At 38.4% G+C, this 72,089-nt stretch overlaps 1 protein-coding gene across 3 annotated transcripts; it reads right to left on the bottom strand.

The window, feature by feature from the left end:
* Positions 1 to 19,538: 19,538 nt before the first annotated feature.
* On the bottom strand, positions 19,539 to 71,880 carry CUL2 (cullin 2). 3 transcript variants are annotated; one of them, XM_062621552.1, is made up of 22 exons: positions 71,743 to 71,880; positions 68,164 to 68,302; positions 62,168 to 62,270; positions 60,204 to 60,298; positions 53,525 to 53,630; positions 49,422 to 49,504; positions 46,606 to 46,692; positions 43,471 to 43,567; positions 43,275 to 43,385; positions 41,904 to 42,066; positions 40,605 to 40,729; positions 38,883 to 38,990; positions 37,076 to 37,135; positions 36,583 to 36,711; positions 36,407 to 36,493; positions 35,769 to 35,921; positions 35,316 to 35,393; positions 33,302 to 33,368; positions 30,941 to 31,143; positions 27,326 to 27,427; positions 26,491 to 26,607; positions 19,539 to 21,869 (listed from the first exon to the last, which is right to left on the bottom strand). In XM_062621552.1, the coding sequence occupies exons 2-22, from the start codon at positions 68,280 to 68,282 to the stop codon at positions 21,738 to 21,740; spliced, it is 2,325 nt and encodes a 774-aa protein (XP_062477536.1). In that variant the 5' UTR covers positions 68,283 to 68,302; positions 71,743 to 71,880; the 3' UTR covers positions 19,539 to 21,737. The 3 variants fall into 3 exon arrangements, with proteins under 3 accessions (XP_062477536.1, XP_062477535.1, XP_062477537.1); XM_062621551.1 differs by lacking the exon at positions 71,743 to 71,880 and adding an exon at positions 71,520 to 71,659; XM_062621553.1 differs by lacking the exons at positions 46,606 to 46,692; positions 71,743 to 71,880 and adding an exon at positions 71,520 to 71,659.
* Between the last annotated feature and the right edge of the window lie 209 nt (positions 71,881 to 72,089).

Genomic DNA, 72,089 nt, shown 5'->3' with positions numbered 1-72,089 from the left:
TAATTAACATAATTACAGATGACTTTTTCTTTTGTTTGGCTACTTAAAAATGACCTGCAGAACTTCACTTGTTTTATGGTGCAGTCCCATTCTGAGGAAACAGTCAATCCAGGGATGCGATAAGAAATGAGTAGCTCTGGCAGGGTGGAATTGTCCCAGTTCTGTTTTGCTGCTGAGACAAATGTATCAGAAGCCTGGGAGTAACGGTTTCCAGTGATATCTGCATCAGACTTGCTGAAATGCTTGCATATGGGAAAGCTTGACCACATTTCACATCAGCTGGTCTACTAACACGTACTGCCTCTCTTTACAAACCTTTCTGCTTTTACAAGCTTAACTATCACAGCTTGCAACACAATTGCTGTAAAAAAGCAAAAGAGCAAAGAAGAAAACTGCACAGGCACCAGGAAATAAACAGCCAGCTCCATCAGTGAAGGGGTGCAGGGAGAAGGGAACAGGAACCCCCATCTGAGCAGCTGCCTACTTATACTCTACTCCTACCTTGTTCAAAGAAAGGTGGTGATGTATGTTTTCAAGCATTTGACACCCCCTCACGTTCAATCACCTAGTGAAAGTCACACAGAAGACTCTAACTGCTGGATACTGTATACTGTATTACACTGAGATATACAGAAGAGAGCCATGAGACTCAGCCAGCCTATTAAGACGACCCAGTCCCTTCCCAGAAGTACTGACAGCTTGGAGATGAGCTCTGCTAGTGGAAGCTTTAATTCTTCAACTTCTGCCTATGTTTCTGCTGCACCTGTAGAACTCCTTTTCAAACTCTTTGTGCTCATCTTAAGTTTCCTGACAACCGCTTCCACTTCAATTTGTGACACATGCTGAAAAAAAGTACTTTATATAACAAGCAGGCAAAAAACACTTCGGTTTGGGGTTTCTTTGACAACCACCACCTCTCTCTTGAAACAGAAAGCTAATCTCCTGAGCACAGCCAGCAAAGGCCACGTCGTGAGCAGGGTGACAGCTGGAATTCCTGTAGCGGTTCTATTTTGAAAATGTGTCTGATGGGAACGCCTCCGCTGCTGCCAGCACAGGCTGCTGCTGCCTAGGTTAGACATGAAGCCCAAGAAAATGCATAATAGTATTTCAGAAGGGCAAAACTTCAGAAAACACTTTCTTTGGCTGATTTTCTACTTCCAAGCACTGAAGACAGGTGTTATTTTATTTTACTTGCTCCCCTTAAACAGGGGAGATTTAGGTTAGATATTCTAACCTATCCTTAGAAATTTAGAAATTCTTTACTATGAGGTCAGTGAGGCACTGAACAGGATGCCCAGAGAAGCTGTGGATGCCCCATCCCTGGCAGTGTTCAAGGCCAGGTAGGATGGGGTCTTGAGCAACCTGCTCTAGTGGATGGTGTCCCTGCCCATGGGAGGGGGGCTAGAACTGGATGATCTTGAGGTCTTTTCCAACCCAAACCATTCTGTGATTCTATGATTCATTTACAGTTGTTGTTACGAAATACTTCTGTGAGGGTACAATCATCAGAATCGGATCCTACAAATACATGTGACGCAGTCTCTGTTGCACAAAGCTGACTTTCTAAGATAAAAGAGATTTGAGGAGAGTGACTGGGTATTTAAACCAAATAAGCATTACTCTCTTTCCTCATATAAATCATAAACAGTAACTTCTTTCTGTTGTCCCACACTGTTGTTACTCGTTGTTTCCATACAAAGATGAGTATTTTCGGGTGAGGGTTCTCATGTTGCTGATGAACTGGGGGAGGGATCTTTGCATATAGAGGCAAATAGGAAACAAATGCGTGTATATGAATACATACACACATCTCTATATCTGAATTTTTAAAGAAAACAAGTGGGTGGAAAATGAAAGTACTACTGGTAAAGTGAAGGTTATGGGTTAAGACAGGCGAAGGTAACAAAGAGGAGCAGAACTCTGAAGGCATTTGAGGTGAAGAGAAGAAGCTTAAACTTTGTATAATGAAATGAGACACACACATCAGGAAGGAACATCCTCGAAATGACAGCTGAGGAAACATGCCATAGAAACTCCAAACTCTGAGGCTGTGCAAGGTGTCTGTCAAGTTAATGAAGGCTTTAAGGAAAAGCTCAATGGCAGAGTTCTAGCTGTGTTCATAATTCTCAGTGCTGAAACCATCCAGTTTCCCACTGGATAGTATTCCTATTTCTTGCTTCTGCCTCTTGCTTTACATTGTCTCTGGTGCTTCCTGGACCTCACCATCAGAATATTCATCTTACTAAAAAGGCAGAAAACTAATCCCGCAGCGAGAAGGGGAGAGCTTTCTGCCAGGCTGAGCCCAGGGTCTGGCAGGCAGCAGAACAGGGCAAGGGAGGGAAGGAAATAGATGGGAGCAGGCAGGAGAAAAACTTTCACATCTTGGTGATAACAAATCTAAGACTAGCTTAGCAGTCACACATAACTCAGTTGTGGGGGGAGGAAGGTTACAGGAAGCTCAGATGAGGATTTTGGTAGTTTGGGCACAAAGAAGGAGACTTGTAAATATTCATAAAACTCATTAATGCACAATTGGTGCACACCTTCAGGAGGGACAGAAGACTTAAAAAGCACTCCCAGCTTTTACACTCCCATAGCAAAGTTGACAGCAGGGATAACCAACAACAGCAGCTCTGCTTTGAGTCTCAAATTTCAGTAGCAGTAAGAGATTAAGAAAAGAAGCCAACGGGAGAGCTTGAGGTAGCTGATAAAAGGTGATTAGTGAAAGCCATGATGAATACAGGCATAAGAAAGAAGAGAGTCAGAAACTGGTCCTCCTGACTGCTTTTACACTGGCTGTAAGTTCAGCACCCCTGATGGAAACCAGAGGAGGACTAGGTCATGAAACCACAATTGGAAAAGATTCCAACAACAGTGGGTTGCAACATAAAAACAGGGGTGGGCATTTTTTTAAAATATAAACTTTGATGTATATTGATTGATGTATTCCTACATCCATAGATAAACAAGAGCAAAGGAGACATGGACCTCCATGTTTGTTTACTGCTTATTCTGAAACCTAAAACCACTGGTGTATATCAAAATTATTAACTATTTCACAGTTGATCTCTCAGAGCAGGGTGTGAAGAACCTGAAGCCCATAAGCCAGCAGCAGCCTGTAACATCACCTTTCTGCCATTTTGTCTGTTATTTCCAGACAACACAAGCTGTGCAATACTGTGTGGCACTCGGATTTAAACAGAAGCCGCCAGCTACCAAGCATAGCTTTGTGCTGTGGACTGTCCCCTGCAGAAACCCAGGTTCCAAAATCGTTTCCCTTAGGCTATACCCTGCATACAGCAACTGGTACACCACAGCTTGTGGTTACATATAGGCAGCAGGCTTGAAAAAATTACAATCTAGAGACGATATGATACATGTGATATGAAGATAGATTATCCATCTGGCAACTGTATTTACATTCAAATTAATCACAAAGCTTTAAATTGGAATATTTTCAATAATTCCTTGTAGGCTATCAAGATCATCAGATCCGATGAACTGCAAGGTTCAGGGTCCCTGCTGAGGAATTCAGGATAATGAGGCATAAAACAGGATAATTCAGGATAAAGCATGGCAGTAGGAGCAGGTAAATACAGCACCTTCTGCTTCCCATTTGCATTTGAGGTAAGATTGTTTCATGACTTCTGAGGCTTCACAGTGATGCATAAGCAGAATGACAGAAGCAGAGAGAATTCAAATACTAAATATTTTTGAGTAATCACTGAACCCGTACTCCCTAACTGCAGACAGGTTTTATGGTTGGTTTGTCTGACTATATCAAAGAGGTCTGATCTCCCACATGAGGGTTGCCCTACTACACCTTATCTGCTGTATCTCGTTTGTTTACTGTAGTGCTTTCAGAGATTGTTTTTATGTTGCTTTGCCTTTTTAAACACAGAGAGTATCTTGGTTTGCCTTTGAGTACGGCTTGTTTTCCCTTGTACAAAGTCAGACAACACTCACCACTTTCTCAAAGAATGAGATACCAGACTCTGCTGATCCAAACTGTCTCTGAAGGGTCAGTCCCAGATGCTGCCTGGGGCCAAGCCTGTGTTGGTGAGGAGTGTGAGCTTCATGAGTCAGTGAGCAGGACACACTTCAGATAGAAATGCACTTGACTGAAAGATATGGATCAGAAAAGCCTGATGTCCCTGGACTAGGTTGCATCACTTCAGCCTAGAGGAATACCCCATATCTCAGTGATAAACCTACTGAGATCGTAGGGGCCTGCTTAAGCAGGTTTGTGAGGTATTTTTTAGGAATGCTCAGTTTATGTCTATTTTATGTGGACTGAGCTTGAACCTCAGCCTGTTGTCCTGTGCAACAGAATGAGAACATAAGACACAAAAGTAGTGGGTGGGTGTGTGGTGAAGAGGAATTAAATAGAGTGCTCAGTGGACCGAGGAATCTCATTTCTTGGATTTAAATCTGTTTTTGTTATGTCAACTTGTCTGATATAATTGTCTAAGGAATAACAAAGGCTGTGAGAAAGTAAGAGCTCTGCAGGACACAGGGCAGGTCTCATGAGGTAATCACGGCATCTGTTGAGTCCCCGGGTATCAAGTACATGCTCCTCCCCAGATACCTCAAAATGGGGAAAAGAGTGTGAGGTCAGGCCTATAGTATACATGGCATCTACAAACAGGTCTCATTGATTGCTACTTCAAAATCAGGAAAAATAGCAGTCCAAAAGTTATGAAGATGAATAGAAACTTGTTAGCATATAGATCCAAACTGCTGTTGCTGGACGATCAGCTTGGAAAAAAGGGTCTTTTTTTTTTTTTTTACTCTTCTTCAAAAGTTTGGATTAATTCCAAATTAATCCCTTCACTAAACACATTCAGCTGACTGAAATACGTCTCGTGTCTATTTTTGACGGAAAAAAAAGATGAGCCAGATCTTCTCAAAAGCTAATTTCAGGAATTTATAGAGAATTGGCTCAGTATGTACAAACTAAGCACCATGCAAAAGCAAATAACATAAATGGGAGCTTTACACATGCAGATTTGGAGATACAACCTGCATAAACTTTTCACCCTTCCTCACCTGAGAGATTTATTTTCCTGCCAGGAAGACACTGGTGAAGCATCAGTAATGGAAACAGCTCTTGGTTCTTGACATGAGGGGCTAGCCTTAATTTTCACCTTGGCTTTCTGCTGTCACACTGAAGGCACTTTACTCTGAAGATTAATCAGCTCACCCTACACATTCACTGCTAATTTTGGCATCTACTTCTGACCAGGCAGAAATTGTTCTCCAACAGGAAAAGGAACAATAAACATTTGCTTTCTCCTTCCCTCACTTCCAGATTGAGTAATATGACATTACATGTGGGAGTAAGTGTAGAGAAGTGGTAGCGGGCAATAGCATAACAGTTTAGCATACACACTCTTCTGAAACCTCCCTTACACAGGGGGTAATTTCTCAAGGTATCAGTTATCACCAATATGTTATTACCTGCTGCCACCAAGGACACAGGTTCATTGCACTCTTCAAGGATGACTTTTAACTCATAACAAGTGTATGTTTAGGTTGGCTTTTTGTGGTTTATTTCTTTCCGATTTGGGTGGTACTTATGCTGCCTAAGCATTTATACAGCTCCCCTTGTTGCTAAAAGGAATACATTACCATTGCAACTGTATGAGCTCCATCATTCACATTAAAGAGGTATTTAAAAACCCTAAAGGCTTCACTGAGCAAAGGCCTCTACGCATACATGCTCATGGGAAAGTTGGTGCCTTTTAAAAATGCCCATACAATCTCCATTCTGTAAAGGTGACAGAGTCAAGAAAAGTAGCTGTACCATCACAAAAGAAGTTAAATGCAGGTAGAGTTGAGAATGCACAACCGCAGGTTGATCTTCTCCCAAGATTCCTGCTTATTGACTCACTAAATAGATAGCCCGTGCATAGTCCCAAGCCTTGTATCTAGCACGCTACCCAGCCTTTGCACCAGGTGCAAGTTTCTGAAAATTTTATGAACCTTTTACTACAGCATCTCAGTGCTTTTCTTCTCAATAACTCTAAGCTGAGCAGACACCATTATCCTATTTCACAGTGAATATGTGAAGCAGAGGAAGATGGAAGCCAAAACTGCTGACAGTACATCAACTTTTAGATTCCTGCCCAAAGATCCTGAGCGTCTCATTTGTCAGTGAATTTTGAACTTGGTAGAGCATTTGCATGTTCAAAATATACATCCCAGCAACTGCAGTGCTTTCTGTGAGCACCCAACATCCCTGTAATGTGGGTTTAAATCAGGACATTCAGAAACAGTTTGGTTTTGAGACTGTTGCCCAGGATTATACAATTGCAGTTGCATAATGACAATTACATGGCATACTCAGAAATACTAAAACCAGATCTTCCAATTTAGCTCTTCCTATTGTGAAAACAGACACTGATTTGACAGATTCTGCCTGCAGCCTGGGCAATGTGCTGTAACTGTGCTACCAGACCTCACTTGCCATGAGCCTACAACCGTCTCTGCTCTCCACCACCCCGTCTTCCTCATGGAGATAGCAGCAAGAGTCCTAGTAGACAGGACAGCAGGCAGAAAGCTAAAGCCTGTCAGTGCACACGCTGCTTTGTAGCCATGATGCGAACAGCTCTTTGTAGCTTGTTCTGGGAAGTTGGATGAAAAGTCTGACCTCAGCATTTTAAATTTGTTTTTGCATCTTCTAAAATACAGAACCAGATCTCCCAGAAGTGCTTTGGCATAAATAAAGTTGGGGGGGGGGGGTATTTATTTTATTAGTTTTGTTCCCCTGAGATATCTCATTTTAAACATAAGTATGAGTAAAGCTAACAAAACAAATCACTATTATAACATAATAGGAAAATAAAACATGGCTCTATGCTATGATGAACATGCGAGGTTGCTCTGGTTGCAAAAGTCAGCACAAAGGTGCATCTAACCAGTATCTTCTCTCCTTAAGCATTAGCTTAAGTGTAGAACAACACAAGAACATATTGTACTTCTGTCAGTATTTTCTGTCTCCAGCCATTTTCAGGGACTTCTTGGGTGGATGTGGCCTCTTTGTACTAGTAGCCCCTAACAGATTTCCATGAACTTGTCCTGTCTGCTCCTAAGCTACAGGGGCCTTTAGCAGTCACAACATCCTTTAGGCAAAGAGTCCAACCACTCCATTAACCATGGTATGAGAATCCACTTCATTTTGTTATTTATTGGTTTCAGCCTGACTCCTGCTAGCTTCACTTGACATCCCACAGTTTTTTAATGAAAAGAGACAGTGAAGTCTCTTTTCCATTTCCACACCATTCACAGCTGTGACCTTTATCATGTTCTCCTCTGCTCCCACCTCTTCCTTAATTTCTGCCTGCAAAGCTGTCCTTCCCACTTAAGAGCCATGGGCAAGTACAATATGATGGCTCTTTGCCACAACAAAGCTTGGTTGGGCAGGTTTTCAAAGAGTGGCTACGCTGCGCCTGGCACAGCAGGTGTCACTTTTCCTTTAGCTGCCTCATCCTAATTGCATTATTCCATTAGCTCAAAGAACAGAGCTTTATCTTGCAGTAACTGATGCACCAACAGCCTGAGCCTGACTTTAACCTGCGAGGAGCAGGTTACGTCTGTCAGCCTCGTGTTGTCTTCCTAGACATCCAACCTTCATGACCAAAGTCAATCACAATAAGACCCCTCTGCTTACAACATCCTGGGTAATTCATTTCCCACAGCTGCTCCTGGGTCTTGGTCAAACCCTCAATATTTGCAAATTCAGGACAGAGAAATTGCAAGGTCTTTTCCTGACAAATTTTGGGCCCAGCCTCGTTTTCCGCTCATAGCACACCTCATGGCCAAGCTCCAAGCACAGCATTCACCTACATAAATGTAGGTATCTGTATGTAACCTAATCACTCAAAATTCCTCTCACAGTTGGTACAGATCCAGTCAATAGCATCAAAAGCATCTCTGGAGCATTTCTTCTCTGAAAGGAGCCAGAGTAGCTCAGAGGAAACTACAAAGTACCTACTTTTTGCTATTCACTGTAGAAAAACAGATGATGAGTATCTCAGGTGCAGCCATTTATACTGTATACTTCTAAAATGTAACAGCTCATAACATCAAAAAGGATTATATATGCTGTTAAAATAATGGAAATTTTATCCAGATAAAAGGATATATTAATTCAACAAATACAGATTTTAACAATTCCTACACACTGAGTTTCAAAGTTGTTATTAAATGTAAAAAAGCTTATGATTATATACTGCCTACTCAGTAAAACAAAACCTAAATCATTAAACCAGAAGCCCTGTGCTTTCAGTAGAGCTTTAGAAAATAACTGAGTGCTATAAACCAACTGCAACTATTCTGCTGCTCATTTAGAAAGACACAAACAAGTGTAATTTTATTTATGGCAAATAATCTAATTTCTTTTTGATCTTGTATTTAATACCTGCAAAGGAAAAAGAACAAAGCTCCTCGAAGCTCTGTGGATGTTCTGTCCTAGACTCTCAGTCAAAAGAAATTATAAATCATAGAATATCAGGTTGGAAGGGAGCTCAACAATCATCTGATGGAAACATCCTAAGAAGTAAAGACGCTCGGGAGTTGCCACCATGCTCCAAGCCAGCAGCAGGTACCTGGCAGAGCAAGGTCATTCATACTGCGGTATCTGGTAGATTTTTCTTATCAAATCTTTGTGATTTGCCTAATAAGTTTTTGGATTAAAGCCCGTAGGTCAAATTCTCTCATCTCCTTACGTGCGTCTGTTTGCTAATGAGAATGCATAACAACCTGGCCTGGAAAATCTAATGGTATTCATTGTGCCATTCAGCTCCACGCTACCTGTTTTCACTTTAGCTCCTCTCACACAGGTTTTAACTTTCTCATGTAATTTTATGCATGTTTATTTCATTAGGTCTTCTGAGTATAATCACTGGCCTCAGCCCCATGAACTAGATGCAATTTACCCATAATTAAAGTCATTCCTCACCTGTAAGGTTCTATACAGGGCAGTGTAAATGAGGTTAACATTAATTGGAACAAGCTGAAACGTAAACTCTGTGCTGTCCCATCTGGTATTCTCAGACAGCTTTACGTAACTTCAGCAATCCAGTTTCCTACTGGGTGGCCTACTGCTGTCACATGTTAACATTTTGCTGAAATGGGATGCAGGTGCCACTGAAGAGCTGCTAAACATGAGAAGCTTGAACATGAGGTTGCACTCCTTAAGATTTTTTAATCTATTTCTAAAAGTTTGCACTAATGTTAGCACTGACTAGACTCTAGCGAAGACGCAGGTACCACTATCTCTTGGTAGCGCTACATGCATGCACGCACAGCAGGCCAGTGCAAGCAAACAAGATAAATGAGAGGGTATCCTAATTCAAGGGGATCCATAGCACATGGGTGCAACTGTAGATGAAAAAGTGTGTCTGGGTGGAAAGGCTGAGAAGTTCAGTGGATGAGGGGTGGGAAGAAGAAATGAGCATGAAGTTTCTTAAGCACCTGACTAACCAGTGACTAGAGAGGGGGAGTACAAGGAGGTGCGGGGTAGCTGGTATCAGCAGTGCAGTGGAAGGAGAAAGCAGCCAATGCATTCATGCTCAGCTCACGCAGAGACCTACAAGGAGTCCCGAAATATTTGCTTTGTTACAGCTTCCAGCTAACATCAAATACAGCATCCAACTAGAACAGGCTGTTCCCTTGCCAGTTCTCTGTGCCACCCCAGTCTAAGACTTTGCTGGTTTCATGTGTATGTTTTTGTTTTAATAATCATATAAGAGGATTTCAGATATTTTTCCCCTGGTGCTTTCACTTTATTTAGCATTGTAAAATCTCTGCTTTGTAGTTCAGCTCTGCCTAGGGTTTGTGTTTTGCACACTCTGATTGAATTGATTGAACTAATCCAGCAGTGGGGTTGCTCAGGAAAATTTGTTCAAAACCTTTGCCACATGTTATCAAGGAAGAAAATTAAAATCTCTGCTTCTTACAGAGATGGGGATTGACTTTATTAGGCCAAGGTTTATTCAACATTAAAATACCATATTGCCAAGCTAAACCAAATAGTGACAAAAACTGTGATCCTAAAAGCTCATACATAGAAGCACCGTACTTATTTTTGATTTCCAGACATTCCAGATAGGTGGTGTCTCACCTGTGTGTGTGTGCTCAGAACTGCCTCAGTCTCAACAGGGCTAAACAGCTCAGCACTGCAGCCTGAGCAGGCTCCAGAATCTCAAGTCCCCAGAGGGACTCGGTCTGAAGGGCTTTTCTCAGAGCACACAAGATAGGTGCCCTCTGAAGTGCACTGATGACAGATACTTCAATTTAAAACAGAACCAAAGGAAGGCAGCAGCCGTCTCATCTAACCTTTTTACTTAATAGCCTGGTGGTTAGAACATACAGCCGGGAAGGAGAAGAACCAGGCTCTATTCCCTAAGCCTAGAAGTAATTCAAAGCAGCCTCTTAGGGGCACCTAACTAAAGGTTAACCTGGAAGTGAGCCCTGTCCTCTCCTGCTACTTTGTGCTGGCGAATATAAAGGAATTCAGGACTCCACCAGGCCAGACAGAAAGCACACCCATTTCTTGGCTCCTGCTCCCAGATGAGTTTCTATTTCCCCAGATCCACAGCACTGTCTACCATGGTGTATGCATAAAATTGCTTAGTCCCACGTGTTCCTGGGTTTGAGGGACAAGGTTTCATTGCAGATTTGGCAGCCTTAGGTTTATAGTTGGACTCAATACCTTAAAGGTCATTTCTGACATAAATCATTCTATGATTTCTTCAGGGACTGTTTCAAGTGGAGCAAAAGACATTATCTGGGAGCCAAAGTGTGCATTCAGGCCTCCCCACTTCTGCACCAGTGACCAGCCCACCAAACCAGGATCTCTTCTTGGCTCTACTTCTGTATACATGTATCTTGAATTCCCATCAGTAGAAATAACTACCATTCAAAGAAGAGGGCAATCCACAGTTAAAACCTGTAACTAATAATTGTTCCAACACCATAATGTCTATTACCTAAAAGACCTGCATAATTAACTGGCCACAAGCTACTCCAGAACTTCTCAGCAATCTCTGCACTCCACTCCAGTTGGACCATGCTCTTCAATGTTTTGAAGAAGCAGAGATCTTTTTTTTATTAAGTTTGAAGAACACACGTCTTGACTAAATGGATTTTATATGTAATTAATTTCAAACATCGTAACTCTTGCTTTCTACTTCAGATCTCAAAGATTAATGTTCTATGAGCTCAGATATTATCAGACAGCGTCAAAGTCAGGTTTCCTCTCCTTAGCAAAAACAAAACAAAAGACATTTGCAAAATATACACTCATGTTCTATCTGAAAGTTCAATGATTAGGCCCCAACTTTAGATACAAAAGGCTCACAGTGCCATCAGAGGGTCACATTGCCTAACCATACTTATTTAATCTCTCCTTCACAGAAGCAAGAATCCTGCAGCTAAGTTGATTTGCTTTACCACTGAAAATCACAGAGTCATTAGGGTTGGAAGGGACCTCTGGAGCTCACCTAGTCCAACCTGCTGCCAAGGCAAATGCTTCAAGCTATTTCAGCTAGTGTGCTGAAAATGCAGATGAATTTTTGAAAACAAGAAATCATAACATAAACGGTTACATTTTATAATTTTTCTCAGCACAAGGTTGTCCTATGTATTCCAACCAGATTGCTAGATCCAGACAATTAAAAATTATTTCTTAATATTTGTTTCTGCCATAAAAATAGGAAAAAGACTCCAAACCCATAAAGACATTAAAGAGAAAGCAAACAGCTTTGAGCCAGGAACCTCAAAATAATAAGGAGGCATTAAGCAGTACAGCACTAACCTCCTAATGACAGGATTTATTATATCTGTCTTCTATTGTCCCACCTTCTCCCACCCATTATGATTTACTGCAGTGTGCTTCAAATGAAAAAGTAGGTATATGTTCACGGTCTGTTCCTCTGCTTCAGGGCTTCTCCCATTCTGCCTGGTCCACTTGGGACTCATGTACAACACTAACCCATATCCACAGGTTTGGAAAGAAAGCTTCGTATCTGCACCTGGAGCTGTCTTTGCTTTTGCTATTTCTAGCTTCTTCCCCAAACAAAGTTTAGATCCCACATTTCATTGACACTCAGCATCCAAAACTGAGGAGCCTTTTATTTTCAACAAGGGTTTAAAATCTCATACCATCAGATACTCCACACAAAACTCACGGGAAGAAGGTTTGGAGTTGAGAAAGCGGCTACTGGGAACTCAAGTAGTAGATTATGGGGAAATCAAACACACAGTTTCTAATTTGAAGTTGTGCTTACAAACTGCCCAGCTGAAGAGCTAGGTTAGAGGTTTTCTCCCACCCTAGACTGAATGCACCACACTTTGAAACACAGAAACTATTTCTGTACCACTAGCTCTGTGTCTGTCCCTCTATTTCATACACCCTTAAATCCCCAAACTGTATTTTCCCCCCACCTTTTTAGAGCCCATCTACTGTAACAGTGATTTGGCTGTTAAAACAACTTCACACCCGTCTTGTTTCTCAGTCCTTTTCTCTCCCTGTCTTGGCAAGTGAAGCATCAATACTTTTCAAGAGCTGCCCTGCTCCCAAGCCTCCTCAGGATCAATGGTCACCTCCACCCAGGTGAATTCTAGTGGCAAAAAAAGGGTACATTTTTCTGCAAGATGTGGTATCCTTGCTCCGAAAAGGCATTTAGCTGAGATAAAAAGCATCTTCCCCCTTTTACCCTCCCACTCAAATTTGCTAAGCAGCTGCAGCTGTCCCAGCAGAAATGCATCCCAGGCAGGGTCCTAACTTTCAATCACACCCCTAAAATCATAACAGCATGGAATCAGATGGGTTATCTCTTCCCAGCTCCAAAGTGTGTACGCGTAAGTTTCACTGATTCTTTATGAACTGTGCTCTCTAGGCTCTCCCTGTTGGACCCCACAGATAGTTCCCTTTTCTAAAGCATCTGCTAAATGCTGGCTCCACATTGAAGACTATTTCCTTTCCTAAAACGCACTGTTAAAACATACTGGATGCTGCTGCTGTGAGAAGCTGGCTTTGGGACCTGCTGAATCCTAGCAGGCAGGAGGAAACCACAGAGGACGTGGTGAGAGCAGGGAGGAGAGAGCCAGCGCCTCTGCCCAGCTCAGCTCCCGTAGCTACCTCTGCTGGCAGAAGGCTGCAGTGGGGCCTTTGCTGTAGAACAGGCTCATGCACCTAAAATGTCACCACACTACCAAAGGAGAAGCAGTGCATTTTAATTTCTTCATATTTGTCATCCCAGTATTTGACCTTTTCAGCTGAATATATTGTCACACCGCTCTGCTCTCCCCACGGTCACCAGGGCTGAAATGCCTCTAAGAGCAGCAGAGATCGTGCTGTAACAATACATTTTAAGGAAAGTACCCACGTTTCCACAGAGCTGTGATTAAATTAAGAGCAATGCTCCTGCAGAGCTAGCAGGGGAATCACATCATATGAGAGTGGCTCCAGGGAAGATGGCAGCCCAATGGCAGTACCTGCCCCAAGCAGGTTCGATAACTTTCTGCAGCCTTCCCTAAATATTCCCAATTAATTAACAATCCCATTGTGTGAAAATAAAACAGTGGATCTCCCCCTTCCATGCTGCAGCTTCTCTTAGAAATAGTGATTTTAGAGCAGTTGTTACTGAATGCAACTACATTACAATCTCTGCAAGTCTTTGTAGCCTCCAGCAGAGGATGAACACAAAGACATCCCATCAGTTGCTTCCTCCATCACTGCAGATGATGTTTTGAAAAGAAGTTTGTGTTTATGTTGTCCACACTCTTAACTAGTATGTAGATAACTGGAGGTTTTCACAAGCATTTTATACATGCAAAAATGAATAAAATAACCCCCGAAGGATTTCTAAGGACAAAAGAAGTTAATTCAAGATATTTTTCTCCAGTACATGAAACAGCAATTGATGGTTTGCAGTGCTCCGAAGGACTGGCATCAAAACTCTAGTCTGCATGGACAGGATTTGATGTGATTTTTAGCTTTATAATTGGTGTTAACAGCAGCCATGACCAATGGCAAACTCCTGCAGAAAACCTGAGTATGTGTATAGCAAGAAAGAGCTCGATGCAGTGAGATGTACAAGAACAGCCTCTGCAAAGAGAAACGACTTGTGTCTGGAGCTCAGCCAGCCAACCACTATTACAGATGGGGAACAACTTGAAGGCCATTTTAGACAGCATATAAGGAAATTCAGGGAAATGCAAAGCCCCGAGTCCTGCACCAGCAGGACATACAATTTAAACATCCCACAGAAAACCTCCAAAATAAACCTCTCGATAGCCCTAATTTTCCCAAGTCTGTATTTTATTTTAGAAAGGGACCTAGAAACCAATCAACCAACCAAAAAAGAAAAAAAAAAGCATATCTGCATGTAGCATCCACTTTACTTGATATTTTCATCTTTGTCATTGCATCATAGGACCCCTATAACCTGTTTTCCTGAGCTACCTCAGATAATACACTATTATGAACTTTATCCCATGTTTCTTGGCATTTTAATACACGCAGTTTATGATCTTTGTCCCTATATTAGAATTAAGTCCACACATATCACACCCTCCTTTGCCACCCACAAATCCCCACGGCCACAGTGTGCCACCACTAGCAGGGTACCTACTGCCTGCTGTGTTCCCAACATTTCCTCCCCTGCGAGCAGGCGACAGCACTGCCTTTCCCTATGAACCGGCTGGCAAAGCAGGGCCTGTCCAGACACGTAGCCCTTACGCTCAGAGGAGCTGCACCAGGAAGGGAAAGAGCAGATATTCCAGCTCTGCCTGTCAAGTCTGCATTTCAAAGGTTGTGCCTGGGTGTGGGAAAGAATAAAGAGGGTCTGTGGGTCCACATGCAAAACCCCACACTTTTGCCCCAACTGCCAGGGTGCCGCTCAGGACCTGAATACATGTTCTTACTTGCCCTTTCCCACTAAGTTAATGTCCATCTCAGGCAGCGACACAAGCTCCATTTCTCTCCATTCTATCTGCCAACCCACATACGTGCCTTTTAAAATACACATTTTTAAAAACTAAATGCCTGGTCGCATGCTGGAGACATCCAGCACAGGCAAGGCTGCTGCCTTGAGGAAAGAGAGACAAAGAGCACCTAGTACAGTTTCTCCATTACTTTACTCAGCAATGGATGACAGGTACTAATCTGTGGAGTCTTCTTAATGGACAGAGGTTTCTTGAGGCTAGAGTCTACTTTCATGCAGATGGAAGTTTTCCTTAGCCCAAAATGAGACAACTGCCAGTTCTCAACAGCAAGGTTACATCTTCCCAAATCTTTCACCAGCTGCAACAGGCGCATCTCTGATTCACAACCATGACTCAGATTTTAAGCAGCGCATGCTTTGTAGGTGTACATCTGTTCCTTTTTAGGGAATAGATGCAGACCTACCTAATTTGAGGCTTCAGTGAGCCTTAGATACACCATTACCAGTACACTAAAACATGTGGCAGCAAACACCCACTCGGGGGAAGGGAGAGGAGAATTTCGCTTGGAATCGCTGAGATGAGGCTACAGGTAAGGTTCACGTGACTCATTTTCATGGCTTTAGATGGCAGTCAGGCAGAACATATGTGCAGATTCTAAAATGTAGTCCTGAAAGCCTAATTTCCAAGTCTTTCTGAGTCTCCAGGCGGTGAGATGACCCCTAAACTTAAGTGCTCCCATACTCACTCATTACCTGTAACTAGATTACTAACTACCACTTAAGTCTATTACGGATGTCAATAAACGCAGAGGATGAAGTTTTCATTCAGAATTCTGGCCACTGCTGCTTTCCTCCTGCACTGAGAAAGCAGATGGCTCATCGTTAGTGTACCAACACACTGACTGGAACCCATACCCACAGCCACAGCTCCAGCTCCCACAGGAATACTTAATGACTAAGTTACACATCCCTTGTCCCAATTATCGGTTTTTACTCCCTTGAATATTGCAATGAAAAATACACAAAAGCCTTGGGAAGCAGGTAAGAGTTCATCCTTTTGACTTGATTTACCTTCAAGACAATTCAAGTTTGTGCACTTCCAAGAGAGGCAGTAGGCTGTGCTTGTCTTACTGGTTAAGACTAGGGCACTCTCCTGGTCAAGGAAAGAATGAAGACAGGCTCAAAGAGGCCAGGCCTCTTGTTTCTTGAATGCCCACTGGCATCAGTGCTTATGCCCTCTCTTTGAAACACAACAAACCCTAAAAAGAAGGTGTGATGTGCTAGAGCCTGTGCACACAGACACACTAGGTCAATTTCCAAAGCATAAGAGCCAGTAGACGATTCGTACCCTTCCACTGAGTGTCCTGATTAGTTCTAGGCAGCACCTCACTCCATGTACCTCACCACTCTGAAGGAGCCAAATGCCTGGCATTGCTTAAAACAAATCCCACAAAACATTCTGAACTGGCTTCAAATACCCAGATGACTACATAATATCAGTTTCAGATATACTTTTTTTTTCTTTCAAACTCAAGTTTTGACAACCATGAATTCTATTAAGCTGGTGGCTGGAAAGAAGAAAGGAAAACGGACCCATGCATAGAGTTTTTAAGAAAGCAGCCCAAGTATATCTTACCAAACTGAACCAAAACTGTTCAGCATGATATGAAAAACTACCCAAGTATTACACTTGTTAGCATACATACCTATTAAGTTATTGATGATATACCCCACAACAAAAGACAGGCAACAGCAATTTGCCAAGGTTCAAAACTGTCCTCAAACCACTCATCTTTAATAACTGTTGGCAACTACTCTGCTACTGTTCACAGCTGCTGGAAAGAGTTTGATACACATCAGAACCACCAGCTTCCACGAAAAGGAGGTGATGCAGTGTTTACCTTTCAATGATTATGATAAGAACAGGCCTCTTTAAGATGAAAACACAGCTAACAATCTACTTATGCAGCTATTACTCCCGTAAACACTAATATATCAAACTTCTGGTTGAAGAACAGTCAGTCCGAAAGAATTGGTGCCTTGGCTATACAGACATTGAGAAATGTTTCATCCATCTTACTTTACTTTCTGACCCAAATTTGTAGTCCCAAATTACATTATCTTCTGTTGCTGGTACAGAACACTACATCAAAGATTAGGAGAGCATTATTTACAGAAACACTAGTGTATGATTTATCTCAGTGGAAGAGTGGAAGGACACACAAATTTAGTATAATGCTTCTCAATACAAAATACCAATGGAGATTGATGGCTAGACCAGAAGCTCTGGAAAGGATTCATCAACAGCAAGTTCACCAGTGGTTCACGTGTAAAGTTTTCACTTGATATTGTCATAGACTAGTAATATACACACCCATTGCTTTCGCCAGCTGAGCACTGCATTAACTCCACTTCTTGGGGAGTTAATGCAAGCTGTGCGTCACTCCAGCCAAAGCGATCAAGTGAGCGTTTCAGTTTTGCTTAAATCATTGATAGCTTTCAGTCACAGGGTCACAAAGAGGGTGTAGAAATGGACGGTGGAAGTAATTCCCTAAACTGCCAGAACTGTTTTAGAAGTGACTAACAATACCTTTTGACTTGCTTAGTACTACTCCTGAGGTTGAGAGTCCTTCACTTCTCAGAGGCGTGAGTAGATTTACTGGGCAGATTAGGGAGTTTTCATGCAGTCTTGTGCTGCATGCTCCTGGGAGTTTGGAGCACCACCAACACATGGGTATGTCAAATGCATTACTGCTTTGAATACTCCAGCACACTTCTTCCTCAAATGGGTGACAAGTAATCATCAACACTGAACTAAAGAGTAATCTTGTTAATTAACACAAGAATGTTTAAACTATTCAAATATAAAGAACACAGAAATACCACTCCATTACTTCTCAAGGGAGACCAACTGGCATGCACCCCTCTTTCCTTTTGTGGGCTGTTATTTTCTCCCCTTACTGATGCAATTGTGAATTCCACAGAAGCGAGACAGTAAAAAATCCATATCCAAGCTACATGTGCCTAGTTACTTTTACTGTCATACTTGTTTACCCCCCTTCTATAAAAATACACACACACATACTTGCATTTAGCAATCTCGCATTGTTTTAAAACTACTATATCCAAACAGTGTTTCTGATTCTTCCTCTTTTGCCCAAAAACTTGCAAAACCTCTGCTTTGTTATTAGCTAGGAAGTGCGGTAGAACTTACCGTAGGCAAGTAAGGATAACTTCAGATTTGTAATAAGAGAAAATTCTCAGTGCAAGAACAATTGCTTTGAAAAATATGCTTTTATAGATAATAATATTATTAATAATATATTATTAATAATATAATTAATAATTATAATTAGTAATACCTTAGATTAATTAACTCTAGGTACTTACCATATTAGGAAAGCATGGACAGTCCTAATATATTTGCTCTAAAGTACAAAGAATTTATTCAGCTCAAGAATCAAAGCTATGTTTCAAGATTTGCTTTTAAAATTGATTTTTTAAAGTATAAGAAATAGCTTTCTAAGCATAAAGGTATCAGCTTATAAAATGTACTTTCCCTTTAGCCAATTTCTGTACTTTGCTCCACATTTGGAAAAGTGCCATACTCATTGAAAGGTTTCTTAAACAGTAACGATTCTCTACGCTTTCAAGACTGTTTCTCATGGTATGGTGATTTGAGTACCTTTCCTAGCTCCAGCAGCCCTGTATATATGAACACACGTAAATAAAGGTACACATTTTTGTTTCCTAGAATAAAATAAGCAATCTGAAGACAAATTAAATCATCGTAGAAATACATTTTCAGTTAGCATAAGAATTATCAACAATACTAGAAGTAAAACGCATTTCAACATTATAAGTGTATGAGATGTGTGAAATCATTACGTTTCCAGAGTCAGCCCTGTGGCTCCCAGGAAACTAGTGGGTCGTACATGTCAACGGGCATATAAGGAATAAAACCATCTATACAATTATAGCAGTTTCTTCTAGTGAAAAATTAAAAATGCACAGCATTTTTGGATGTCTTCTCTTTCTGTAACTTGCCCCTCCTGGTAATACCCATTAGCACTTTGTATTTTAAAATGGTACTTGTCAGGTGTGTTGGCAGGTTGTAGCACTACACTATAAACTGCATCGTTGTGTGCCAGCAATGACTTCAGTGACCTAACTCCACTAGAGAAGGCTGAATCTCTGCACTACTTTTTTCCTTAGGGGGAAGGTGTGAGTTATAAAGGAGAATACAAAATGTTTCCCAGCTGTAGCCATGTTTCCCAAGAGGCATTGAAAAGTCTGAGTTTGTGTGTAATTATGAAAGACATTGTCTGGGTATGCCAACTGCACTGAAATATATGAATATTTTTAACTCGCTAAACATGTCTCAACTCAGCAGCATGCTTATCTAAAAAGTAAAATAGTACTTTTGATGGTTTAGGTATGCAAAAATTCAGAGATAAGGTAATGCTAAAACCTTACACATTTGGGTTAGAGGAATAAAGTTTTTGTTCTGTCTATGAAGTGATTCTGAAACAAAATCTGTTAAGGACTGTTAAACCTCAGTCTTAAAATTTTGCTACTGCAATCTGTATTTAAATAAAGCTTTTATTAGCCCTTTTATGAAGAAACAAGCTTAAAATCTGTTGACTCATACACAAGTTACAAGATAAAACACATTTGTTTCCAAAAGCTTTGGTGTCACTCTTAGTTTGTTTTCTGGAGAAAGGATCTGACAATTCAATTTTCAGGCAAATATTTTTTTCTATTGTGTCACAGAATATTCTATTTTTTTTGCCATAAGAATTAATGAATTCCTTTTTTATAAAGCACAGAAATGTTTCACACTGAAATAGATTAGAAGCCATTCCCATCAAAATCTATGCTAATGTGTCTCCTGTTTATTACACTTACACTATAAGCATTTTTGCTGTCTCCCAACACAACTCTGAACTACCTCTTTAGACAATGACCTACTGAACCATATTATGATCAGTTAAAAACCCCACTTCTTTAAGACATAAATCCATTTTAAAAATCTAGATCTTAGCATCATGGGATAAAATGGCATAAATATGGAAGAAACGTTTAGTGCCCTTCATTGTTTATTGCCCGTTATCTGCCCTCACCAAAAGCCACATAAGGAAAACATTACCACTTCTTGATGCACTTCCTTGATAAATACAGAAAGTTTACTGTACCTTCCAGATAACATATGAATGCCATGCCCATGCCACTTAAGAAATACGAGACAGCAACAGTGTGAGAGTCAGAGAGAAATCTTTATACAGTGAAAAGCTAGAAAAAGAAAGAAGAAGGAAAAAGCTCCCACCAGAGGGCTATTTCCTGTAAAATTAGTTTGGGATCTCTGGCTTTTAGTAGGTGATGAAATATTACACAATCTAAAAAAATATTGCAAATTATATATATCTACATATATATATTTATATGCACACTAATAAAATCTGGCAAAAATAGAACATTTAAATCCTGTCAATGATAATTGCAGGCATAGCCACGAGGAAGCTGTTTTCTGCAGCAGGCATTCAGTGTGTTCACTCTCTTAACGCTCTTTAAACTCCAATTACTTCCAGTGGTAGAGTTAGTACCTTTTAGAGTGATATTTTGCCTATTTGAGAGTGAGTAGTTACCATGCAACCCATGATGAGAAACACAGGACATGGAACAGCCCATGAATTTGTCTGTCCAAATAGCGAGAAATACAACTGGGGCAGAGGAAAACAAAATACAATAAACACAACTATATGAGTCAGGAGTGGAAAAAAGGAAAAAAAAACCTAATATAGGCTTAGGCAGAAACAAACTTAGGTACCTATCCACACAGTGGTTCTGCGCAATGCATTAGTGAAACAACAGTTTTCAATTGCCTGTCTGCTATACTTTTTCCCATTATCAGGGTGGTTTCACAAGCCACTGAACTTTATCTTTGATGTTCATGATAACCATTCTCAACTCTTTGCGCACTACACTACTGAAATCCCCCCAAATGCCTGTTTATTTTCTCTTGTAATGCACAGTGTGAGATTAACAGACACAGAGTAGGCCTTCAGGCACTCAGAATGCAAATTACCCTAATCTCAAGAAAACAAGATGTGCACTTCACCATAAATATTTTTTTTATAATCACATCAAACAAAACAAACCTTGTATTCAGTTTTATATAAATTAGTTCTTACGTCAGATCTGCTTCTGAGGTTATCCAAAACCCAAACACATAACATTATTTTCACTCGTCCAAGTCTGAATAATATTTACAGACATTAACGCTGTATCCATTTCTACAATCATTCCAGACACATTATATAACTTTATTTTTTTATTTGACAAGCAGCAGTATCATGTTCGTCATTTTTTTTACATTTTAATGTAGATACAATTATTAGGTTATCTGTCATATTACAATATTTAGGTTTTTTTCTTTTTTTTGTTAACTTTGTCTTAAGATACATTAAAAAACATCAACTGCAAACGTGAAAGGGGAGGGAGGAAAAAAAAAAGCATGGTATCCAACCAATTTTCCACATTTCAGCAATACTTCACTCATTCTTTTAGTAAAGTTTAAGAAATGTCATAATGACATGAGCTTGAAATATCTATAGGCATTTTCATTGACGCTCATGACATGGCACTGGTGATGTTGTAAACAGCAGAAAAACAGGGGCTGCCAAGTGACCAATTATGGAGGCACAGGCCTGCCTCTTCCCACAGGAACACACCAAACAGTGACAGCAATGATCTCCTTACAGTCATACCTGCAGGATAGCAACATCATGCTACATAACTGTATTCGTCTGCAGAGGCCTGGCTTCGTTCTATGTACTGTTTGTCTATCAGAACTTCAATACACTTCTTAATCATGCTGATACTTGGGTTAAACCTAGCCCTCGATTGGCTAATTACCTGCAAGAGAAAGACACGGGGTTTCTGTTATTTTTATTTCCAACAGTTATAAATGCTACAGAAATATTCACTAAGGGTAAATTCCGTACAAACATAGATAGATATTCAGGTTAAAAATTAATCAAATATTAACACACTTCTTCACTATTATCACAGCTCAAGCAAAGTGAAAATTTTGTAAAACTCTACGTTCCTTTCCATGCTAGCCTTGGTAACTGATTTCCCTTCCTAGACTAGCTCCCTTTTACTTCTGTTTATGTATTTTCATTGTTCTGGAACAGTCCTTGACTTGCAAATTTTAGAATCATAGAATCACAGAATAGTTAGGGTTGGAAAGGACCTTAAGATCATCTAGTTCCAACCCCCCTGCCATGGGCAGGGACACCTCACACTAAACTGTATCACCCAAGGTCTCGTCCAACCTGGTCTTGAACACTGCAGGGATGGAGCGTTTTGAGTTACAGCAGTCTTATTTGGAAATGTAATGCCTGGAGAATGTGTTTATCTTAGTTTTTATAATAATTTATAAAATTCTGAATTGTTAAATTTCATTTGATTGTATTTTTCAAAACTACCTCTAAAGTTGAACACAATTTTCTCCTCATCCATCACCACTTTTTTTATCATAAAAAGAGATGACATTTTCACTTAATAAAGATTTGTGAAACCTGTGTTTTCTTTTTATCATTAAAAAGTCATGTTTAGGAGAACATATAAGCAGGTACATAGCAAATTACCCCAAAATCTGACCATGTTATAAAAGCTTATCCATTCCTGAATAGCACGGTTTAAAGATATTAAAAATGCAGCCTATTCTCTGAGATTCTACTGCACTAGACAATCAAATCTGCAAGAAAAAAAGAATAACACTTTATCAAGCAATTTGCTGAAAAGCCCTAGATGACACTTTTCATCACAGAAGACACAGCTCAAGTAGTAATCATTTTTGTAAAATTACACTATTTCATTGCTTCTGCAGCTGTCAGGATATGAGATGTGAGCTAGATTTGCTGTGTTTTGTTGAAGTTCCAGCCAATGTAGTGCTGGTCCTGGAAGGCACCTGAACTGCTCAGCTGCCCAGAAGGTGTAAACAGAGCTCCCTACCACTGAGCTCCTTTCCTAGGCAATTTGAGACAATCAAGATGGACTTCTTTTTGTTCACTGAAGCCAGACCTATGATTTGGTGAGGTTCATCTGGTTGGAACATTGTAATACATACAGTAAAAAGTTATTTACTGGGGAAAAAAATAAATAAATCTACATATGCATCGTGGAAGAAACTGCCACTGCAGGCAATACTTCAGATGTCTCTTAATACTTCTCAGTTTTGCCCATTCTCTTGTAGAGAAGAGGAGGAAATGATGTGTAGTTAACAGAATATGCGTTTCTATTAACTTAGACAATTTTTCAAACCAAAGATCTTGCTAATCAAGTGTCACAATATATTTTGCCTGTAGCTTCTCATTTGTTCTGTAAAGGAAGTAAGTTTTATTTCAGCTGGATTGCGCATTTTCTTTACCACTTTTCAAGGCTGGCTTTGTCCCAGCTGTAGAGCATGCTGGAGCCCTCTATGGGCCAATAGCACTCGCCAGGTAGAGCTCACCCAACAAAGCAAACAAAAAGCTCAAACAAGTGAGTTTTGCTGGGCTAGCAGCCAAGGGTCTGGTATGTTCCACAGCAGTACAAATGAGAAGAAACTTGCTGCTAATAAGCTAATAGATCTGCTCAGATTTCACCTAACTTCAGCCCTACATTCATACTGATTGTCATCATCATACTTCATGTATTTACTTAGGAAAGAGAGAACAAAAGATACAATTTTGTATTGGTAAGGTTTTGCTTTATCAAAGATAATACAAATAAGAAAGATGATACAAATACCTGATGGTCAGAATAAAAAAATATCCTGGGAATGACTGCATTCCCAGAAACGACCTTTGCCCTCCACTTCTCCCACTGACCTCGCTCATCTTAAGGGAAAAGCTACCTTGTCCTGCAAAATACTACAGCATGGAGCTAAAAGTAAAACTAACAGGGCATATCTAACACAAGTAACAATTCATCAAAGACAACATGCTTACATACACAGGTCTACCGAGAGCCTTGAGTATTTTCCTGGACACCTCAGCCTAAATGAAATGTGTGGTTCTGTAGTCTAACTGCTAGAATTACAGCTAATTACATTAAGGCAAGGAGTCTCTCAATCATATCTCTAAAAACAGTATACTCCTGCACTTATATCTCAGAAAAACACAATGGGGTGAGAAAATATTAACCATTCATAGTAAACAGACTTCCTTTCAAATGATTTATTCTTACTCCTAAAGAAATAAGACTAGAAATTTTAAGTGAATACATTATATGTAAGTATATAAACATCATAATAAAAGTAACAATGTGACCATAATTAGTAACAATATCACTAATAGCCACTAAGAAATAAAAAGGCTCTTGACAGTAAATCAAATCTTACTACAAGGTTAACAGGGGAGAAAAGGAAGTGATAGTAACTGATTTTTTTTAATAAAGGTCAGTCTAGTGAGAAAGCTGAGCGTGTTCAACTCAGAACCACACGGCAGTTTGGCCTTATTCCTACAACATGAAGCAAAACAAGTCGCTGAGCTCAGTGCAGACATAAATTTCCACTTAACATGAGATTTTCATCTTTGTATTCAAGCAATAACTATATAAAAACTTGTATCCCCACAATTTGCTCTAAAATCTGGCAATAATTTCTGAAATGCCTAAAAAGTACATCCGTATCATAGACTATAGAGAAGACGTTTAACATTTTAAAGGTTCCAGCAGCAGTTTAACTGAGGCAGCATGAAAATTGGCACAAATTAATTCAGAGTGCAAAAAAAAAGGGAAAAATTACTGCTATTGGATTTTGGTACTGCTTCTCCTTATTGCTTGAGGTTTCACAACTGATCATGTGAGGCTACATCAAGGTCCCGACACTACAGAATAGATATCAATTATTTAGAAGCCTAGCCTTCAGTTTTAAATTCTCTAAACCATCTAAGATACAAGTAGTATTCAAAATTGAGAGCTAAAGACTAAATGATAAAGGACATGATTTTTCAAAAGTGTCAGAAATTTAGTTAAAAGCAAAGGTAAAAAAAAATTAATGTAGGTGGATGTGGCTGGTAATAGATAAATGAAGCACCAGCTTTACTTTCTACTCAGTTTTTAACCAAGTAACAACCAAAATGTCCACCTTTCCTGCAAGACATCAAAAAGCTCCTGATGTTAATAGACTATACTGTTCTGCAAGAGAAAAATGCAGTAGAGGCATGTCAGACAGTGCCCCTTGAGTTAAACAAAGGAACTAGTAACCAGGAAAGATTTTTTGTTTCCAAAACAAAAAAATTTGTCCTCTATTCCACCCTTATAAACTGATCTCAAGCAAAATACACTTTGAAAACATTTTCTAAGAATTTGAGAGTAGGGGAAAAAAAAAATATTTTCAAAGATGGAACAGGGCTTGCCTACCATTTGCTAGCTGTAAATTCTTACAAGACTTCATCATAATCGCATGGATGATTTAAGTAACAGGAAACCAAAATAACCAAAGATTTTGAGAATAACTGGAACCTGCACTGCCTCATCTTTTAGATATTCAACATCAGATTTCTTAAATTAAGCTTTCAGAGTATCTGTGTACAAGAACTATTTCAATATCCAAAACCCTTAAGATGCCTCACATTGCAAGTTCTGGGCTTAGCTCTCTGCAGCTGCCTTTTTCTTAGCAAATAAAAATTAAGTGGTGGGTGTGGTAAACTGTTTCCTCCATCACCACAAGACAGAAGGCACACAGCAGATCTCAAAATGACTGAATGCTTCTCCACCCACATGCTCAAAATGGTTGAATACAGCAGGAATCTTGATTCCCTCTCTCACCAATCCACTCTGAGGCTCTCCAAGCAAGGCTCAGGAGACACAAGAAATAATTAAACTAGAGAATTAATGCCTTGGAATGCTGAGGAAACTAAAACTGGGAACTGGTTGGCAGGAGCAAAGGTTAAGTTGGAATAAGAACTACAGTTAGGCAGGCAACTAGCACAGATGGGAAAGTGGGAGAAAACTGAAAGAAATAGCACTTCCTTCCCAGCCTGTTCACAGATCATTATCCTAGAATCTAAAAAACCTAGATTACCCTACTGCTTAATGGAAAAGGGAGATTAAGAAGTGCATGTCTCCATATTCAGACAATTTTAAAAATTATGAATTAGAAAAAAAAAAAAAAAAAAAAAAAAAATCACAATTAGAGCTCAAAATTGCCTATGCTCTTCTGTGGAAATTCCATACTTAGATTATACATACTCAGGTTTTCGACTGAACCTACAGCTCTGGCAAGGATTCTTACAGAACAGAACATCTGTCGGCAAAGAACCAGCCAATGGAAAAGAGCAAGCATAGGGGCACTTAATGCTTTAGTGCTAAGACACATTTACAAGACTGAGGGATCACAGTGCTCCAGTTCAAAGTAGACTCAAATAAAATTCTCACTAATTTCACTGGGGGACCAGTTCTGACATGGGGATGCTTTCTGGTCAGATGTTTTACCCAACAATCCTGAAGATTTTACTGACATCATACAAAAAACATTTTGTCTTACCTCCTGAATAAGAGCATTATGCCGCAACACTTTACGTGCTTTCATGATACGGACTATAGCAGCTTGAAGATACATTTTTCTGTCTTCATCTACAGCACTTCTGGTCTGCTCCATCTCCTGCAATATGGGAAGAACAGTAATGCTTAAAATATAGCAAGATCAATAAATGCTTCATAAAAATACCCTGAATGCATACTTTCTACTTTATTAAAAGTGGTGAATTAATAAAAAAACAAATCTAGGTGAAGTTCAATTCCAGGCAAAGTACTTCCATATATCAAGAATAGCAGGTTTCATGAAAGTTAGGGAGGTAGGAGAGACACATCCAAACCAGTGTTTTCGCTAGGGAGAAAGGCAGGCAGAATTTATTATAAAGTATTGAGTTTGGCAGCATGTACACCTCTTGTACAAAATCCTATGTTTTAGGAGATACAGAAGGAACATGGATTATCAAAACTGGAGTTAATTTTAGTTACCAAAGGACATAAAACCATAGGAAAACGGACTTCATTGGTTCTGCTGCTCCTGGAATAAATTGCTTTTATAAACACCACCAACAAAAAAAGTCTCATTAGCTAAAACAAGCTAAATGTCAAACCCCCTTGGCACAAGAAGACCAGTTCTTGTTTATATTTTTCTTCCACTTTCTTATTCCCTATTCTATCTTCTCCTGCCTATATTTTAAGTACAAAAACCCAACCACTGCTTAAGCTTTAAATTTAACTCTTACACAGGAACTCTTACATCTGCTCACACCAAGTGAATACAATAAATTCAATATTAGAACAATAACCTTCCTAGTCTGTTCAGGCTTCAAGCACCAAAGAATACTTGCCTGTGGTGTGTCTTTCTGCATTGATGTAGTAATTTTAAATTTTGTTCTTTTACTGCTGAAGCTCATATTTAATGAAAACGTAGACTCTGCCTCTATGTCTTCCTGCAATAAAGAACCTTTTTAAAAATCAGGAATGGAACCAGAAAATGATTAACAACTTACTTTGAAAAAATTCACAGTTAGGGGCTTGCATACACACAAACAATTTCAGGTTTGTAGCTGGAATTCTAAAATGCCACTTGAACCAGGTAAATTTTTTAAGCAACGGTTTAACCAGCCTAGAAATCAAGTCTGTTTTAGAAAACACTATGAAGAACTCTGACATACATGAATTTTATTAAATAAGTTAATATGATTAAAGTAATTTCTGATTTAATACTTCAACAGCTTAGTTGAAAACAGTCTCCATTTAAACTCATTTCTTCCCTGCAAGGAAAGTAGGATTTGCATTTATTTACAGCAGAAGCTCAAGAGAGAACTGTTGCTTTCATAACTATTACTGATGTTGCCTTCCAGAATGTATAGAAAAACATCTAATCATTTTGTTATGTTACAGAAGAAAAAGTTGACAAACTGCAACTTGTACGGTTCCACATCTATGTGTACATTTCTGATTTTTTCCTATCAGAATCTCAACTCTATTCCACATGTAAAAGTCCAATTCTTTCAATAAATGGCAACTATTCCCTGCAGCCCAAACACCTTTATATTCAACTGATCTTTGTAATTTCCAGGCAAAAGCCTGTACAAGTGTCTTGGTTTCAGCTGTAAGAGTTATTTTTTTCCTCCTTTCTAGCAGCTGGTACAGTGCTGTTTCAGCTTTAGTCTGAGAGCAACGCTGATAACACACCAGTGTTTTAGTTGCTGCTAAGTAATGCTTACCCTGACCATGGACTTTTTCAGTCTTGTGCTCTGCCAGTGAGGAGGGGCACAAGAAGCCAGGAGGAAGCAGACAGGACACCTGACCCAAACTAGCCAAAGAGGTATTCCATACCACAGTATGTCATGCCCAGTATATAAACACGGGGCAGTTACCTGGAAGGCCCAGATTGCTGCTCGGGTTGGGCTGGACATTGGTCAGTGGGTGGTGAGCAACTGTACTGTGCATCACTTGTGTTTACTGGGTTTTTTCCTCTCCCCTTTTAGTTTTATATTCTCCCCCCTTGTTGTTTCCCTTATCATTAGTGGTAGCAGCAGTTTTATATTATACTTTAGTTACTGGACCGTTCTTATTTCAACTCATGGGGTTTTACATTCTTTCACTTTTCCCCATCCTGCCTAGGGTGGGGAGGGAAGGGAGGGTTTGAGCAAGTGGCTGCGTGGTGCTGAGTTACTCGCTGGCCCTAAACCGTGACAAGAAGTATTACCAATTTCCAGCAGAATAAAGGTACTGGGCTTCTGAGACTTTGGAATCTTGTCAAAACTCAAGTGCAAATACTTTAGTGAACACAGTCAATATTTATCTAAATTTATATCCAAACCAATATTAATTTTAATTTCATATTCTGCATTATATTTTATAATATCCAAGAATGGTATAGAAAATTCAACAAAGGACAAAGATCAAAAGCTTTAAAAAAATATAAACTAACACTAATTTTAGCATTATTCTGCTGACATGGTTGAATATAAACCAAAATAAATTGTGTTGTGCATGAACTCAAAAAGCATGACTCCAATGTTTTCTTTTGTTTTCCTTCTATCAAAAAAAAAAACAACAAAACCCAAACAAACCCAAAACAACTAAACAAAAGCAAACTACAACAAAACTGTAAACTGTACATAAACTGTACTTTTCTATATGGCTCAGATACAGGTAAAGAGAAGTTAGTGTATTTAATTTCACTGCTTAAGCCACTGAAGTTCACTGGTTTATTCAATAAGTAAGCTGATAGACTGTCAACAGATCTCCTTTCACATTGCTGGATGGAGTGCAAAGCAAACAGAATTAGCAGAGATGTTTGAATACAATAGCCTAGAAGTTAAAGAACCAGAAAATGCAGTGGCAAATACTAAAAGGTAAAAGGGTTGGAAAGCCATGCCATTCACGCTTCAATGACGTAAGCTTAAAGAAACTTATACAACAGACACAAATAAATGCAAATCCTTTAAATAATGGGCAACTTTCTAAGATTATGAAAAAATCTCACTGTTTTCTGTAATAGCTCCCAGTGCTACATTTCACCCATGGTTTAACAGACATCTTCCCAGTCACTGTTCCAACCTGAGCTCATTTCTAGATATTGAAAGCATGTCCTATGCTTCAGCCAAGCATCAGATCTTCCTTGTGATCTCACTTTCCATTTTCTAATATTTTCCTGGTTAAAAAAAAAAGCAGCTATCAGAGCAGCTTTGGATTCTTTTTCTCATAAGTGAACAGCTTATCTCAGTTTCTCCTGCCTGATACTGTCTGAGTAACAGGCATTCTTGGCTAGCTGGAAACTCATGCTAAAGTTTGTGTGGCATGTGCAGGCACTTCTGCAGTGTTTCTTACATGACAGACATATGTGCCCTCTGCTGTACAGGAAAAGGGTAACTGGTTTCATGTAAGTCATACAGAAGCATGAGGCAGAGTCAAAAACAGAACCTCTATCAGCTATTGCCTTAACCACAAACAAAGTTTTGTTTACAGTTGTACAGCATGTACAATTGTGTACAGTTCTGGTGTCCTCAACATAAAAAGGACATGGAACTGTTGGAACAAGTCCAGAGAAGGGCCACGAGGATGATCAGGGAACTGGAGCACCTCCTGTATGAAGACGGGCTGAGAAAGTTGGGGCTGTTCAGCCTGGAGAAGAGAAGGCTGCATGGAGACCTCATAGCAGCCTTCCAGTATCTGAAGGGGGCCTATAGGGATGCTGGAGAGGGACTCTTCATTAGGGACTGCAGTGACAGGACAAGGGGTAATGGGTTAAAACTTAAACAGGGGAAGTTTAGATTGGATATAAGGAGGAAATTCTCTCCTGTTAGGGTGGTGAGGCACTGGAATAGGTTGCCAAGGGACGTTGTGAATGCTCTGTCCCTGGCAGTGTTCGAGACCAGGTTGGACGAAGCCTTGGGTGACATGGTTTAGTGTGAGGTGCCCCTGCCCATGGCAGGGAGGTTGGAACTAGATGATCTTAAGGCCCTTTCCAATCCTAACAATTCTATGATTCTAACATGGTTACCATCACTTTCAGTCTCCTAATACCACAGTATTTTCCTTTTTTTTTTTTTTTTTTTTTTAGAATGTCTCTAAGACTCTCTAGTTTACTACTCTGCTCCTTTCCAGGATCCAGTACAACTCTGAAAATGGTGTAGTCAAAGAGTATTTTCCCCAACAGCAGTGAGTCTAAAGCCATACGGATGAAATGCAACAGAAACAATAAACAATTATTACCTTTTCAGCATACTATGCTGTTACAGGCACAGAGAACCTACATGACACAGATAAGTCTACTTCTTCCTTATAAATACAGATTTCTAATTGTTCACAAGGGTCAATAATACAGTTTATGAAAAAAAAGCAAAAGCAAACAGTGGATTCTTTTATATCAAAAAAACCCCACCAAACCCAAAAGTATTAGAATCACAAGTCTGAAAAGATTAAACTCTTTTATATCATTATTGCATTACCTTGTCTGAGTCATGGTTGATCATTTTAACATCAAGCAAGGATTTGATGGTTTTTGTCAGTTCCTTCTCATTCATTTGTGTACTATCCTGAAGCTCCTTGTAACTGACAGTTTCACTGTTGTTGAAGGCAAGCAACACTGCCATTTGGTATGTTGTGACCATGGCTACATAAGGTTTGCACAAATAATTCATTTTTACTTCACCTGTAATGATACAAGTAGTATTTTATAAACCAATGGAATGTGCTGAAAAGTCACCTGAAGCCTAACTATTAGAGCTCCTCCTACATTTCCAGACAGTCAATTCACACCTAAGTATGCATTTAACACTTCGAATGGGAAGATGCAAACTGATGTTGTTTTTATTCTATAGAATGTGGTCTGCAAGAGAAAAGCCCTCTTTTTTTATGAATACTTGAGCAGCAGCGTTTTCAATTAAAAAAGGAAGCCTACAGTGTTGAAATTGGATAATATAATTTATAGTAAGAAAAAAAATTAAAAAAGGAAGTTCCAAATAGCCTCAAGACATCAACTCCAATTACTAAGAGCTTACACAGAATGACAGAATAATGATTACATGAAAGTTGTTTCAAGGTAAGGTTTAGAAACAAAAGACTTGTCCATTACTTCTTTTTTTCCTCCACAATATTAATATAAAAAAGAAAGAGAAGAGGGAAGAGAGAAAAAAAGAGAAAAGAGAGCAAAGAAAAAAGGGGAAGAGCAGGGGAAGAGCAGGGGAAGAGCAGGGGAAGAGCAGGGGAAGAGCAGGGGAAGAGCAGGGGAAGAGCAGGGGAAGAGCAGGGGAAGAGCAGGGGAAGAGCAGGGGAAGAGCAGGGGAAGAGCAGGGGAAGAGCAGGGGAAGAGCAGGGGAAGAGCAGGGGAAGAGCAGGGGAAGAGCAGGGGAAGAGCAGGGGAAGAGCAGGGGAAGAGCAGGGGAAGAGCAGGGGAAGAGCAGGGGAAGAGCAGGGGAAGAGCAGGGGAAGAGCAGGGGAAGAGCAGGGGAAGAGCAGGGGAAGAGCAGGGGAAGAGCAGGGGAAGAGCAGGGGAAGAGCAGGGGAAGAGCAAGTTCCTGTGTGATGTAAGAGCAGGGGAAGAGCAGGGGAAGAGCTGGGGAAGAGCTGGGGAAGAGCAGGGGAAGAGCAGGGGAAGAGCAGGGGAAGAGCAGGGGAAGAGCAGGGGAAGAGCAGGGAAGAGCAGGGGAAGAGCAGGGGAGGGGGAAGAGCAGGGGAAGAGCAGGGGAAGAGCAGGGGAAGAGCAGGGGAAGAGCAGGGGAAGAGCAGGGGAAGAGCAGGGGAAGAGCAGGGGAAGAGCAGGGGAAGAGCAGGGGAAGAGCAGGGGAAGAGCAGGGGAAGAGCAGGGGAAGAGCAGGGGAAGAGCAGGGGAAGAGCAGGGGAAGAGCAGGGGAAGAGCAGGGGAAGAGCAGGGGAAGAGCAGGGGAAGAGCAGGGGAGGTTGCCCAGGGGGGTTGTGGAGTCTCCTACATTGAAGATATTCAAGGGCCGCCTGGACAAGTTCCTGTGTGATGTAACCTAGGTTACCCTGCTCTTGCAGGGCGGTTGGACTAGATGATCTTTTGAGGTCCCTTCCAACCCTTGGGATTCTGGGGGAGGGGAAGGGAAGGGAAGGGAAGGGAAGGGAAGGGAAGGGAAGGGAAGGGAAGGGAAGGGAAGGGAAGGGAAGAAAAAGCAAAAAGCTCTGAAGAAATCTGCCTGAAAGCAGATTTATATTTTCTGTGTGAAGGTAAGTGTGAATGAATGGCAAACTTCTATTATCAGACCTAAATTTTCATGACATTATATGGTTGTATGCTAGTCTGGTTTTCACCTCCATGTAGTATGTTGTGGTGCTCAGTAATTAAAACCTGATACTGAAAGCACCTGAAATGAAATACAATTGACTGATACTTACTAAACTAAACAACAATTTTATATACTAAGATGTTTTTTTAACACATATTTCTATACAGTAAATAGAAACATAACTACAAATACTTTACTTAAATATCCGAGTAAAGTATTATCACAGCATTATTTAATATTCAACTAAAGGACGTCTAATGCTACAGAAACAATTCCAGGGCAATTATTTTTAACTCTGCAGTTTTGCAGTACTGTTTTGTAGTTAATAATGTATAATTCTAGTTTTACTTGGACTTAGTAGATCACAGATAACATATGCAAGTTTACAAAACAAATGATGGAAATACTAAGCAGCAAATAATTATTTATAATTCAAAATAATTCAGTTGACTTTACAGGCAACATAATGTACCAACTCCAATGTCTGCTGCCATTTGAAAAGAACTTTTAACAAACAATTGTCGGTTGTATAGAGCATACGTTTAGCAAAGCACTTATTTTTACCTGTACAAAGATAATGTAACCAAGTAAGCTTCCTTCCACTAAAATGTTGACTGTAAAATAATTCAAACTGCAAAACAATATGAAATTCAATTAGTCTCACATATAACTACTTACAATAGCTTATTATCACACTACCACCCCAGAGAAGAAATACTGGCTTTATGCACACCATATTGGATGCAAACATTGCAGACCAATTCTTGACAGAATTTCCTTTAGAAGATGGGTGATGACTAAACATCAGCCATTTACCGAAGCACTTGAATATATTAACGTATCACTTGATGATTAAATCAAAAAGATTGTTGACACACTCATACTCTCAAAGTATAAAATACTGTAGTTGAACAATGTTGCAGGAAGTATCAACTCTACTGAACTTAATTTCTAGGAGGTTTTAGCAACCAATCTTGTGAGGTTTTATTATTCTGTTCCTACCAATTCCATATAAAAACAACTGTATTTTTATTTTTTCACCTTGGTGAAATCATTCTGTATTCCATGGCTTTGATATCTTATTTAAAATCAATCCAGAAATTCCTGTGTACACATCAATTTGGTTTACTCTGATTTGGTCTGGCAACTTGAACATTAAAGAAAAATCCAAAAAGGGGGACTTGAAAATTCAGGTGTTTCTCCACCCACAAGCTTACATAGTATGAAAACTAGTATTTGTATACCTTCAAATAAATCTATATTTACAGGAAGCTCCAGAAGGCTTGGAGCCTGAAAAAGCTGCTGAACAATTTGCCCAGATACAGAGGTGCTTTCCAGTGCAACTACAGAATGGTTTTTCTTCTTTCTATATCCTGGTCAGAATACTGAGAGAACTATCTTTTGATGGATCAATGATCAAATTTGACAGCAAAGACAGACATTGTCAATTTTTCAAAGACTCCCCAAGGTTATGCTCTGTTTCCTCAAGGAATAAGAAGTATAATTTAGAGCATTAATTCTAGACAGGCAACACATGAATTGCTCCTTTAAACAAACTTCAATAGTGAAGTTAGGCACACAACCCAGACTCTGAGCTGCTTCTCATACGCAAATCCATAACAATTTTCCAACTCAGGCATGACTGACAATGCTCCTACTTCAAGCTCACAAAGAACAGCAAAATGCCATCAATCACCTTCTGTGGATCCCATAGCATGGGTTGGAAATTGTTACACTGCTAAAACCAAGCGCCATTTAATACATTGGAAATAAAAGCAGAATAAATAGTTCTAATATTTCGTAGCAATACACTGAAAAGCTCCTTCACGACAGACACGGAAATTTCCCATTATAATTTAAATCAATTTAAGATATAAGAACTGCTTTAAAAAAATCTGTTGTATCAAATAATGTAATTTTTAATTACCTAAAATGTACTTCAACATTAAATACACTTCAGCAAAGATCAACACACATATTCTGTATTTTAACACAAACACTGCAGAGGTAACATTTAGAGCACCATAATATAATGAAAAGTAATAAAATATTTGACCTCCACAAAGCAGAAATCATCACATAAAAAGAGAACATTTGGCCAAAGTAAAACCTTTACTGCCTTAAGAATTTGTAAAATTAGCTTTAAAGAAATTTCGTGCAAAGCTCAATTTTGAATGGCTCCTACAAACTACAGGACAAGAAACCTGTATCTACATTTTCATCCACTATTAAATCTGATCCAATTTAATGTAAGAAACAAAACCCTTTTTTATCTAAATATGAAGAATTGGTTTCAAAGGTTACATCAAGCCAGTTCATTTGACTGTATTTAGTAGTATCCCCTTCATCAATCATGAAAAGCAGAAGACATGCGAAAAATAAAAGCTATGCAAATACATATATAAATTCAGTGTATCATTTAGGTGACCTCTCCAACTTTAACATGGACTGGAAACAAGATAGCCATGATTTACAAACAAAATGAAGCAGTTCAGGTTTTAATCTGTTAGACTGATGATCTTTTATCTGGAGTTATTTTACATTTTCCATGTTTACAAGAAGTCTCCTACTAACCTACCATCTGTACACTTTTTTCCAGTTCCTGAGGAATTGCAAACGTAGAAGAAGGAGCCTGAGTTAGAGGCCATGCACCAGCCTAAAGGTACCAGGAAAAATACAAGTATTAATGTTTTCATGCAACATATACACTACAAAAAACCCCACTCTATTAGACAGCTCTATATGTTATGCCATAAGACTAGCAATATCCACCAGAATTCTTACTGCTCATTATGCATACCCCACTGAGGTATTAATTCAAGACAAGAAACACAAGGCATTTTATGTCATTACTCTTTACTGTACCATTGGGTTAATTCTAATAAGAAACACTAGGAAAATTAATTATTCCACAAAAATCTCAAAGTGTTAGTTTCCATATGAGAACTATTCATGGAAAATGGTTCAAAATGTTATCAAAATATAAAAATTAAGTACAAATAACTCAATAGTAATAAACATACATTAGTACCTGTAGAACATATATCTGAAAACTAATTCCCAAATCTATAATCGTGTCCTGGTTTTTGATAAAGTTGTTGAATTTATTGTTGAGATCAGCACTAACACTCATGTCTGTATACATTCGATGGAGCTTGCTGGTAAATTCATAACCACAGGCTTGCTGTGAAGAAACATTGTAACAGGTTTTACAGTGAAAACAGTACTTATGCACATTCACTACTAATATGTGGAAAAAATAGTTAGCAAAAGCATTGTTATAAAATTTACGAAGAACACTAGCTACAACTGAAAACAAACATTAAAACCCAAGATTTACTTCAGTTTGACTTTCTATAGACTTACATGAACAACATTGTTTTATAAAACTGAAAGACAGTTTATGAAGGTCCTTGGTACTTTTTTAAATGCAAATATCAATTCTTTGAATGTCCTTAATAAAAATACCCAAAACCTCATAAAAATCTCAAATGCGTTGGTGATACTTAGCTGTGTATCTTTCACAGACTACTAAGAAATTAGTTTTTCCTTTCAGCTATTGGAAACAAGATCAATTAACTGCTCAATTATCTCTGGCACCATCTGCTGCTTCCTCTCAACATTACATACTGCTAGGTCCACTTATTCTGCATTAGAATATTACATTACCTTTAGTTTGTTAATCATGGCTTCTTCAGAATCCATAGACATAGACAAACCATGAATTAATCTTTTTGCCAACATTCTGGCATAGAACTAGATAAAAAGAAATAAGACATGAAGATTTTTAAAACCATAACCACATTTAAGTTAAACATTAAAGTTTATTGAGTATCAAAAGTTACCTTTTGGAATACATCTTTGTCATCAATGTATTTGAAAACAGTAATGAAACTTGTAAGTTTGTCTTCCACTTCATTCTCTGTCATTCCCTTTGCTGATTTCTTCAACAAGTTGTCACAGTACTTGGCCAGCTCAAGTTAAAAAAAGGAAAAACAAACACAAACCTACTTGTCAAGCTTGAGAATAAATGTATGCCAAGGTAGACCAAACTTCTACACAAGAGTTGAAGCATGAAGTAAGTCACAGTCTACAGCCTCATTTCCTATTACAAGGGCTGTATTCATCAGAGAACAATACATATATTTACAGAGAATACAAAATCTGTATAAAAACTGCATCAAAACCAACCCACAAAATGTGCACGCAGGTTAAGTTATTCCTTACTACTGAAAAATGCCACTGAGATTAATTAGTGTGAGAAATCATCTGTGTGATGGACTCCCTGCCAATCCATTTGACAGTATTAAAAAATAGTACTTTCTGTGTATCACTTACCAACTCAGGTGCTTTGCAGATTGACTTCGGCTCCCTATAGTTAACTACTGATGTCAAAGCCTACATAGGAAGACAGAGCAAAGAGAAAAAATGTAAATTGCTTAGAACTTCTTATTTCATAAAATTTGAAGAAATTTAAAAAAAAAAAAGTTCAGACCCTATAAAACTGAACTACACAAAAGGGAATCAAAGAGAAACAATTAATAAAAGAGTTTGAATTACTGTTCTGTAAGAATGTGCATGTTGAATGTTTCTAAGTGGAAAAAGCAGAGGAACAGAAATTAATTACAGAAAGCAGCAGAACCAATTAAGTTCTGGTTAAAAACTTAAACCTAGAAGTATGAAGATTTTGGTGCACACCACTACGTATGGTCCCAAAGAAAGGAACCAAGGAATAATTGCAGATAAAGGAGATTTGAGCAGCAGCACATCAAGAGCAGCTTACATGAACAGCATGTATCTTGAGCTCAAAAACATACATGGTGTGCTCACAACAGTAAGAATGGAAAGATCTTTTGGTTGTTGGATTTTTTGGTATACAAAAGAGGAGAAAAAATATTGTTGAAAGTGGAAATTCAAAGCAATGCAGTACAAAAAGTATGGTAGGTGAAGAAAATCAGGATACGATGAAAAAGAAGCAGATAATGGAAGTTTAGAACTGGAAATTGTAAACAACGATATCAGAATCATCAAGGTTAGTTTCTAAACTACATATCACATTTAAATTAGCATTTTAAACCAATACTGAAACAAAAATACTGTATGACCATAGTTCCTAGGAATTATAGTTCCTTTATAGTAACAAACATTATTTTTGTTATTATAAAGAAAAACTGTTAAGCAGCTTTTGTACAATGCCTCAACATTCCAATATTTGATAATAGGTCCCTAGAATCCCTGTGAGAAACGAATGCATGACTTGACAAGAAATAGCAAACTCTTTGATGTTTTGACCACTCTTTTGCAATACTACTAAAGACCACAGTAGCAGTTTTGACATCCACCATGAAAAACTGACAGCAAATTAAGATTTCAAATATTTATTGTAACAAAATCACTGAAATGAAGAGTTGATGTATTTAAGGGAAAAGTACATTGCCAGCTATATTTGCAGGCACATATGCAATCTCGTATTACTCCACCTTCTGGTACATGACATTAACTGCAACTGAGACAGAAATGTATTAGGGTACTAAAATAAGTATTTCTTTTAAAATAATAAACAATTATTTTCTCAAAAGCACAAATACAGATGGATAACTACTATTGATATTATTACTGATGTATTCATCACCGTGTCTTTCCAGATTAACGTTGGCTGAAAATTATCAAATCTTAGACTATGACCTTACCTACAAACTGTAATTACTGTAAACACAAGAGAACAACGAAATGCATGCATGCATCCTTAGACAGGAAATTATAAATAGGATTTTAAACATTATGGCAGCAAGCAAATCGAAGTTCAAATGCACAGAAGCATTATCAAGCTACCCAAAACCACTCCATTTATCTATTTATTACTGGCACTTAGATTTACATTAAAAGGGTCAGCTCCATTTTTGTGTTTGAATTACAATGAAAAAAAGGTATTTTGTTCAGAACGGATTTACGTATTAAAGTGGTCCCCTTCGTACGTATCTTTTCTCTAAACACTGGATCGTCTTTTGTTTGATTACATATCTAAACTAGAAAAACTGCGTAAGAACGCCATCCCTGAACATGTGCTGATGTCCTGAAGAATTTTGGTAAGCCTGAAACAGGGCCTCACATTTTGTTTTCCAATGCTTTTTTTTATTTAAGTTACCTTGTCAAGGGCACTCATAAAGTGTTGATCACCATTCAAAACAGTGTTGATGAGCTGAACAAATTTACTATGTACTTCCAAAACTGACTCCACAAACTGAGTTGGCATCTGAAAAAAGCAGATAAAACAGAAAGCAAGTTAATGAGAAAAATATTATCTACACACAAATATATCTACATTAGTTGTACATTTTTTCCTAATTATTCTTTCCGGTAAAAGTTAAAATCGCAGTGATTACGTGTTTGAGAGGATTAATCCTGCATTGCTGTCCTCTTACACTACTCTGATTGAGTATGTTTTGGAAAGAAGAGTGTATGGCTACATTTACAGACATTTGAGTCTATACTGCTCTCATGCTGTCTACACTGCACGTATACCCAAAAATCTTATTAGCCCTTTCAAAAACCATTGACGCTAACCCTAAAATAATGATACTGTGATTCTGTGAAATACAGCAATCAAGCCAAAAAGCTACTGAAATAAGTGAACTGCTGCTTCTCCAACACACTGACTTCAGAGACAGAAAATCTGGATGAACCCTTTGAATTTTCTTATGTAGGATAGTTACCAATCTAATTTAGTGCACCACATTTCAGTACACTTTTTGTACAGAAATGACGAATATGACTTAGAGGAGTCCCTACACAGACAAACAGGTAGGCAGCAATGCAACAGTGTGCAATGCACTGGCTGTATCACATGATAGCCTAAGTGCATTCTCAGATCACATATGAAAAATGTTTTGATGACAAAGTACTTAATCCACACAGTGCAGCAAGTATTTCTCATTTTGAATTTATCTACATACGGCTATGAAGCTGCATCACCCTTATGGCTCTGCATTCATTTCCCTATGTAGACACTTAGTTTGGAAGAATAAACTCAGTAAATGTACAAACAATCTCAAAGCAAAATATACTACTGAAGACTTTAGCCCATTTTCAGTATGCACACAGGAGTCACAGGAGAGTAAGAACTCCTGTGCAGTCAATAAAAGAGTGAATTTACAACAGTTTGTATCTATATATTATTACAGACAGAAACACTGGGTGGATAAATCAGCATCTGAAAGTGATCACAGATCTAGACAGCAAGATGTACACATGTACAAAAATAATGCCAGATGAAAGCTTGTTTGTTTCTGAACAGCAATGCTGGAGGAACGAAAAATGGAACAGAGTAATCTAAATACACATGAACAGAAAAAAGTGTAACACACTTTAGTAAAATAATTTAGCTACAGTATTTTCAGAAATTACACAAAAATATGAGACTAAAAAGCTATTAGTGAAAAACACCACACTGAAATGAGGACATGATGTCAAGCCTTTACAAATAACATGTAATAACTAAATGGAATCATTGGTTCCTTATGTGCAAGAACAGCAAATGCCACTGACTTAGAGAAATTCAGGAAAAAAAAATACATACACAGAACAAAAGGACCTACTTGCCATGACAGCATTAAACAAACGAGAAATTTCTAGCTGCAGCTGTTTCTGGGTTAGATCACAACAACCAACTCTCAGGATAGGTATGTGTCGCACAGCTAAGTGTGCTGATCAGAAGTTACAATTTATCCATAATGTTCCAAACTAATTTCATACAGGCAAAATTAGAAAAAAAAACAACCCAAAACAGAATAGACTAAAAAGAAAAGGGTAAACATTTCATCTGGAAAGTTAATCAAACAGGTAACTTGAGCTGCCTGTGGAAACTCACATTTTCCTGAGAAAGATTGCTGGTTGCTCTAAGGCCCTCATCATGGATATGGTTTTGTAGTTCCTGAATCATATGAGGTAAACCACTTGACACAGCACGAAGCAGAGTATACATATTAGCCATGTCTGTAATAGAGATACATTTTTATAGAATATGCTTAGAAACACTAAAAATCAACACTTAATATAGTACTACCATTTTACACAGAACTTTCCAAAGACTGAAACATGACCAACTGTTCTGAAAAAAAATAATAAAAAATTAACATACACTGGATCGCTGACAAAAGCAAAAAGAGAAATAGTAGGGCTACTATCAGTATTTACTGAGTGTTGCCATTGTGACAAAGTCACTCTTCCAATACTGTTTATTTAGGAGAAACTCCAAGAGGAGATGTGGGCTCTGAAATATGAAAAAGTATTGTGCCAGCTTATTTTTATCCTTGGCTCCACTAAATCTCCCTTAGCAGCAGCTCAGTAAAATTAATTAGGTATCTTCTTGACATGGTGGTGGCTTAAAATTTTTCTCAAGTTAGAATAGCTGTAAATAAGCAACTGTTTGTGTGTGGGCTTTTTTTTAATGAGTTTTGTTTTTTCTTTCTTAAGTAACAAAGCTCTGATCAAATTGGCCAAACTCTTTGGAAATTGAACACTACTACTGGATACAATGTGAGTTTGACTGTGAAAAATAATTTGCTTCACAGAAGGGATACCATCTTCCATGAAAGATTAAGCATTCTTTCAAGGGTAAATGGCATGTAGTCATCAAGAAGCAAGTTTCTTTTAGTCAGGCAGGGAATACAACTATAAGAGCATCTCCCCTTATAAAAAGAATCTCGGACGAAAGGTCACAAAAGATTCAGGACAATAAAAAGTGGCTATGAAAAGAAGCCAAAGTATTTTATAATCCTAACTCATTATGATGATGAAGAATCTGTAAAGACAGAGTCATTGGTTTACAAATGAAGACACAAGCATAAAATATGATCAATTCTACAGGACACAGGACTTCAATGTGTTTTTAAGGCAACTAAGACAAAGAAAGAGAAAGAGTATTGGTCAAAAAAAGGGCTGTTAACAGTAAAAGAATGCTTTGACTAGGTATTTAGAAGAATAAGAATGTATTACATGGTAAAAGAAAAATGTCATTCAAGCTTTAATTGGGCTTTCTAGGTAACAGTACTAGTACTAGCTGAAAATGCTTAAGCACATCGAAGGTCACTAAATAAAGACAGCAAACGGCAATGCTAAAAGAAGAAAACAAAAACGATTTCCACTTTCTGTGACCACTGAGACTTACCACTTCTTTTCTCCTGTCTGATAATATTGTGACATTCTGCATGTAGAAACTGCAAGTGATCAGCTACCATTCTCTGTTGGCATTCATGAATTACTTTGCCATATGAGCTGGGATGCAAATATTTCCGACACCGCATTTCTTCATCTTTTAATCTACCCAAAACCTACAAACAAGTTTGGAAACTAAGAGCTGATGAAATACTAACAACCAATATAGAACCACGAATATACAGCAATTTATTTATGTAGAATGAGACACACAAATAAGTAACGCACTTTAAAAAAAGAACTTGTCCAGGATGATGAAAAATTAAATTTGCTCTTTTGAATCAGGCTGACTAACAGCAGTCAGTAGTTGTCAAAACTTCTTTTTCCCTTCAACTTTGTCCTTCTCAGTTTCTCCTACTTCACTTTCTACTCCTCCGGAGAAAGTTTTACCACACCACCTACTTATATGATTGTAAGAGTCACTTCACTGTTCCAAACTCACATGCTTGTATGTAAACATCTACTCAAAAGGTATAGGAGTACACCTGAGCTATCAATAAAAACTTTCTTTATAACTTTCATGAAGGAAATAGGCATTATTATAAAATAAGTCATAGGAATACTGACATAAAAGTAATTATATCTGGTAAAGGTGAGGGAAGCCTAAGGAGAGAAGGGCAGCTGTAGGCTGCTAATGACAGACGAACTGAATCTGCATTTCTTTTGGTTTCCCTGAAGTCTTAGCCTGTTCCCGAATTTCACCTCAGGTGTGCAACCATTAGCTTTTGTTCCTTGTGGTTGAAAGCAATCTCACAGCCTTCTCAACTTATCTTGTTAATGTGGACAGCACACCACTGAGGACCGACTCCTAGTCTTGTATTAATCTTTGCTTTCATGAGCAAGGTATAAGAATTACAAGCAATTTAACCACAACCTGACTTCATGCACCACAAGGCAAAACAAAAGAAAATTCACTCAGAGTATGTAATTTTTAACAATGCTCTGTAACACCTCTATCATATAACCTTCTCTAACCATTATGTTGCTAGAACTCATGCTACTACAAACAGAAGGAAAATAATGAAGTTAGGAAGCAATACTCATCAACTCGATACATGAATTGGGCTTTGCCTTCTTTTTTGTTTTCCTTTTTTTACTTTTAATGAAATCAAGTTATAATTTATTACAAAATACTTTAAAACTGACAGTCCATCCATGGGCAAAGTTTGTAGTTTATACTCAGGTTAACCATGACACTAAAAAGTACAGTATGCACAAAAGCATACAACAAAGATTTATGGAAGCTGCACGGGAAAACATGTATAATCAGTAAGTTGATAACATCAGATTTCAGTTATTGCATATGTACAGAAGAGTCTCTTACCTTCTCCATGTATTGTGAGCAATTTGACTCTTGCAATAAATTTGAAGCTTCTTGTTTATAATACTCCCCTGTTTCACTCAGAAAAGGACACTCAAAAATTTCCTGATAAAACTAAAAGGGAGATGTTTTTTAAAGGACAAACAATGCATACACTAGGTTAATTAAAAAATTTTAAAAGTCAGAAACGTGTATCTACCTTTAGGGGGAATTTTTTCTTATACTGTTCAACATGAACAAAGGAGTTAATAACCCCATGGATTACTTTCTGGTTTGGGTCTTCTCCACAGCGATCACTGAAATAGGCAAAGCGAACACTCATGAGAATGTAGGTATCTAGTGCAACTTCTCTGATAGCCAAATGAAATAAAATTGGATGAAAGCATTTTCCAGTTAATTCCTCTGCTTAAATTGGCAAAACTGAGGATTAATCTCAAAAGAAAAAAACGCACTCTTCTTTCTCTCCTATACATTTAAATTGTTGAGATAACTCATAAACTGTTCAAAAGCATTTGCAGGTCATGACATTTCCAAGTCTTTGCTAAGGATGCAAGTATTCCAAATTACATACTCTAAACAAGTACTTTAAAAGTTACATTAAGTTCTATCTTGCATTCATAGCATTTATTAAATAGACTACCTTTACACTCCTGCCCCTGCCAAAAAACAAAAACAACAAAAAAAAAAACAGTAATAATTTTTGTCAGCATGACAGCAAGCAGCATGCTATTTTCTTTTCTGTATATCTACTACTCAACACACAGTTGTCAAGTGGAACAAATAAAATACTTGAAGCATCATCACAATTGTTAATCATACATTTGAAAAGGAAACCTTACATTTTTCAGCCAAGTTCTTAGCTTCAAATGAGCGAGTTCAAGTGAAGAAAATATTATCTTTAGTCTCATTCAGTTGAAAACAAAAGTAATCAAAACAAGTGCTTTGCATGCTAAAACCATTAGTGTTCATTCCTTTGCAAAGACAGGAAATAATGGACCCAGACTTAGAGCAGCAGCAGCAGCAGCAGCAGCAACTTACTTAAAACATCAACTGTTCTGAAAAAGACCACCTTTTACATACACTTTACAAAGAAGTAAAAAGCATTCCTTAGCTCCTCAGGTATTAAGTAATACTAAAATATGATTTACAAAGGTGTATTTACACTTAAGCATCAGCCATTATAATTGCGCAGGTTTTAATTTTCAAATGTACACACACATACATGTATATAGAACTTTTAATTTTACCCAGACTGCATTGAAAAGATAAAATGAGTTATCTGCTAGAAATCTATGCCGATATAGGAAAGTCATTAATATGAATGATTTAAAAAAATTGAAAGAAAAAAAAAAGAAGTAAAGCCAGCAAAAACGCTTCACACCCAAGCATTACCATACACCCATCTAGGCTGGGGTGGAATAGGGGAGAAATAATTTTGCAAATTTTACTCGTTTTGGTTTGAAATTGATAAAACCTCTAGAGAATGCCCAAGAGCATAAGCTGCGGAGGTTTACCAGGACAACCACAGCAGCATACGTACACCAGAACACAGTCACGTGTTCACAACACTGTTAATAATGTACATTGCTTTTAAATACTATTATATACCCATGATGGGTGGAAAAAACTAGCGCTCTAACAAATCACAAGCAGTTACTGTATGGTTTACACAGCTTGGTCACCTGTTACAAATGAGCTGACCTCCTGGGTAACTGTTTTAGAGGAGATGGTCTCATTTCCTCCAGGGGCACAGGAAGGTTTCCTGTGGTTCTGGTAGCTGAACTAATGGAATAAATCTGTGTTTAGGTACATATAATCATACCCTGCATTCTTGCCGAAGTCCCTCTGCTGGGCCTGGTTATACAATGGCAGAGGCAGAAACATACCACAGAAGGGAAGAACTGACACACCAGAGCAGGGCCTGGACCCAGGTCCACCCTGGGAGGTCCAGGAGCATGGCCTGCTGCAGGATGCATGCAGTTTACGAACATAGCAGGATGTCCTTGAGAGTGGAAAGCTAAGTAACTAAAAGTTCAGCATATTACAAAGTAAGGCTCTGTCAAGAGACAGGCCAGTGCACCTGGGGTTGGGGTACATGTATATGGGGGTTTTGGATATAGAAAGATACCAGTGACACAAACACACAAAGAATTACTGTAGTAACAGATGAAGACTCAGCTCCCCTGCTACCTGGTTCACAGGCCACTACACAGACTTCCCCCCTGCAGATGCAGGAGGAAAGGGGGCAGCAAAGGTCAGTCCCAGGGGATTCAAAGGTCAATGTATCATTAGGAAAAAGTTTTAAAAGTGCAGGGGGTAGATGCTCCATGGACGAGTAGCAAGGGGCCAGACAGGCTTTCCAAGCAGAGGTCTAATAGCATGAAGGCAAAAAATGAAAAGAAACACAGTATGGAATGAGTTTTGCCTGCTCCGGCAGCATCTTCAGGGTTTGGTTTCTTTTTTTACACCAATGGTACTCTGCTCCCAAGAATTTGTAATGCAAATGACTAGTGTCAACAAAATTTGAAGGAATTTTTGAAAGTAATTTTCATTAAAGTTGTAGCAGTAAAAGCATCCACTAAACCAAAATGAATCCCACCAAGGTGGAGGTCTATTAAATGTGTATTTTCTTTCTTGGCAGTAGTGAACAGGCAATTTGGATGCATACAACTAGAGAGCAGCTGCATGAAATTTGAGGCAGTGATGTCACAGGACATCTTGGAGGGCAGAAGGGAGAGATAAGATTTGGTGCGGAGCCTGGACAAAAAGATTAAACACTAGAAATGCAAATTCCACTAAGTTGGATGTTGATGAGCTTTTTGCAAAAGAAATGAAGAAAGCTACAAAACACAAAGTCAAGGAAGTTGTACTGGTTTATATTAACTCCACTTTGTTCCTATCTTAAGGATGAAGCTAACAGTGGAAGTTTAACATGTACTACAGTGTACTGCTACAGCCCCCACAGAACCTATTTAAAAGGTACAATAATAAATACTGTACTCATTAAAAGAAAGTTCCACTATTGAAAAGAACTGCTCTGCTGTGTCAGACCAATGGCCTATTGAGAACAACTAACTATAGAATTCACTGTGAATTGAATAGCCTGTTTTGTACACTATTAAAAAGTTCCAATACCTTTCCTTTCAAACAAATAGTGTAAATAATGTATCAGCTTAGACAGGAATAGGTTCAGTTAGTTAGGAAGTGTTAGTTTATCTTTAGTAGAGAAGCCTCTCCTGGTTAGTATGTACTAAGCACTCATGTCATTTGAGATAGCACCTGAACAATTTCCAAATTATTTCTATTTAAGAATTTCATAATTGAATTTTCTCACAATTCAAGATCTTGACGGCTTCCTGTTGTGTTGAAACAAAAATGCGTAAGTTGAGATTCAGCTTGCCTTGTAGGAGGAGTGCTTGGGCTAGAGGGAGGGGGAAGAAAGTGTGTTACATTCAAAACTCTGTATTAAGAGTGCAGTCACACAAGACAGGCTTAAATGATTTAACAGTTCTCTGCTGTTCAAAGGGGCTAATTCTGCTCCCTTTTGCTCAGTCAGAGCCCTCTCTCTCTTGCACTGCTCTAGCATTCATCCAGTTCTTTGCTCAACTAACTCACCATGCCAATCTGGGAGAAATAATAGCCAAGGCAGTTTCCAGTCATATTAGCAGTTGAGCTGGTTCACTAAGGGCCTAGATGAGCACCAAGTTCAGCACAAGAAAGGCAGAAGAGCACAGTTTGCTCTTTTTTGGCATCAGCAAACTCTTAGAACAGCTTAGCCATCTTGTTCACCTGAACCACAAGTCACTACTTGTATTTACTTATTTTTATGCACCAAAAAAGTTTGATTTATTTTATTGTAATGTATAGTGTATTTCACAATTTTATAGCTTCTAAAAAGTTGATATGCTCAAGATTTGTCAGAAGTTGTCTTTTTAAAATTCTTATGAAATACATAAATAAACCCAAAAGCAAAATTTATGGCTCTGCTCTCCCTACCTTTTCCAGTACAGTAACAAACATACTTTTATATGCAACCAGTTGACTACAATGTTGGTTATCAATTCTACATATCATTACATACTATGAAAAATGTGGTTATAAGGAGTTCAACCGTCCCATCTATTTAAGTTTGGGTTTGCTTTTTTCCTGTAAAACATTTTTACAAACTACACCATGCACACACTTAAGTACTACACTTCAGAAGGCATCTAACAGAGAAGTATATATATTAGTAATTTTATTATTTTAATTAATATTCTTCCCATGCATATTCTTGCACCTCTGCCAGATGCAACTTCTCAATACCCATCTCTTCAAAGATGCTGTTTAATCCCTGACTTGCTGAACTCAATGCTAAAACACATCTAACAGTCACTTGCAGCAGTGTCTTCAAAACCGCCTCTTACAAACTGTACTGACCAGTAGAATTATAGCAAAGAACAGCAACAAGCCCATATGCCCATTACATAGAAAGGCCATCCTCAGAATACCCATAGCAAGCCCTACATTTCATGATACTAGGAAGAACAGCTATAATAAGTTCTGTCCCATCTAGCTCACTACATGACACGCAGATCACACTGGCTAGAACTTAATATGAATTGTTAGATGTGTATTTTGAGAAACCGAGTTGAATTAACTTCTTTGAGATCACATCAAAGAATCTTTAATTACCAAGGGGAAAAAAAAAAAAAAATCCAGACTCATGTTTTATTTAAAACTTTCCAAATGCTTTAATAACAAATAATGTAAATTTCTTACAGTCTCAAAATCTTATGTTGCACAAGCCAGTAAGTCTTGATCTAAATATCCTTCTGAGATCTGTCGCCAGCCCCAAGGTAAATATTTTAAGAGGCATCAGATGTCTGTTGAAAAAGGTTTTAACAGATTTCTACTCCTACCCACCAATGAAATACACAGATTGACTAAAATGCATCTTCCATGTCGCTGTGCTTGATGTACCAGAGCAGCATTTCCTTCACCATGCATTAGAGAATCTTCATCTAGCATAAATAAACTGTTACAGTAAACATATGGATAAAGCAGCATTAACACTGGTTACAAAGTAAACATGAGTCAACAACTACAAGTAAATGCTTTCTGGCTTCAGAAATACCAGACAGAGGTATCATGTCAGTTACTTAGTTGCCAAAAATTTGATTCAGGAAGGAAAAATAAAATTGTAGTAATAAAATCAGTTCTTGAGTGTCTTATAAATACAGCTTTCTTCTGACCAAGTGCTTGTCCAAGGATCCTCAGTCAGCCAAATTGTCTCACTCAATTTACCTACGCTAGTCTGGTCACTTGAGTCAGGCATGCAATCACTTAAAAGGACCCCAGCCTAGAGCTACCCTGAACAGCAGTAAAAGCGTAGAAACTGATGGAATTTACAAATACACATAAGGCCTGTAGTATATTTCAGAACTTCTGTTTACTCATAAATAAAAGGATTCATTAGGAGTTAAAGAGTAAAAAAGTTTTAAATCAAAGCTTAAAAAGTTCCAAGCACTGTAACTACCAGGGTCTTTGTTTTAGAGTAACAAAAGTATTCAGAAATAAAATAGGAAGTTCCCTCAAAGTGCGAAAAAATTTATTTCAATTTCATTCCAGTAAAGTACCAATAATGTTAAGTGAAGTCACTCATCCAAACAACAGAAAAACAGAAGCTTAAGTCTCCCTGGCAGATAAGCAAGAATCATTTTGGGTCCCATGCAAAGCAACATAGCTTTTCTAGCTTTGGCAAATGTTTCTGTAAGTCCTGGTCCTTAAGTTTACTGACAGCACAGAATCCATTAACAGTCAGCATCAGATGGAGAAAAAGGCAAAAGGCATCCTATGAGACCTGAAGAATTATTCTAACTGCTCCCCAGTTCCATTCATTAGAAGGGTTACATTACCGAAACATTAAAGATCACAACCCTCAGATTGCAGCAAATTAATTATTTTCAGAGTCTTTTTTTACACACGCAAATCACAGATATGCAGCTATAATGAGAAAAGCTGATAGAACACCATCATCAACAGGTAATGAGCTATCATCAAAAAACAAAAAACATAAAAGAATTTGTTCAAAGTCCCCAGGCTTTTTAAAGTAAAAAAGTGCAATACCCCCACACACTGGGTAAAAGTGAAAAACAGACAAGCACTCACTTTTTTATTTCTCGGAGGAGCATCCGGATAAGGATAGCCTGCAGTGGCTCAATCATTAATTTTCTCCACATATCAAGAGCTAGCTGTCAGAAGACAATGCAAGCTTACGTCAATAAAAAATGCCAATAAAACACCCCCAAAAAACCCAAAACAAAGATGACACAGTTCCCATTCAGGATATCAAAAATTAAATTGTTAGATACCCTCTTCTTTCTCCTTTCTAAATTATTTTGTTTGCCTCACACACACACAATTTGTCAATATGCTATTTTAGCATTTTTCTTCTAGAACATCTGATTGCATTTGGATGAAGATCACACAGATCTGTACACTAGCAACGTCAGACAGAATTTCTAGTCAGGCAATGTCTGAATACACACTTCCCAGTCTGCATTCTTTCTACGTATCTAATAGGACTGATTTACTCATTCCTTGATTCCACTCTACCAAGGATTATCAAATGAACATAAGGACCATAAGCAAATCTCTTACAAGGACGGGTTTTGAGTGTAAACATAAACAAAACATCTGCACAGTAATAGGTAAGTAACATGTCTAACTGAAGTTTTTGAATGTGTGCAGACACCGCTATTTCTAAAAATTATAGCAAACTACACCTCAGCTGCCAAAAAGGAATGTCTCTTAGCCAATTTGTTAGAGGTCAAAGATACAGAACCCTTACATCAAATACACAGACCGCATCTCCAAGCTAAGATGCATGCAGCTTAGGCAAAGTGTTGCAAGCTAATACTTGACTTGAATGGAATTTAAATCACTTTCATATTAGGGATAGGTCACCCTACCAATCAAATGGACCAAAATATCTCAAACTTTTGTGGCTGAAGTAATTGCTTCCAAAACATACCATTTTTGAAAATACAACTGCAATCATTCAAAGGAGTTTGTACACTTAAGTTAAAATCAAATTTAAAACCCAAAGGAGATAATGTGATCCCTCATATGGGAGGAATACCCACGCATGTCTGAGACTTATAAAAGATACCTACCACTGAAGAGCAGACTGTGAAAAAATGAAATTACCAAGATCAGTAAGGACAGAGGGAATATTACCGCTAAGAAAGCTTTGACACAATTAACAGTACCTCAGCTGTAAAAATTAAAATATGAACTTAAAGTAGGCGTCTACCCATCAACTAGGTATCCAGTCTGATCCACCTTGTGGAATGAATCTTTCTTTTAAAGAGCAGACAAATGAACTTGCTGTCTATCATAGCTATCATCCAGCACCCTTGCTGTAATACAGGGTAAAGAAGTCTGGGAGGTAAAGCTGACCCAACTGCAGCAGCAGGTTCAAAGAAGAGCTAAAGGTTTGCTTATAAATCAAAAGAGAAGTGATTTTCACTGCCTCGACCTTGTGGACAGTACAATTGCACAGTTAGAGGAAAACAGTTTCCCTCAGACAGGAACTTATCCAGACAATGCTGAAATCAAACAGCTCTGGAGAAAAAACAAACCAACAAACATAAACAACAAAACCACCAAACCAAACCAACACACCACCAAACAAACAAAAAAGGACTGACATGTTTTGTGAGTATGAGGTAAAGGGGACTGCCTCAGGTAACTCTATTCTGCAATGTAGTCTCTGAAATGCAGTCTCTAGCATCATGGTCCCTCTCATAAGTGAGAGGGACTCCCTCTCATAAGTGAGAGGGACCAATCTGAAACAGCTTCAAGCTGCCAACTGGAATTTTCTTGTCAAACTACAGACAGGTCAATACAGCAACTTGATGTACTAGTTCAAGAGAGTTTTTCTCCTGGAAGACAGGGACTGATCTTGCTTGTCAACCTAGATTGACAATACAGAACATGGCAGTTTCTTCCATTTTCCAGAATCTGGTTTGGGAAGTTGGAGAGGGTAGTGGTGTGGGAACAGAAGGCAGATCTTAACTAGCTTCTAGCTCAGGGCTCTCAGAATCATTGAAAACTCAGGAGTCCAAAAACAGTGATAGGAGCCCAACTCAGAAAAGCAGTATCCTTCACCATGCATTCATTAACAGAGACAGAAAAAAAATTTCAATCTCTTGCAGGCACTGCCACACTACTTTCATCAACTGATCTCATCCTGTATTTTTCCTAGTACAACAATTACTGAGTGTCTGGAATGCTTATCAGGATGATAAACCGTTTGAAGCCATGCCCATACACATCACATACACAACTCAGGTGTCTTATACGCACCTACCATTACATACCTGAGAAGAACTAAGCAAGCATGTACTTGTGTAAGATTACTGAAAACCTCACAAAGTTTTATTAACACACAGGAGTGATGCTGGGACAGAAACTTCAGTACATAGAGAGTACAGTTCTGCTTCTACAAACACTGGGCATTATTTCTTGCTGAAATAACTTCATGCTGAGACTGAAGAGAATTACATATAAAAGAAACATGTTTGCTCTTGGGTAGATAAAGGACAAATCATCTCAGTCATCTAAAGAGGAATAAATGATAATTCCTTCCATTATTTCAACTGTTGATCTCTTTATAAAGACTTTTATCAAAGCCACTAGTGCAATCCAAAGAATAAAACATAGAAACCTATACAGAGACCATAATGAAGGAGAAAATGCCTTCAAAAAAAGACTTGATAAACTTGGTGAATGCCTTGCAGGTTAAGAAATGTGAACTAGTTTATTTCTGGGGCAATGAATTCACCAAAACCAGTGCTGCAATTCAATGCATTAACCTACTTGAGTGTAGGGCTCAAGCCTCCATTCCTTTTCTGGGCAAAGGAGTAACTGCCATAAACCTAATCCTACACTAGTAACGAAGACAGATTATCTTTACTGCCTCAAGATCCAAAATTCACCTCCCACTACCACCAATTACAAAGACAGTATTTGTTAAAGGGCAAGGGAGTCTTAGGGAGTGAGATAATGAAAAACTCATTAGTAGAATTTCAGACATCATCATCTGAACATCTTCATCAAAAACCAAAGGCTGCCAGCTATAGGTTGAGAATCTTGATCCTCCCTATAACCTGCCCAAGTGATGAGCTAGGGACGTACCATCCTAGGAATGACTGCTGAAAAGCCTGAAGAAAAGTGTGAGTTGTTATCCTTCCTTAAGATTCCATCAACATAAGGAAAACAAAATACTTGAAAAAAGGTGAATTATTTTGTTCTTCATTGGTAAACATATCATAGGGCAGAAAACTATGGACAAAGGCAGCCACTACCATCCTTCAGGTGATACCTCAGAATGGCATAGAATATGGAAACAGGAAGAATTCATTAATACAACAGCATCACACAACACCAAGCACAAGCCTAGACCTATTCCCAGCCCCCAAAGCAGCTGAACTAACAGATTCACACAGAGCTAAAGACTACCTTTGACAACTGTGGGAACAGACTTGGCTAAAACTCAGTCTGAGGAAATAAGGAATAACATTTATGCCATTTTGAGATATCACAAACAGTGCAGCAATATGTACTTCCAAGCTCTGATAAGCCTTTACAGACACCACTGATTAGCAAGCTTTGGAGAGAGCACAGGTAGCTGAGAGAATTTTCAGTCCTGAACTGCCTTGACTTAAAGTACATCGTGTGTTTCCGGTGGTTTTCTTCAGTCCAGCCCCAGCCTGTCAGCCTTTTTAAGTCTGGTTTTTCTTTCAAAATCTCTACCCAAGTTGCTAGAACAGAAGTACAAAACAGCTTGCCCTAGAAAATAAGAGGTACAGAAGACTAACCTCAGAAAAAGCTGTTACATTTTGTGACATCAAGAAATAGAAGCCTAAAAGTAGTACTTCAAGGGTTTCCAAAAACAAAAGCTGTGCTTTTTCAATTATTTTCTAGATAGTAGCATCACTTAATGAAACAAATTTTTTCTGCAAAGTGGTATCTATTATCATATTTTAAACTGAAGCTCTCCAGTAGTTTTCATATTTGCCCCATCACTATATTTTTCTACATCAAAACTGTAACCTCATTTTACAACGGGTTCAGTGCTTATACCTTCTACTGTATTAACTATTCAGATTCTGTGACCCAGAAAAATCAAATTTAAAAGGACACAGCCAGACAGATAGCACTTCTGAATACAGCTTATATCCACTCCCACTTTCAGAGATACTTACCTCTCCTATTTCCATCAATGGTTCATTCATATCCACCCCTCCATAACCATACTGAAGATCGGCTTCAGTCAATTTGTTCTTCTTAATAAACTGTGTGTTGAGGTACCTATAGAAATAAAGATATTCTAATCAAAACAGGTAAAAATTAAGCTTGTGGGGTTTTATTTTTTTTAATAAATTTGGAATCATGGAATTTGTTCCACATCACAAAAGATAACCTCTTGTAACCAATGCCACTGCTATATGTAGGAAATTCTTAAAACACAAATTGCTTCCATTTCAAAGACCTTACATCATATTAAAACAACAGTTTTAGTAATCGAGATACCCAACAGCAGCATGAGAGATCACTGTCACCACCTTCTTGGTGTGCATTATATTTATGTAAGAATTCAACTTTTCAACATACACTATCATATTATTCATACACATATATGCAAAGTAACTGCTAAATTCTGGACAGTTGACTAGTACTAGAGTAATAGTAATTTGTTTAGTTTTAATGATAGAAAAACATTCCTGAACATCAACTATTTTTAGGTAAACATGTATTTACTTCTACCTGTAATGTTTCTTATTTTTCATTTCTCTCACGCTAAGACACAAAAATAGTGTAAATTTTTACAGAGCCAATATTTGTCAGTTAGGATCCCTTACTCAGGTCATGATAACTAGCAAAAGCTGTATTGCAAACTTTAAAGAGAAGAATTTGGAGAAATTATTTTAACTAACAGCTATAAAAAAATGTTATAAATGCTTTTCTTTAATTTAGTATTTACTATTGTATGTATAGTTTTTATAAAGAACAGAACATGATTTCTGCGCAAGACCTGATAAAACATCCCTCTTAATTCTCAGTATTCCCTTAAAGGAAATAAAATGATTCAGTTTAAAAATGAACAGAGTCCAACTAAGGAAGACCTGTGTAGTGGTGACAAGCTGGAATACTAGCCTAGCCTTGTAGATGCAAGTCTGCGTAGAAGATTATAGGCCTACCATTTCATATACAACTTGCGCGGACATCCAAATAGCTGGAAAAGAGCCTTAGGCATGCTCCTTAATGATACTCATCACCCCCCACCCCACCAGCGAGCAAAGGCAGCAGCCACCATTCTGCTTTTCCCTGTTAAGCTTATTGAAAAGCCTTATGCTCTCCACATTCACACCCTCTTCCATCAGTACATGTCTTCTCAGCAAATCCAGATCAGGCAACTGATTCATCTTAAAAACTAACATAGCCAGAAGTGAATAAGCAAATTTAACCTAGATAAGGTAGCCCAAGCAAAAAGGGGATGGCAAGAAACAGGCAGGCAGAAACACTCCTGGCAAGAGCCTCACCACACTGTGCCTCAAAACCAAATTTGCCTACATTTCCTCTCTCCTTCCCCTACTTTTACCATCAACTTCCAGAATCAAACACAAGCAAATAACTGCAAAACATATGCAAACAGTATAATCTGAAATCAAGTACTCCAATGAAGTCATTAACCATTTTTCATCTTGAATAACTACATCAAATACTTCATCTGTATTTCTTACTTTTAGAAGACAATCCATAATGTTCATCTGTAACTTACTGTGAAGACAAGAGTTGATCCCGGATTGATAATATCAGAAATTGCCCACTGACTCTTGCTACTATTCAGGCAAAAATTTGAAATGCCTGATCATACAGCTCAGGCCCAGTTACTTGAGAGTGCACCTATGTGGGCTTATGCTTTATTATCTGATGAGGAAAATGGCAACAAGATGAGAAAACTGAGGCTTGCATCCTTTCATGGTATTAGCAAAGCAATACACCTTTCAGTACCCACACCTCAAAACACATCCACCAAGCTTCCACTCCAGAAAAAAAAGTTTAAAAGTTTGGAATGTAGAAGACTGTCACAAGACTCATTCAAAACAAATACCTACTTTACAGCAGAATACTGAAAGATGGTGTTCCATCTAAACTAGCAGTATCAGGAAAATGTCTGGTACATGAATATTTTTGTGGGCCATTTATTTCAAGGATAAGGGACTCGGTAATACAGGAAATTAAAATAAATTAGGTATTTAGCAAAGAAAAAAAAACCTGCAAAAAAATTATTAAGAATTAGAAGGGTAGCTAATTATTTGGGACAGGTTGCTTGGTAACTTTCAAGTATTTGGTACTTTCAGATCAACCAAGAACAAAACTGTAACCACAGGTTACTGCTCTAGACACAGTGACCACACTCCCAAAGCAATGTTACACATCTCAATAGCCCACTGTGTCCTTGAGGGGTCAGATTTCAAAAGCCTTGTCAGATGGACTAGGCTTTATTTCTTGTAATGTTTTATTTGTTTTCAGTAGTTTGAATTACACACTCCTGGATAAGAAACCAATATTAGCGTTGGCAAAATAGACATTGTGAAATTTGGCCTGAATCTAATAAACCTAAGAGAGTACCTATCTCAAGTCAGCTCCTGGTTATTTTCTTATGTGCACCATGATAAAGCCAAAAGAATCCACCTCCTTTAAGTCTTTGTGCACCCATGATATGACACCACAAAACAACACGCATTTATCTGTATGTCTAGAAGTACCATACTTCTTTAATCAAAAAGGATCAACACCCTGTATTCAGTTTTTTTCCTCCTCTGAAAGCTCTCCAAAGATAAACTTCTGTATAGCCACCCTTTCTGGTGTCCATGTCTGTCCATAGTCAGACTGCTATACTGGTCCCCAAATTGGCATGTGGGTCTAGCAGAACAGTATACAGGAATAAACCTAAACTGAAATGCTAAGGAAATTGCTTTCGGAAAATTGCACCGAGAGAATGCTGCTAATGATTTTGGCACTCCACTGCAAGTGGTCATGGACAAAGAAATGGATAAACCTTATGTGGCAATATCATCCACTCTACTGATGTACAGGAGGCAATTCTTTAAAAGTAACTAATTAGCTAAGACTATTACAGTTTGTTTTCAGAAGCGTTCAGTTTGGTTTTTAAGATTTTCTTCAACCTAGCACTTGCACAATTAAACTGCTTTGCAAGCTACAGAAAGCATATGCAACCGCATAAAGAGATAAATAGGTACATTACAGTGCAGAGCATGAGACATACATAAGATGAAGATAAATTCAGAGGAGCACAGAGAAAAGACAAGACGTAATGGACACAAGCTGCAGCACGACAAAGTCCAAACAGACACACAGGGAAATTCTTAGAATGAGTAATCAAGCACTAAAACAGGCTACTCACAAAGGCAGCAAAATTTCTGTCCTTGGAGGAGTTCAGAATTTGACTCAACAAAAACCTAAGCAACCTGGTTCAACTTTTGAAGCTAGCCCTACTCTGAGCACAAGGTTCAAACGGATGCCCTTCAGAGGTTTAGTCACACCTACTTTTTTTTTTTTGCTAATGTTTCAATGAAAACATGCACTGGCGACTTCACAAGAGCTATATTAAAAGCACCAGAACCACGGTGCTTTATGCAAGCAGAATGCTTTGATGTGTCTAGTAGCATGCACATACAATAATCCAGTATCTGTTCTGATTCACTCTTAAAACAGATTACTCACTGGTTTACAGATCAGTAAAACAGGGTTAAAGTAATTTACCACAATTTGAAGATTGGCTAATAAATGAAAGCCATTTCATTACAAAGCACTGCAGACACTAAAATCTTATTAACCAAACAGCTGTATCAAAATGATGAGACCAATAATAAATATCTGATATGGAAATAAATCTCCCACAGCTACCAAACGCTCTAGGCAAAAATGAAGACAGTTCTGCCAACGGAAGAAGTTTCAGTAGAAAAATATCATTAATATTGGGACTCAAATGTTGATGTCACTTCTTGTTTAAATCTTCCCCACATTTATTGTTACATAATTAGTAAACAAGATTAAGACCTGCAGCTTCTTAACACTTAGAAGAAAGGGGACTGGAGAAGAGGCCTGGAGCTATTAGCAGTTTGAATTATGTTACAGTTTACTGTTGATACTATTTGAATCAGAATACAATTTACTCCTATCATGACAAAACTGGCTGAAGTTTAATCCTGAAAGAGAAGGAAGATGTCTCATGTAAAAAGCACAAAAATACATGGAACTAAAATTCGCCAACCGGACTAAAAATTACTATACATTAATATGTTAGTATTATTACAAGTGCTTGGAGAAAAGAAAAAAAAACAACACAAAATGGAACAAAGCAAAATTGTACTACGTGTGCTTACTTTTCAGGATTTTATTATGAGAAGATTTTAAAATTTCAACTGTTAGAGAAGTACAATAAAACTCTCCAGGTTACTTGAAATAGAGGTAAACAAACCAGATGTTTTACAAGTACAATTACCCAGTAAAACAGTTACAGCACCAAGACACTGATAAGCTCCCACGTCCTGCATTGTTTTTATCTATCATGTTTACCATCAGAACTTACAAAAACAACTGAAGAAGTTCATTTAATATGGAGTGTTCCTTATTCCACCAGTTTTATCACCTTGGTTTAGTCATGCACGTATAGGATTTTAGTTTTCAAAATGAATCCGAATTTTTTTCCTAGTAAAATGCAATCAGAGGGGTAGGTAAAAAGACCCCAAACCAAAATCAACACCAAAGAAAGAAAACATTAACTCTATTGCCAGTCATATGATTGGTCTTGAATTTTATAAATTTTGCTCAAAAGGAAAGTGTGTCACATTTTAGTAGCATTGCAAATATTACCTGTAAGGGTAGAAGCACAGATGCGAGTCTATTGAAATTTTAAAGGAATCTATTTAAAAAACAACACTAAGATTACCAGCTGTAAAGACTAATCAGTTTTCATTGTTGGAAGAATTATACAAATTAGATCCTGGGATGCAACAGAGTCCACTAATTTATGGTACTTTCTTGAGAGCAGGTGTGCAAGTAAGAAAAGAACTACAACTGCTTTATAAAAAACAGCCTTCAGAAGTACTTTCACCCAAAACATTCTCTCAGAAAACAATAAAATTGACGTAACACTTAATGAAGTGTGTCCAGTGCATTATGACCCTACGAATCAAGCACTGGATTATTTCTTACTTTCATGTGAGAGGGTCTTTTCCCATTACAATGTAAATTTTATTACAGAAAAATCATACTTTCACAAAGTCATGACCTTTGGAGACTTTTAAAAGATGGTATATGACAAAATTCAGAATTTCAACACAAAGAAAAAACATAGTATTGAAGTAAAATTATTTCCAACAGAACACCTAACAAGTACATTTTCTGGACCAAAACACAATATGCATAGCAGGAATAAGAGTTAGAATGGGCAGAGCTGGCATGAAATAACTTCAGAGTTTAAGAGCTTGGCTTCATGTGTATATGAATGCCACTCTTTTGAGCTTATATCTACATACAGGTTAGTTCATGTGCATAATAACTGTCTGGGGGAAAAAAATGCCCTAGTTTGCTTAAAAATAAAACAAAAAGTCAAGGTCACTCTGCTGGAGAAATATTTTAATTTGCTGGTTTATGACCAGAAGCACTCAAGCACTCAGAAAAACTGTTGCAGAAAGCAGAATCAGCAAGACTTATACACATTAAATAGGATTCTTCTTTTCCCCCTGTATCAGCTTCCGAGTTCAGTCAGTGACACACTATGGAACTAAAGTCTGCAAGGCCAGGATGGATTCCATAACATTTGTTCCCAGTCTGATAGTGATAATTTAATACGATTCTACAAGACCACACATACATATCCCTAACATAATAGTAAAGGTCTTCAAATCCTTTGTAAATCCTCACATCATGCCATCAAATAAGTACCATATTAACAGTGCCTTGTAAGTTATATTTACCTACTCGGTATCACATGCATAATGGGCACTAGAATGTTCCACTTACAGCCAGAGTGGAATTAAAATTCAAATCCTAGCAAATCTGAAGCCATCTCAATACACTTATAATTCTAGCAGCTCCTGAATATGTAAGTTTCATCTGCTTAAGCTATTACTAGTGGCAACAAAACATATTTGTGATGAAGGAAACAGCAGAAGTACAAAAATAACACAGTTTAGTTATATTTTAATTTATAGACTTGGTTCTAATTGTCTAAAAAACAAACAAAAAAACCAAACCAAACAATGTGTAAAACTGATTGCCTGTAAAAGTCTATTAGTTTATGAAGTTCTCAGAAAAGAAATAAGGAGTAATTTTTACACCCTCTGCAATCCCTGTGGTCCAAACATTCACCTGAAAAGAAAGGACCCAAAGAGCACATAACCTTGTCTGAAAGGCTCTTCTAGGAGGGAAATCTGTGGTTTTGCCAAGGTACATGGCTAAGATTTGAAACAAACCATGCTGGTTCAACTGGACACTTCAGTGCAATGCCATCCTTGTAGAACACCTAGGATTATGAGCTACTTCACTGCAGGCTGATTAGCACCAACATATTTGGCACTACAACAGAGTGCCAACAACAGAGGCAGAATATACTCGTAATGGAAGAACAGTAAGAATCATCTTACATAATTACTTCAGTGGCAAGGTGCAGTGCACAGAAAAACCTGTTGAGGCATTATTCCTCTTTTTCTTGTGTTCCATCACCATAACTACATTCTCTCCAAAACTGACTCTGGGCACATTCAGCTACTGCTCTCTAATCAACATTCTTCAACTTGAACTGCAGATCGTGTAGTAATTTGAAAAGCTTAACTCATTTGAAAAGCTTACCTGTATAAACAGTCCATATAGTCTGCCCCTTTGCTATACTCCTCCCAGTATCTGTGATACATAACCAGTACTTGTTCTTCAGCTTCCAGAACTCTCTGTGAAGGAAGGCACACACCCCTCACTAAAATCAGTATGAAAATAGCATACATACATAGACAGTTGTAATAGGATTATCATTTTAGAACAACAAACACATATTCAAAATTAAAACCACACCTGAGCTTTAAGCAGCCTAAAAATAACATTGTGGCAATGACCAGGAAACAACAAGTCTTCATACTACAAATTTTGTAGTATGAAGCACCACGTGCAGAAGTTTTGGGAAGCCAGCCACAACAGCTTTATTTTACATTTAAAAAGAACAAACACGATAATGTACTGTTTTCTATTTATCTTTGCAGAAGTACCTGCTTGAATAAGCATGGTTCATACTCTCATGCTGGTGGGATAATTCAAATAGCTATTCCCCCACTGACACAGATCAATTTAAATTCATGCAGCCACCTGTACTCTGGAGGAGTTGCCTAACTGTAACCACTTAAAGTCAGCCTTACTGGTTAGACAAGCCCTTATACTTACCAAGAATCCTGGAATAAAATAAGTTTAACAAAGCAGATATGTACAAACTTATCTTAAGTTCTGTAAATCTAGGCCCAAATCCTTTGGAATTTAAGCAAATCATCATCTAAAAAGTTGCTGATGTTCTCAAATTATACTCACGCTTCAAGGAAGTAAGTTTGACAACTTAAGAACTATTTGTGAAGGAGGATGAGATCCTAGGAATTCAACTAGAATTCTCTCTAGAGTTTGCTCAGGCTCAAGCAGCAAAGAATCTTATGCAAAAAATAATGTAAAAGAGGAAATCTAGCAGACAACACAGTCAGGAGTGCTTTCCTCCGCAGTGAGGATTTTGGAAAGGTTTTCAAAATCACTTCAAAGACAAATGGTAGACAGTCAATTAAAAAAAAAAAAAAAAGAAGAAGAATGTATGGATGTATGCTTTCTGCTACTTCCCCCAGTTTCTACTGTGCTGACATCTGCCTAATCATCATAAGTGAGCTCGTTTCAGCTCACTAAATAAATGAGGAAGAAGATTTTTTGGCCAACCTGTCATTTTAGCGTATTGATTTAGTCTACCAAAGTGTCAGAAGTATCCTTTTTGCAACCAGTGGAACTAAACATTAAAATACCCAGTCTATCTTGTCAAATACACAGATAACTAAGCTCAAAACATAGCATAAAGACATTAAGCAGTACTATCCACAGTCTGCAATTCTTCATTCCCTATAGAGACACCAGAGACAGGTGGACATCTTTATATCTACTTCTCTTTTTACTGAAATACAAGGTGACACTGTTCATCCATCTTATATACTCCAGATAATGAATCATAATTCTGTTGAAATTGGCTGGTTTAGCTGATGAGACAGAAGTTAATTCACAGCTACACAGGTATACAAGTATTGTTATTTGTCATAATACCGTAATTTGACATCACATCCTTCCCTCGCAAGCATTTTTGTCATTTTATTTCCCACATATTTCAAAAGTTTTCTTTGGTAGACTACATACAACTGGTATCTACTACAGAAGATACTTCTACATTGTAACAGACGAACTATAGCACATTTGGAAAATGAGGATATTCCTGTAACTTGATTCGTTATAAGCATTCAAAAGAAAAGAAAGAACTCTTCAAGCCAATTAATATTTTGCATAAACCATAATTATTGGCTTAAAAAGAAAGTTCTTTCATGTAGCATATAGACATTGTCTACATTGCGTCGTGTGATGTGTGTTGATATATCAGATACATATATATTCTGTCTCTGGAACTCTGTCATCTGTAATTTAATCTCGTAAAATCTGCATACCTTCATACATACAAAACAAACAAACCCCCTTACTAAAGTCAAAAGAGAACAAACAATACCTACATGTACCTCAGTAAGTGTAGACATTACCTTGTGCAAATGGCGTACATGATTTTCCAAAAAAATTTTAGTCTCAGTATAAAGTCTCTCTCCAAGAGGCTCAGGATAGGCCACACACAAAGCATAAATGTCTCTGGGCTCAGAGTCAAGGTTTGCATCTGCTTGAAGTATGAAAACTGATCAACAAAATTTAAGACATACAGAATCTTTTTTCCCTTCAACACGCTCATTTTAGATTTTTTTGAATTTTTTTAACATTTGAGCACAAAGGATAAAATGGATTGTTTTCTGAAATTAGTGTAAATCCTGATCTTTGAAGAATCTAAGTTCCTAAGTTTTCAGCATCAATAATAACTTTTAAGTAGTGGAAGGCAAAGGAATGCTAGAGCTAGAATCCTGGAACTTCTGTCAGCCCCACGTTGACATGGCTTCTACAACTTATTTGCCATCTATGAATAAGATTATCTCAAAGTGAGAAAAACAGTTTTCATCCAAAAATTCTTCCTCTGAATATGCAGCCAGCTTGAAACTGAGACTCTTCGGATAATGGAAAGAAGCACTCATTAGGTCAAGAGTGTGATTAGTCAACTATGGAGCAAAACAAACCTGAAGTGAAATTGACTTCAGGTTTTCCTCCCCCAAGTCTAAAACATTTTATTGTTCCTGCATTTTCCCCCCTGCTCCACAGGTAAAACAATTTTGTAGGACACTGGAAATTAAGTCATCACAATGCTAGTGTGGATGTAAAACCTTTGTTTTATTTTTAACCATTATTACCATTTCAGTAATCCTGTTTAGATCACAGCCATGAAAAACAGTTGTACTTCCTCACTTAATTAGGTAGCAGCTTTAGCCTTTAAGGTAGTTTTGTACTATCTTGCAGAGCTACACCTTTGGTTTGTAAGGCTTATATCAAGTTTTAAAAAAGTTACTTGATACTTTGCCAGGAAAAGAATTTACAATTAAGAACTTTGCTTTCAGAAAAGTCAAGCAAGGATTAAGTCAAGCTTGAGGTGAACAACTGTGGGAAATAAACTAGTTCTGCAAAAATCAGTTAAAAACTAATTCTGAGCACTTTATAAAACCAGCCATGCTGGAAATAATGATTTAGTATGGTTTACTTTTTAAGGTAAGCTCTTTAATTAAGGGAACACACAAGATCTGCTTTCCTCTAGTCTACCTTTTTTTAAAGCATATAGCTGTGCAAAAGGAGATAGAATACATAAGGACAGTTAAAAAGTCACCTGCTTCATCTACAGAATAGCCTCAAGCTTTCATCAGACAGTTTTCCCAAGAGCATGTTTCATTTTTTATACAGAAGTACTACTCAAAACAGTGAAGACACTGATGCAGGACAACTAAATCAAAAAAAAGCCTTTATATGGCAACTGGAATCTCAGAGAGCCTAAGCACAGTCTAATTTTGAGTACATTTTTTTCATCCGTATAGATCATCTGTACACATGTTCTCCTTGGAATGGCAAGAAGCATTAAATGGAAATCCCAACAAATAAACCAGGCAATAGTCACTCCTTTGTAACAGTGGCTAGCATGACATTATATCAACTTACAAAGTTATGACCAATATAATAGTAAAACAAACTCTTACATTACTAGTGAAGAATTAAAAGTTTTCTTAAACAGATTGTAAAAAACAATTGTTTTTCACACTTTCCCCCCCTCAAATGAATGTTGTCATTCTAAGGAAGGTCTCTAGTTGAACACATCATCGATATAATTCAGACTGCAAGCCTCTTCACTATGCAAATAAGATCTTTCTGAGAAATGAAATTTCAAAATTAGAATTTTTTTTTAATATATATATACTCACGAGCAAAGGGGACATGACTCTTTTTTTCCTTTTTAGATCTACAACTACACAATCTGAATCACCAAAACTATTACAGATCTCTGCTATAAGAGCAACTTACTTCAGAGGTAACAAACAGTCTTCATCACAACGGCACAAGAAAATAATAACGGCAGCTAATCTGATAAAAGCAGCAAACAAACATCTGAGTTTATCTAGTCTTCAATTAGGAGTACAGATGACTTGACTGTTGCAAATTAGTTTTAGTTGCAATAAATCTATTTAAGAATGAAAATAGTCTCTCTACTCCTCCATGAAGATGTGCATCTTCTAAACGTGCCTTTCCTTACTCTAGAGAACAGTCAAGCTTTCTTGCAAATGAAGAAAGCCTAATCTAGTATTCTTCCTTGACATATGACACCCAGTTTCCACACCTGCTGAAATTAAACTAACAGCTTAATCACAGAAGCACTTCCACAGGCACCTGACACATTTTCCTGTATCAAATTATAAAAATCAACACCAGACTACTTGCTAGGTACTAAGTGTCTCTGGATTCTCTACAAAAAAGCAGCTATCATGACTCTCAAAAACACATTACAAAGTAGCTTTGCTACAAAAAGTTCACATTCTTGCTCAATCTGTACTAGTTTGTTAATCTAACAGCATCTTTTGGCCTGGAATCCAAATTTAAGTGCAGTGTTCAAAATGCTGTAAATCTCTTAACAAAAAGTCGTTGAGGGGAGATGAATTTATCCAGTGATGAATTAAACATCACTGGTATTTCAGTCCATAAACTTAAAGCACATTTTTTTCTTTGCTGCTGTCCCTTAATAAGATCAGGAAGAAGCCTTTATTGCTCATTATTTTATCTTTAATGGTGAAAGCCACCTGTCCTTCCAGTTTAGCACACAGTTTTGCAGGGTGATAAAGGTCAAGGGAAGCTGAAGAAAAACTGCTGATTAGGGGCCTTCACTCTGTCTTGAGAACTTCAAAAGCCTTGTGTGATATAAGTGCTTCAGTAGTTGCTACATGAGGGGCATTACCCAGCAGTAAGAAACTTAAGCGATTCCAAACTAAGAACAAAAAACCACCCCAAAACAACAAATTACCATCAATGACAAAATACTGTTTCCAAGCCATAAAAGCTCAGAAATATTGTCCTCAGGGTTAAAACAAAATAAATAATCTAGTTAAGACTCTATATCTACAGAAGACCTACTCAAAACTTTCTGTTAAAAGCCTAAAATAGAGCTTTTGTATAATTTATGTGATTGTTACTCTTCCTCTGTAACAGAATAAAAATTCACAGAGCACTTGAGGACTCATAGTCAGAAAAAATTACAATTATATGAACTTGATTTACTCTTCCTTCTCTTTGGGCTAGCTCTTACGTTAAAGATACATGTTTATAAGTTTCTGTTTCCTCATTGGATCCTTGTAAAATGGAGAGTTAGAGGAGGGAGAACAAACATTCAGAAAAATGGAAAAAGCAGCAGGTGAAATGTTTCATACTTTAAACATAATTTCAGTTTGCAGTATGGCTACCTTCCTCCCTGGGTACTGTTTATCTTATTTATTTGGTTGGTGGAAAACCCAAGACAATAACAGGAAGATCCTGGTGCTCTACCTGTTCAAAAAAGTTCTGCTGCTAAAAGGTAGTTATCAAAGTACAGCTGAACTACTACTCTGAAATCAAGCTTCATTAGCCTCTTAAAGAGCACTCCCTAGCCTAATGAATATTTAGAGGCAATGCCTTGAAAGTTACACAAAGCACTCATAACAACCAAATTATTGTAAATAGTATCTCAAATAGAGAGACATAACTGTCACTTGTTTACCAGACAATGAAACAACTCCAGAAACATTTTTTTCTTTGCAGAGACACTTAAAGGAAATCTGAAGGACAAAGGTGGCTCAAGATGACTCACAGTTTAAATAAAGTGACATATGGTCTTCCAAGTGATCTTTTGCAGATTTTAACTCTTACACAGTTGTGGTTCCCAGCTCACTGCCATTCTAGCATTTCAAGTTTGAGATATAAGCTATATTTAACAATAAAATTACCATCAGAATAACAAAGAAAACACTATTACAGACAAGTTCTGGGGAAGTAGTGAGGCAAAAAATAGTTCTAGAAGTGGTACATACGCAGTACAAGCCTCTCACTCCTAAAATTCTATTAGTTTCCATACACCATATGAGCTCAGCTATCTCAAGCAGCACAAGAGAAAGCAAACGTTTTGTAGAATACATTGCTGCAGACTGAAATAATGATTCTTATCCCTTGTTTCCACACCATTGTTTCAACTAGAGAGACTACAAAGATCACATGGTTCTATAAATTAAATAACCCATATGAATTTCATTAACACAGTTCAAATAATTTATTGCCTTTTTATGCCGCTTATTAAGCAGCAAGAAAAACAGAGTTCATATGACATCTCTTTAAAATCCCTGTAGTGTTAGGAAACTGATTACTTTGATTAAATTGAATCTAACAGAGACTAGAAAGCTAACAAAGAACAAGATAATGTATTTTTTTAAATGTCACATCTTCCTAAAATATATCATTATATTTTTTTATATATTTAAGCTGGTAAAAGCTTTCACACCTGCTCTATAGAGCTGCCAGTTTCACAAAGTTACTGAATACTCAGTGAATAGTTTGTGTTAAAATTTAGATTTGGTTACAGGTAGCAGAAGTACTAAACAATCAACATTCAAGCTGCGAGTTACAAGTCACACAAGCTCCTCAAGCCATTCAGCCACAAATAATAAGCCAAAAGGCTCTTGCCAGCGCTAAATCAGGCACAGACAGTGCCACTTTCCAAGAACATAATTAAGAGATGATGGCAAGTAAGGTCTTATGAAGTACATTCCAAATGATTCTTCCAAGACTGCTTCCCGAGTCTGCTATTGACAAGTACTCCTTTTCTGATGTTCAATTAACTGGAGTAAACCCCAGAAGAGGCTCAACAGCAGACTTGTGTACAAGGCCTCCATGTAAAAATTTCTAAGTGAAACAGTGTGACAAGAGGAATCAATCCAACATCCCATTCAGTTATTGAGATTTAAATCTACTTTATGTGTCCTTCATGAAAGGTTTAGAGCTTTAACCTCTAAAGTTAACCACTTATTAACACATGTTGCACAGTCCAATTGCTCACCTCCCACTGTCCAATGCCCAGCAATCTGGGCCTTCCAGGTAACTCCCCCCAGTTTGCGTATTAAGCACGACTTGCTGTGGTATGGAATACCCCTTTGGCTAGTGTGGGTCAGGTGTCCTGTCTCTGTTTCCTCCTGGCTTCTTGTGCCCCTCCTCACTGGCAGAGCACAAGACTGAAAAAGTCCTTGATCAAGGTAAGCATTACTGAACAACAACTAAAAACATCGGTGTGTTATCAGTGCTGTTCTCAGACTAAAGCCAAACCATGGCCCTGCACGAGCTACTAAGAAGGGTTAATATAACTGTTACAGCTGAACCCAGGACAAATAGTTACACTTCTTTTAAAATAAGTAGTTCACCGAAACTCAAATCTTGCAAAAAATTACAAGTCCATTTTACATGTAAAAGAAAAGCCTTTCACTACAACAACAGAGGTACAGCTCTCACCTGAACGGCAAGAACATATGATCACAGCTAGAAAGAGTAGTAATTTTTAAACACAGCTTAGCTCTCAGGAATAGGAGTAATAGCAGTGGAGGGAAAGGAAGGTTTTTTATAAACCCTTTCTACAGAAATGGCTAATATGGTACAGTACATTTGGAAGTGCAGAGAGAGACATCTTTAAACAGAACCTCACCAACCCCACATCCCCAAATTCAAAGGTGTGCATTCTCTGTCTCACATGCTTCCCCTCCTAAGCATACACTTCAGCATACAAGAAAAAAATCATTATCGGAACTGGGGAAATTCAATCCATGTACTTACATGAACAGCTATAGCAAAAGCTAAGGTTTAGAGCTACTAAAAGTGAGTAAAACTCAGACTGATTTACATTTTACTACCAGCGTGATTTTCACATAGAATACTTCCCAAACATACATCATTTCCCATCTCTTTCAACGTATTCACTGACCCACAAGCTTAGTAACAGATAGAACCTTACAAAGAGCTTCTGATTAAGACCATTGAAATTGATAATAATGCAAGCCTACTCCATGCTAAACATATCACGTAAACAAATTAAGCCAGATCTTCACTTAAAGGATACGAGAAGCGATCATTCCACGTTGCTCTTTCAACATAGTCCAACATAACAACAGCTTTAATTGTTGTTAGAAGTTTGTTCCATGTTTCATCAAAGTCAACTACTCGTGGTTTCAAGGACATTGTGGGGCTTTAGTGTTAACCTGTAGAAGAATTAAACATGTCAAACACCACTATACAATAATTTAGAAAGAAAAAAAAAAACTTTCCTTTGAAATTTTCAATTTAAACTTTGCACACTTTTGCACCACCATGATACAGCAACATGAAGAACACCCACCTCTGCTTCCTCACCATCCAAAATCAAGCTCACAAGCCCTTACTTTAAACAATATGGAATGGAACATTAATGTTGCATGAATAGCCTATAAGGTAACACTGACTAATCTAACAACATTGTGCCTCAAAAGTTCATTACCTTAACAAGCTGCCCATTTAAGAGTGTCATATGAAGAAAACAACTTTCCTGTAGATTTTAGTTTGTTCACTTTTATACAAAGATACTTTCAGCTGTATCCAAGAAAATTTTGCGCAGGAACACACTGAGCATGTTACCAGAGTATGTGAATTTACCACTGTCAGTTTGTAGCCTACGTTTACCTCAAGCTTTCATGAGACATTTTTGGTGTTATACTTAAAAAGCCACAAAACCCAAAAGCTTTGACCAGGATGACGGAAAGAAAACACATCTAAACACAGAGCATTATGCTGAGCTTATTGCACTGCAGTTTACTGCACTTTGCAGCAGGACAAATGGTGAATTCTTTCAAAGAAGAAAGAAAATACAGAATATTTTGAATAAATACATCAATATTTTCAAATAAGAAAGAAAATATGGCTTGAAAATACAGAAACCATACAGTAATTTCATATAAAAGATACTGGAGGAGATGTATTGAAGGAAAAACATTAAATTACTGAACTAAAACTAGAGTGAAAGGTACTTTAAAAAGAGAGTTCCCAAGAGACAACTGTGGAGGCTTCTTCTTTGTTTCTATTTTTCTGTCCTATAAACCTAATCTGGAAGGGACATGGTGTGACATTCCATGCACAACGCAAGTCTAGTTCCTGCTCAGACACATGACATTTTAAGCATAAAATAAAGAACTGAAAGAATACTTATATTTCCATTTTAAATAGATGGGCAAACGACATCTATCTTGTTTTCCCAAGTTTCCAAGGTCAGAAGGGAAAAAACAGACAGCTAGTGACAAACTTGAGGCACAAGAGGTACACCTCTACAAGGGAAAGGATCAAGTGTCATGCTAAAAAGCTATTTAGCAACCAGCTCACTACATTAACCACTACTGGCTTTTAATTTTCTTGGGCAGATTAGTTTTATCAAACTGCAGGATATAGAGCTTCTCAGTAAAATAAAAAATAAAAAAAAAATCCCAAAAAACATCAGGTGTAACTTTTACACTGTGGGCATACTAAATGCCACCTGACCAAGCTCTTCAACTGCTATGAATTCAGGAACCATGGAGGGTTGTTTTCTTCTACCTGCAACTCCACAATTTCTGTTTAAAATGTAATCAGTGTATCACCCAAGGGACACTGATTTCATAAAGAAACTGAGTAGCAACTAACTAGTATCAAGGAAGTGGTATTATCCCAGGTTTTATGAGCAGGAAACTTCTTAAAGAAAAACTGAAGCTCAGAAAGTGGTACATGAACATTTACAGTTCAGTAGGAACATTTGTTATGTTTGCAACATGGTTATTACCACTTTTGGAAATAAAAGAAATCTTCAATCCATGTCAGTATGTCAGCAGCAGCTTACTACACAGAAAATCAGTAAGAACTGACAAATCCATAGATACCTGTCAAAAAGTAAGCTGAAAAACACAAACTGATTTATGTTTCAAAGAAACATGAACCTCAGTAGAAGTAAACAACAGTAGGGCTCACTTCCAGGATGGGAAAAAGCAAGCAGTAGTCTTCCAAAAGCTCTAATATTATTCTTCTTCTGGAAAACACAGAAGTATTTGCAGCTGACCCCAAGAAGAAAATAATCATGGTCCACAAAAACTGTAAGAATCCTAGTAAATTCTTGTGGTAATAAAGTTATACTTCTTTGAGCATTAAGTTATAGGCTGTTCTCTCCAAAACACACCTGGTACCTCCAAGGTAAAAGAGCCATTCCGTCACTGATAAGCAAATCTCAGGGAAGGAAGTAAGGGTGAAGAAAAAAGTCCTCCCCAGCATACTTCACACAGAATCAGTAATACCGTGTTTAGTATCATCAGAACCTGCTAATATGTGAAGTATTATGCACCCATATACTCGCAAAGGTATTCTGGAGTTAAATAAAGACAGAGCAGGTTGCTATTTTGGCATTCTCTTACAGCTTTCACACCAAAATGAACTTAAATGTGTTTTATATATAAATTACCAAACACATTATAATTTTTTCTGCAAGACACCGAGGTTTTGAGGTTGCTGTGCTTCAACATGTGTCGTGCACAAGCTCACCAGCTTACAACATTAAATGTTTTCTACTGATGCAAGCAACTGCCGTGATAAAAATTACAGTAGAGCAGAATATCTACCCCTATTTAGGATTTACACCATTCAGCGGGAGGAAAACCATGCCACTTTGACAAGCCCTAAAGTAACCTGACATTGTTGAAACATATTTACAAGAGACTATCGAGAGGTGTTGCTTCCATCACCTCATCCTTTAAAACATACCACTGTCATACTGAACACATTTGTTCACACAAATAAATGCAGAGCTTTGGCGAGCACCAAAACACTCCCCGAATTTCCAGCCTATTTAGACATCTCGACAAATATTACAAGCCAGTGATGCGCGAACAGTCCAGGGCAGGATCGCCCATACCACACATGTCAACAGCGCTGCCTGCCCCACCCCTTGCCCCCCAGCTCCCAGTCCACCCAGCAGCAGCGGAAGCATCCCACTCCCCACGGCCCCCCGCAAGCCGCGGGCAGGGCACGTGCGCTCCCTCCTTCCCTCCCCACCAAAACAAAAGCGAAACTGGCCGAGGGCGCAACGAGGAGAGACGACCGGCCCCACCGGAGAGGCCGCACCACGCCCTCCCCGCCGGGCCAGGGCACGACCCGGGGCAGGGCCCGGCCCGCGCCCAGCCGCGGAAGGAGGGCGCAGCAGCGGCACCAGCACCGCTGAAGGACGGGTGTTCGGGGCGGATCGGTGGACCCCAGCGGGGACGACCTCGCGGGCCGGCAGGCTGGGGGCCAGTAAACAGGGCCGCCGAGCCTCATGCACACCCGGCCCAGCAGCCCGCAGCGCACGGGGACCATCTCCTCCCCTTGGGCGGGGGTCTCGTTCCCCTTGGTCCGGCGCCGCTCCCGGCCGGGCTGGACACGGAAGGTTACCTGGCGGCAAGGGGCCCGAGTCCGCGACGCCTGCCCCCCCGGCCGGCCTGCCTCGCTCCCTGCCCTGCGGCCGCGGTCCCTGCCCCGTACTGTCCTCACAGCGCTGCCATTACCCAAGCCACTCGCCCCTCGCGCCCCGCCTCTCCGCCGGCACCGCCACTGCCGGGGGCAGGGTGCGGTGCGGCGGAAGCGGGAAAGATGCGGGGCCTCGCCGCTTCCTCACCCGCCGCGCTGCTGCGCTGCGCACCGCCGTCCTCGGGGCCTCCCCGCCGGCGACCCGATGGACGTGGGGCGACAGGCCCCGACGCGCTGTCAGTGTCCGACCCCCGCTCCCCCGCCTGAGGAGAGGGGCTTGGTACAGCCCACACTACGGCAAGCACGGGCGGCCGCAATTCCCAGCAGCGGATCACCCCGCGACCGCATGGCGCATGTCCCCGCGCACGCGTTGCTTCCCTGCTGGTGACGGTTCCCCCTCCGGCACATGCGCACTGCCGTCTTTCTTGGGCGGGGAGCGCAGAAGCTGCTGTGCTGTGTGAAATGGAGTTGCGGTGCCTTGGTGGGCAGTTACTT

Source organism: Pezoporus occidentalis, unplaced genomic scaffold (assembly GCF_034315485.1).
Source record: "Pezoporus occidentalis ecotype Australia unplaced genomic scaffold, CSIRO_AGI_Poc_V1 ctg23, whole genome shotgun sequence".
Classification (NCBI taxonomy): domain Eukaryota; kingdom Metazoa; phylum Chordata; class Aves; order Psittaciformes; family Psittacidae; genus Pezoporus; species Pezoporus occidentalis.
This window is presented reverse-complemented; position numbering and strand designations above follow the sequence as displayed.

Bases quoted from the DNA above. Each gene is read 5' to 3' on its own strand.
- CUL2 (XM_062621552.1), bottom strand. From the start codon at position 68,282: ATGTCCTTGAAACCACGAGTAGTTGACTTTGATGAAACATGGAACAAA. The intron at 36,712-37,075 runs GTAAGTGATACA...TTTTAACTTGAG, and splicing joins TCTGCAAAGCACCTGAGTTG to CTGGCCAAGTACTGTGACAA. The intron at 27,428-30,940 runs GTAATGCAATAA...TCTTTATTGCAG, and splicing joins TCAACCATGACTCAGACAAG to GAAGACATAGAGGCAGAGTC.